Source organism: Drosophila grimshawi, unplaced genomic scaffold (genome assembly GCF_018153295.1).
Source record: "Drosophila grimshawi isolate 15287-2541.00 unplaced genomic scaffold, ASM1815329v1 contig_44, whole genome shotgun sequence".
In the NCBI taxonomy this organism is placed as follows: domain Eukaryota; kingdom Metazoa; phylum Arthropoda; class Insecta; order Diptera; family Drosophilidae; genus Drosophila; species Drosophila grimshawi.
In genome coordinates, this window is record NW_025063240.1 from 10654781 (window position 1) to 10720327 (window position 65547).

Sequence of the window (65547 nt, forward strand, 5' to 3'; positions counted from 1 at the left end):
ACCTTGGACACAGTATGAGGGGAAATGGGAGGGAAGAAATACGCAACAGCAACAGTAACAGCAACAGCAACAGTAACAGCAACAGCAACAGCAATCAAATGCGTAGTTGACCCCTGACTTGGCCCCGGTAAAAACAAATAAACAACACAGCAAAAGACACTTGGCAAATGCAAAAAGGGGCACCAACAGAATTTGCATAGGAAAAACAACATTTCCGCCAACACAAAGCGGCTAAGGGGCGCTTTCGTCAGTTGTTGAGGAGGGGAGTGAGTGGGAGAGGGTAGCAATAGTATATATTACAAGTATTCCATAGTCGCACTCGCGCTCACACTTGTTCTCATAGTCATACTGAATCCCATACCCACTCAGCGGGAGGCCATCGATGGGCCGCACACAATGCGGACTCAGATTTAACTAGAAACTGTACTTTCTGCCAATCGCATTGAATGATGCGGTGTGGGGCGGTTTGGTGCAGTGGTAGTTTGTTCAATTTATGGCTAATGCCATCGTCGCTAGGCATGTGAAAAATGCGTGCAAAAATACAGCGTTGGCCACACTAATTAGTTTGTCTTTTGGCTCTCCTACTTGGCCTACTTGCCCAACGGAATAAGGCGTGGCTGAGGCTCAAGTTTGGATCATTGCCGACTCGCCGACTCTTGCTGCCTCGATTGCCAGCGGGCTGCTGCATAACTTAGGTAGCAGAAGCAGCCATCGCACAACCAAAGAATTCTTTGGCCCAAGTCTCTGACCATATCTTTCTACAGTGTTCATGGACAGATCATTTTGCGGTGCTTTAAACGCCCACACAACAGACAAGCGTCTCTCTGTTGCTTAATTTCCTGGAATGAATCACTGCTCTGGGCCATGCTAATATTTAAATCTCTAAAGGGAAAATTGGGTGCTTGTATCATTGAAGTTGGGATACCCTAAGCACCGAAGCCAAAAAGCATAAGATATATACAACTGATAATCTATATACCGTTGTGTTACTTACTTACCCAGATGTGTTATTACAAACAAACCATTTAAACAGACATAATTGCAAATTTATACCAAATATTATATTATTTTAAGCGAAAGGGTATTTAAGAGTCCGTTAATTCTAATTCATTGTGTGCTTTTTTTTAGACATTTACATAATTGCCAACTGAAAATTTATCAAACCCATATTAGAAAGAATATAAAGATATGTTTCCTAAAAATTAATTTTTGAAGTTTAAATCTTGCCACAGCAGATAGCCGACGGCGTTAGGCCATGATCAACCAGAAGGAGACCCAGGCATTTCTGTCAAACCTTGCACTTATTAAGCGTCATTTAGGGTAAGTTTTGTGAATCATTCCATAAGCATGACTCATTGTCTATTCCTAGTTACCCCATAGAAATTTTGATACTTTTATGTCTCTGTTAAAAAGCGTCGTTGGCACTGGCATTTTAGCAATGCCATACTGCTATAAATATGGTGGATTAATTGCTGGTACTGCGGTCCACTTTTGGCATTGGTTGGTGCCTTCTCCATATCCATACTAAATTTAATATGCCCGTGCTGTATTGAACTCTGTCTGTCATATCACTATTCGTATGGCAAGTTGAAATGGAAGCCTTGGCACCATAGTTTTATTTTATGGTCCTTATAATGCAATTTACAATATAATTGATGAGTATGGTGGCAAAACAGATGAAATAACAACCGCCAACTGAAATGATGTCTGGAATATAAATTTTGCCATTAAAATATTAACTAAAATTCTCAGCCATTAAAATTTTCTGTGTCGATCGTCACTTTTAAATTGTGCTTTATTTTTGTCCGTTTAATATTAGAAATTTATATAAAATAAAGTAGAATCATATATAAATGGTACTTAGCGTCATAAATTAATATTCATTTGAAAGGTCAACACCAAGATAATGCCAATGGCAGTAGCAACAGTTCCGCCTACTGCTCCACAGTTCTCAATGGCCATTATCGATACGTGATGTCGACATTGGCATTGGCGGTAATTCTCTCATTAGGTGGCGGTCTGGGTAACTTGGCTGACTCTGGCATGTGGCAGGCAACCTGCTTGATGCTGCAGCTACTCAACAACAGCAGCACAGCCTGTTTGTCTGGCAGTCGTCTTCAGGCCCACTTAACGATGCTCCGGAATTTATGCCGATATGGTAATGCATCTGCGCTGGGGCCGCTGGTGCTGCTGGGGCGGCCCGCCGCTTGCCTCATTATGCCATTGATGGACTGCAGTTGAGCGTTTGGATTGCGTAATTTATTGTTTGGGCCGTCGCTTGATAAACTGGTGTTGGATTCCAACATAACCTAAATGGGCAAACGGGCGACAGGTGACATCTGTTAGTAGCTGTTGTTGCGGCTGTTGTTGTTGTTGTTGTTATTGTAACTTCTTTTGCTGGCCAAACCGAACATTTTTTGCCAACGCCTGCATATCACTTTCCGTCAAATCCGCGGGGCTTTGAACAAGTTCAGCGGGGCTCACATTGGGGGATTGAGTTGTGTGTCGCATTTATGGCTCTAATTAGCTACGCAAGTCGCATGCAAAGCAACAGCAATGCAACGCATTCAGCCAGTTCAATCGTCAGTCTGTCAGCAACTCTTGCTGATCTCTGGCTAATGATTTCCACAGAAATCTGCCACACGTGCAGAACTCCACCCATGTGGCAAGTTCAAAAGGTTAAACAGCACAACTGGCAAAAAAAAAGAAAAGAAAAAAGTTCTGCGTATGCGACGATCGCTGTAAAGTGCAACAAATCATTTCGTGGACCCCAGCATAGCGATCCGCAGTGCAATGCCAACCAATTTGTGTTCCGTTGCTTTGCCGTTTGTATAAATCAATTGGCCAGCGGAGACCGCAACGGGCAGCATCCCAGATACTCCGGCACTCTGGAGTCTTAGTTACCGTCACAGTCGCTCTTCGATATGACAACCCGCTGTGCGGTGTCTATTGGCATGGCCATCCTATAAATTGCCTGCCTCTTTCTGATCTCCACTGATGCATTATGTGTTTGGACTATGATTTTTCACTTGTTTTAGTGCGTGCGATTCGCGTCTGATTGGTCTATAAATTATAAAGTTTATTGCGCCCAAACTACGAGTATTGGCCACAGGCCACAATCCGCAGTCCACAGTCCTCTGGCCGCCCCCGACACTGATGGATTACAAATATCGTGCCTGCCGTTATCTACCACCTCGACCTAACACAAATATTGGCTTATCGAAATATTTTGTTGTATTTTACCAAATAAAATTTTGTGAGTTATTGATTACATATTTACAGCGACTTCACTTTCGATTTCTGTATAAATATTTGCACAATTTAACGGTCAGCGGCAGCCGTTTATTGACTATAGGATATTGACAAGTCGAAGTCAGTTGATTTTGCTGCCCCCAAGGTCTTGACCTGTGATGTACTTTGCTGCGCTATCCTATGCTGAGGCAGCAACATGCCGCAGAATGTCAAAAATATATACCGGCGACAAGTTCTGCAAGGAATCGGTAGGTAAGTTGTAGGAGACGAGAGACAAAAGATGCCGACAACATACGCAGCCCAATGCACAGCACTGCACCAAATTTGCAGCCCAGCAACATGGCTGGAAGGTATGTCAGCAACATGTTGTCTAGCAACAACTGACAATTGCTGACTGACTGCATGACTGACTGACTGAATGACTGCCTGGACAGGTAATGTCTGTTAGCGGTACCTTTAATTGCCTTGCTGCCCAAAATCCATACACAAAATGTCAGCCCAAGTAGTAGCAGCAACAACAACAGCAACATCAGTAAGTAGTAACTGACAGCTTTGTTACAGCAACAGTAACAGCCATCGTAGAAACAACAGCAGTAGCCAGCCAGCAATTGCTGCGCCAGCATTAATATTAATTAAATAAACGTTAATTCAGCGCATTAATGCGTAATAAATAATGTCACTCTGAGGCAAAAATTAATGCATAAACGCTACTTATCGCTGCCGACGCCGCCGCCACGCACTTATCTGTGTCAACACAGCGCCAGAGGCTGCAACTGTGGCAGTAACCACCAGCCAGCAACCAACAGCTGACAAACGCATTGTCAATAGGCCATGCCAATAGCTATATAGTAGATCCGTTTGGCAGCAGCTTGGAGTAAGGAGTTGGGAATCTGGAATTGGGAGTCGGGAGTCGGGAATAAGCAGTTGATGGCGCGTTGCAATTACATGTCTGTGACAAGAATTTTAAATGAAAATCACCAGTTGGCGAACTGAGCACAGTGGACAAATGATTCAAACTTTCGCATTACGTGTGGAAAATGTATAAAACTGTATATATAGTACTGACAACAGAGGCGCCATGCTTGCAGGCTGCACTCAATGCACTCTTCGCTTTTCCGTTTGTTTTTTGTGCGCTTTGCATGCCCCGCCAGAAGGTGCCTTCCATGGCGGCAAACAACGGCGACGCATGAAATTAGAAAGGCATTATTGCAAATTTCTCGCTTTTGAGGTTTATTTATCAGCAATTTGTCAGTAAGTGTTTGGCCAGATGCAGCGGCTCAGATTAAAGTACCCGTGTGTCCGTCTACTTTCTAATACAATTCACTGACACAGTGCATTAAAACAATTACATGAATAGATTGCAAATATTAAACAGACAGCTCTGCAAACTGATTGCCAGTAGGTCAAACGATAATCTAAGGGCCTTAAGCCATGTGACATATTCGATGGGCAGTTTTCAGATCAGCAGAACAATACAATAATAAAGTTAAACATGTTAGGAGCAATTTCTTGGTATTCTCGTTATTTCTTTTTTTATACTTAAAATAAATTAAATAATTCAGGGAAAAATACATAATATTAGACAATATCTAAAAGCTTTCTAACTTTTGGAATTTTCAAACAAAATGTGATAAAAACCTCAAGCTTATTTACAACCCATTTACACTGCTCTAAACCATTTCAGAAACAGCTTAAACGACAATTTAATGCACTATATCGCTGTTCTCGTTGGCTGTACTCACACCTTAGTAGAAATTGCCCAAGTAATTTATGGTCAAACATTTGGCCATGTTGCTGCCAAGCAATAAGTGCATTAGAATAGCTTGCAGGCCCGACCAGGAGCAACATAGTTCAGCAGCAAGCTGCCTTTAGCGCAGTTAACAAATAACATCAACTTATTAAATAAAGTTTCAATTCATGGCAGCAACAAAACTGCAAGAAGGCAACGCATCCAAGCGAACAACGGCTACCGTACTGTGAATCTGGACATTGGGACGGTGAACGGATGGTGGATGGGGGTCGCTGCAGGCGCAGCCACAATAAATCATCACATCGAAGGCAATGGCGCAGATTGGGAGACTGGGGGGTACGGGGCACATGGCTGTCTGACTGCCAAGTAAGTAACTGCGGCCAAGTTATGTGGCTTCATTGTGGACAGAATGAACGCTTTTAAGCAGACAATTGCAGCCTGCGGCGCAGTAAGAGCAGCAGCACCAGCAGCATCGGGAATAGGAACAGCAGCAACGCCAACACGGCAGCAGGTAGGCAAAAAAAAAAAAAAAAAAAAAAACAGGAGGCTGTGCCAAGAGATTGGTTAGCCACTCTAGCAGCTCCCACTGCCCCATTGCCATTGTTCAGCAGATCATTGTAGCGCTCACAGTTGCTCCTTGCTGTTGCTCGTGCTTTTGCTGTTGCCGTTGCTACACATTTTCGTAGGCCGCGTTGTGCACATAAATCATTGACTAGACTCCAACTGCAAGTTGAGATTGCTTGCTTGGCTGCAATATGAGTTAATTTTTGCTAGCACCGAAAGCGTATTTGCGATTTGCGTATTTGTCAACTGCAAATTACAACTTTTTCCCACACGATTGCCGCCTGCCTTCGCTTGCTTGCCTGGCTGCCTATCGCAACGTTGACATACAACACATGTGGGTGTTTGTTGCAATTTATGGCACGCCTGGCATTATAAATTTTCTATTAACTCGCCAGACGTCAGCCTGCAAACTGGGCGAGAGTGAGATTTGCATTGAATGCCGGGGCAGCGTGAGGTCCCCACTGCCTTTCTGTCTCTCTGTCTCTCTGTCTGTCTGTCTGTGATAGCGCATTATCTGTTTAAGGCTTTAATTTTGTTTACCAAAAATGTACGCAAAATAAGTGCGAGAGACACAGAACGCCTTCTACGGTCTGACGTTGCAACGTCTCTGGACTCGCACTGACTGCATTTGCATGCAATTGACTTGAAAGGCGAGTATTCTCGTGAATGTCCCTGATGGCAATATTGCTGCTGTTGCTGCTACTGCTATTGCTGCTGCATCTCATTGAACCCGACAAATTGGTCATAATTTTTAGCAACTAAGTAATCCTAATAAACATGGCCTAAACATTGTGCACCTGACATTAAGCTGCCAAGCATACAACTATTTAGTGAGAGACAGAAATAGAGAAAGGGGAGAGAGAGAATGAGAGGAAGGGGGAAGACAGAGACATTGGTCTTGGACTTGGGCAGTGGGCAGTGAACAGCCAATAAGATGCATTTATCTGCGCATCGATCAGCTATAAAACCAGTGTTCACAGACAGCGCAAACTGCACAACTGTAGCGCAGCAAATCGATTTGGCCAAGCAGTCAAACATCAATTGTAAATTAACAGTAGTTAAAATCCAAATGAATTTGCGACTGCTGCCAATTTATGCAGCTGGCTGCTTATGCCGTTTAATCTGCCGGTTCAAAGGTTGTGCATACACCAATCATCTGATTTATGTGCTAGCGCTGAAATATCATCAAAGATACAACCCAATCGAACGGATGATGATGGCTAAACGGGCGCCAAAAGGGGTGCTCATATCCATAAGATACAAACGCAGACCGAGTCGTGTTTCATTTTTTCTGTTTTTTTTTATATTTTTTTTTTAGCTCTTGATGCCTTTGTTCAATCAGCAATTCACCGGAGTCTGATTGGTTTTCAAAATTCACACGCTGCGTGGTGCTGCTTATCAAGCCAAAACAAAAACAACGAGCAGCAATTGCAACTTCTCGTATGTGTATTCGTCAGACACAATTTCTTGACTATGCACGAGCTTCAAACTCTCACTCGGACCGCTGGTTGCCTTGACCGTTGGTAAACATTAATATTTCATTTATACACACTCACACACACACACACACACAAACAACACCTCATTGCGTCACATGCAAAACCCTTATCGCTAAAGTATCTGATGGATACAACTCTCATGTACTTGTGTTATATGAGTTCTTGAGCCTGTATGTATTTGTTTGTGTTTGTGTGTGTGTGTATGTCTCTGTGTTGTTATCTGTGGGTGTAATTTTCTCACGGTTCCGTTTTCAGTTACTTGGACTTAAATTGCGTTTGCACATTTCCCTTTTTATGATTTTTGTTTTTTATTGCCTGCTTTGGCCTTTTCGCCAACACTTTTGTGGGTGATTACGGGAGAAATAAAAACACTGCACAGCACCTGAATAAATATCTTATCAGCGTTTCATTTTTCAGCGCTTTATATCACATATATTAGCTTGCGGTTCTTGGTTCTGAGCGCCATGAAGAAGCGTGGGAATGCGCTAAAATTTGTTGCAATTTCAAGCAGTTATCGCTGCCGTGGTTTTGGCAGTTTGCTTATTATCACTCCACTATCAAGTGTTAGGGGATTGTTTGTGCTTAGTGCAAATAAACATGCAAATCGTTTGCGGTGAGAAATGTCAACACAGTGGAGGCGATAAATACTTATTAGGTAGCAATCTCAAGGTCAAATGAATTAACGGGTGTTTAACAATCATTTAGGGACTTATATCCTAGGGAAATTTAAGAAATTACATTAGTAATTTGTTACTACTTTAACCAGTTTACGATGAGTACACATTGAATTTCTTTTGTAGATTTCTTGAGACCATGAAAAACTATATTTACATATCTATCCAAATTAGAATAATGTCATGTCAATTAAGCTAATTTGTATCGACATAAGTATGCAATACATTTAAAATTAAAGTGCCTTGTGTAGCAATTATAACTATTTCATGGCATACTCTTAGGCTCAAGTTGAAAAATTTCAAGTCTGTTGACATTTAGAGGCCTAAATTTTGTATCTCAATGTTTTACAATTAAAAGACGTTGTATAAAATTGCATTTATCTTATGTATTTTTTTGTACTGTATATCTTTCAATTTTTATAAATATACAGCAGAAATGTTTTTGTTTTAATAATTTTCTTTTAATCAAAAATTTATTTGCGAATTGTGCAATGGTATCTTTTTGGATAGGTAGTATTTATATGTATTAAATAAATCATGAATAATAATAATAATAATAGGGCATAAAAATAGGGAAAATCAATGATATTTTAATAAACGAAAAATATAACAAAATGTGTGTCTGTCTGTGTTTTACTTGGCTACCTGTTTGTCTATTTTGGTGTGTAACTAATTTAGTTCAGCTAGGATCTAATTACAACTACTATAACTACGATATATTTTGTTGTCAAAAGATCACTACGTTTACGCAAATCACTTTTAGAGGATTTCTCTAAATAGCTTTTTATGCCACAATTACGGTTCATAATGCGGCATCAACTAAATCAAATACTTTGCTTGGATAACGGTTAAGTTAAAGGGTACAGGGTATGGGTGAAGGTAACTACAACAACAAAACTGCCGTTTCTTGGCCAGAAAAAAGGAAATGATACTACCACATAATTCCTGGTTTTAGTTTGAAATTATTGTGTGGACATGGTATGTGGAAGATTATTGCGGAGGGAGAATCTTACAAAACTTTGGTTAGCCCTAAAATTAGTTAAAAACTTAACTTAGATATCCCTGTGCTTAGAAGAGTTGTATTAAAACTAATTTAAATTAAATTAGCATAAATCTTGGGCAGCAGCTGGTCAATGCTCATCGCCCACATGGCCCCCATTGAATTCAGCCTGAAATTCGCGTATGCTCACATATGTGCCAGTTACGAAGCCCACAATGCCAAACAAAATCAGTCCCGAGTTCTTCCACAGTCGCCACTTGAAACGCCCATAGCCCGGATCCTCATTATATACAGCCAATTCGATAGTCGCCGGCACAATCATGCCGAGCGTGCTGAGGCAAACTGCGCCTATGAGCGAGATGAATGGTCCCAGATTGGGCAACGCAACAGCAATGCCACAGCAAAGAATCTGTAAAAGTGCAATGACATTGTAATATTAACCAAAGTAAAAATTTAGGTACGAATTTATCAGCACTTACCACCAAGCTGACACGTAAGGCGTACTCGCAAATATTCTGACGCCCCGCAGAAATTTTGCTCTCAATGCCCTTCCACAGAATGCTGACGGGTACGTAGAACTGTAGAGTGAAAGTGAAAAATATGGCAATGGCAATCATAAGCTTTACGGATTGCGCCAATCTGCAAGCAGAGAATTTAATTAGTTCCAGAGATTAACATGTGGCTCCAGCAACTCACTTATCTTCCAGGGGCAGATTCAGCGTAATGCTAGCCTCAGTGTCAGGTCCATACTTCAGGAAGCCAAAGAAGCCGACCAGAGTGTAAAGGCTTATGACCAGACCCATGCCCAGATTCAGCACCGAGGGACAGCCAATGAAATGCTTGGGATTCTTCATGTCATTTTCCAGGGACATAACTACACCGATGCCCTCCAGTGCAAAGATGACCGTGCCAAAGAACAATGGCCATTGCACTGGTGAAACGATACCTGCTCGCTCATTTGGTGCTGGCAGATCCGAAAACATGTAGACAAACGTTATGACAATGCCCACAAACATCAAAACATTGGCAATCATCGAGAAGGGCGTCAGAAACTTAAGGTTGCGCACCAGGCACATGAAGACCAAAGGTGCCGAAACAATCACAATCCACAAGCGCACACTAATTGCCGTTTCCATATAGACGCCAACCACCTGCTCCAAATTGGTCGCCACAAATACCAGATAGATGCAACAGCAGCCAAGCAGATCGATCACCAGAAAAGTATTCACCATGAAGCGAATGAAGCGGGACCATTTATTTAACGAGGGTGGACCATCCAGAAATGCCTGCTCAGCCACATCTGCAAATCCCATCATAGGTATCTTTCGGCGCCTGCACAATATGTGCGCACATTTTACAAGTATGTGGACGCAGTAGGTACACAGGGCGCCCACGGCTAGCGTGCCTACCAGACCGAACCACAGGCCGGCATTGGCGAAGGCCATGGGCATGGCCAGAATGCCCGAGCCGAGTGATCCCTTTAGCAGATGCATGAAGGTCTCCAAATCACTAGAAATCGAAATGAACCCAATTCAATAATTGACATTTTCTGAACTGACGCAGACATTTCAAATATTATACGCAAATACTTATCATATAATATCTATAATATGCAATTCTTGTCCGGCTGCCAAAACAAAAGTTAAGTTGCATCAAAATATTTACGAAAAATAAGAGAAATCTGTCGAATGCCTTTTCTTTTTTTTTTTGCTGCGTTGTGATGTCTAGTCAGCCATATAGATAATATATATCGCGTGTACATATTTAGGCATACACGCATACACACATACATACATGCGATATTTAATTGTTTTGTTACGTTAATCGTTGATGAATCAATTCTAAAACGTGATTCGATTGAATGCAAATTATACTAAAATAGAAGCGCACCAACTTAATTTGTGTGTCAAACATATTTTACCCAACCCAATTTTGTTTGTCAGTGCACAATACGCAGCCCCTGCCTCCCTCCTCTCTCCCTCTATCTATATCTCTCTCTCGCTCTCTTCTCTTCTTGAGCTGATCAGCAGACAACGTTACAGATTTTACAGCGTGAATGAATCGGGCAGCAATATTTTGACATTTGTTTTTGTTTTTTCTATTTTTCTCATTTTTCGCTTGCGAATTTACTTTATTTTTAGTGCGAAAGCTTTTCACACAAAGTCCAAGGACAATGTCAATAAAATTGCACATGCATTTCCGTTGTTTTTTTCTTTTCGTTGAAATAGGAAAATGTGAGTAGATAAATCAAAGTCTAGGCAAAGTTCAATGACGTTAATTAATTTGTTAGTCATTGAACGCACTTATCAGCTCTTTATATAAGATAATTCAAATCGAGTTACCGAAAAACCTTTTATCAAACATTTAAAATTGAAATATATATCTGCTTTGTAGCTCAAGGATTGATTTGGCTAAAACTTGTATCGTCACCAGTACTTTTTAACATAATACTTACGATGTTGGATGCTCGACCTTACGATGCTCGAAAGGATTGTAGTTGCCATCCTCGCCATCATCGCCACCTTTTTTGCGCGCCAGGACCAAAGGGAGGGTGGAGCCTGCCGCCTGCTGGACCGGCACATCGGCCATGTCGGACCGTATGAATCTGTCCGATGAATACATTTCAAACATTGTAGTTGACGAATTGTTTTCGATATTCTTGTACATTTTGGACAGCAAACGCAAAATTGTATCAAACGCAAACACTTATTGATTGGTGTGCGCGCTACAGTTACGTTAGCTATGGCATCGAATACTAAAATGAAAGGCACTCACTTGGGCTGGCTTATGCTCGCATTGTTCCTGTTGCCATTTTTCTTCTCGCTATCGTAGACCGTCACAACCGTCGGAATTTTCTGCAACAAAAAAAAAAAGAGATCGTAGATCGTTGAGCAATCGCAAATAAGAAATTTAAAGAAGTGCAACGAATGCAGAGTGCAGAAGAGCGCAATCTTATGTAAATCAGCCAGCTGGCCAGCTGCTGAGAGCTATACCCTGATCGATGCCAAGAATGATTTACGTAGCAAGATCTATGCAGTTTTTATGGCCAATTTGGGTGGCTCAGGAACGAGCATCAATGGTTACTTATTGCTGGATTTACAGTTATGTGACCTTGACAAACACAGTGCACAATGTCAAATTTCTACGTGTGTCTCACTTAACATTCAAGTGTATTGAACAACTTGAGAATCACTCTTGTGATGTGTGTTGTCTGTTGGTAAACAAAACGCCCGACAATGCAACGTTTAGTATAATGTTTTTTTTGGCAACACGCGTCGTGTGCGCAATATTCAAGTTCAATAGTAAAACTGTTATGCGGAAGAAGAAAAACTATGCTTTCATGCACACACACACACACCAAGAGAAGGTTTATTCTTTCAATCACACCTGCTGATCCAAACTGGTGGCACTTAACGATGTGGTCATTACAGCAGCACCACTCGACAGTGCCGGCGGTGGACCGCCCTGTTTCAACGACATTTTCAACCGCTGGCGACTGAGCGCCGCACTGGACAGACGCGATTCCCGTGTCTTAGGGCCAAAGTTGCTCAGCTCTTGGTCTTGCTGCACAGGACGCTGCGGCAATGGCGGTTTTCCGGCGTTGGCGTTCAGCTTGAAGGCGTTGCGCTACACGTGTCTGAGTCGAGTTCAAGAAAAAATTAAAAATCGAAAGCTTAACCGACATGCGCGACGCTTGCATGTGCAATTCCAGTGAGATACAATAGAAATCTGTTCGCGTTCACGGTCAATGTCATCCGTTTTTATGCACTTTTGTGGCCAAAATGAAAAGCGACAGCCACACTGAGAGAGATGTTTGCGTTCTTTAAACACAAATAAATAGTGGACACTCGGGAGACGGTCGCATACAACCACAAAACCCGCTGCAGCAGCACTGAGCAGCTAGTTTGTGACGGGTTTTGTTCGGAACGATATATTTCGGCTGCTGTGTAACTATGTATTTAGATATATTTTGTTGGGGTGCAGCAGCATTCACAATTCTCGATGTCGTCATCAGCTGCTTTGGCTTGGCCTTTATTGTTTCCTATATGATCACACGTGTGCCGGGAGAGAGAGGCGCGCGCGCGGCTATTAAAAAAAAGCACATCTCAGCGAGTGCTCCCACATATAAATTGATCAAAATCAGTGCGACGCCGAATGCGACATGATACGACAACTATAGCCAGTGCGACGTAAATAAAATTAATGAGGAAGCTGTAAATTTGCACAAAAAATGTGCGAAAATGATATATGAGTGCAACAACAAGAACGGCTAATTCGCATAAACCATAAACCATTCCATATTTTGGTAATTTCTTTTTATTTATTTGTTCCCCCAAATTAAATCAGCTGCCTGCCATCAGGTTGACATTTTTGACAGCTATTTGGTTGATTAGAAAATTGCTACACAATTTACAAATTAACTCATTTATTTATCGCTGCGTTAAAAGCATGCCAACAAAAATTGTATAATTTAAAACAAACAGTGAGAAACGACAGTGCGTATACTTGTTATGGGTTTGATCTGGCGCCATCTAGGGTAATGCACTGCAAGCTTTGTTACACATGCGCCACACTGAACAGCGGCGAATGCGAAACAGCTGTGCGGCGAAATAGGCAACAAATGTTTGCGACGAAAACGCGCCGAATTCGATAGATGGATGTAAAATTCATGTGATATATTTGTGAAAGGCATACGATGTAATTATATTAAATGTTATTTTATAAGTATATTCACCAGTTTATTAAACATATTGTAATATTATTGAAATTCTTTTTTAATATTTGCCATTTTGTAAAATTAAGTATGGCAAACATAAGAAGCTAACAAAATGTGTTTTTATAATTTTGCTTACGCTCGATTAGTTCTGAGCGTATGCCAAAAAAAAAAGAAACAACTTAACAGCTTTACGCGTCGGTTCACTATACACAATGCGCAAATGCATAAACAAACAAAAACAAACGCATTCAATGCTTGGAACTCTTTCAATGTAGACTACAAGATACCCTTGCCTTATAGACGCAATATGCCCTGCTTACTGTTTGGGTAGAGGGTATAATTTCTGCATATGTAAATTGCTTTCGAGCTAAAAATAGTTAATGCAATAGTTAGGCAGCTGTGCGGACAGAAATTCTACTGCACTGTGACGCAAGCTTATCTAATAATATATAATAATATTTATATAATAGCCATTTAAACACCACTTCGACAGTCATTCAGTCAATCAGTCGCGTGCAACAATACGCTTGCTTGTCGAAAGCGTTCACATTACGACTCGGAAACTTCATGTACTATAGAATAGCTGCAAAAAATGCAATTTGTGCTAACATTTAATTGGCGGCAACAGCTACGCAAATACCGAGAGCATTGCAAAAAGTGCAACAAGTAAAACTCGAAAGATGCACTGAGAAAAAAATTATATTATTATAGTTATAAAATAATTATAATTATTATACCATTTTTATCAATTTTTAATAGGTTCAGGGTATAAATAGCTGATGTAAGACATTTAAGAAAATACACTGGAAAATATACATTCCAAATTTTAGAAAAATATACCATGCAATTAAGAGAATAAAAACTCTGGTTTAAAGATACAAACAACTTTCCGTTTTATCCTTTCTTCGATTCAGGTCGATTTTTTTCTGAATTCAAATAGAACCTAAAAGCAAACTGACAGCCATGCGAAAGAGTGGAGAGCACTCAACACGTGTCACTGGCTCGGTTCAAGTTCAATATGGCGAAAAGTGCCGTTAGCATTTATGGCGTAGTATGGCGAACTGAGACCTTGCTAAAGAGATAAAGCGCTGCTTCTAATGAGATTCTGGGTATGGAAATAAATTAACTGTATTGTGCAGAAATGTATAGAAACTTCTAATGAATATTTGCAGAATGATTTAATTGCTTTAGAAAATTGAATTGCATGAGTGCTCGATATGGTTTATATAAAACAAACAAATTGTATGGGCGTAGTCGACAATTATATACCCAGCCCCAGTTGTACCTAGGCTTATATTACAAAATGTGCAGGCTACGAGCATTACACCAATATTAACAAATGTCTGTTATTGTTTCTGCCTGATATGATTAAGCTTACTTATCCCATGAAACTATCGAAACTTAAGTAAAAGTACGTTTAGCATAAGCATAAGTCAAATTGAGTAATTTTTAATAGCAACATCAATCATTTTGATAACGATAGAAAATGAAATAAAAAATCTCTAAGCAATCTGAAAACGTCTTGCGACAATTGTTAGTAATGAAAATTCGCCAATACCTTTTCTGCTTACACTTCTGCAGTCCTCCTGCTTAAAATGCAATGACTAAGTTATAAATTTACACATTCACAGGCGTACGGGAGCCGCAGTGAACATGCAATTATGTACTTTTGTAATTAAAACTGTCAAGCCTGCGGTCTGTCGATAGTTTTGAATGCATATCATTGAACTTACATAAGCGAGTGGAAGACAAAACAGAACAGAAATAGAAGCAGCGGTGAAAAAAATCGAAAACGGCAATAGCAGCACAAAACAATTTAGCAAACAAACGCCAACAAATTGCAGTGGAAAATTTTTTACAAAACTGGCTAAAATACTTCGCAAATGCAAGCAAATACAAAATAAATAAAATAAGTGCAAAATGTGTGCGTCACGTTGCCAGAAAATAATGACGGGGAATGGAAGTGGCACAGCTCAGCGCAAGTCAACTTAGCACATTTCTAGCGAAAACTGTCAGCAAATCGTCAATGCAAACTCGTCGATTTATGGCCAGCCCCAAGTATTAGGAAACCGTCTTCTGAAAAAGTGCATTGGAGTGCCTGCAAATGCATAGATAAGATAGTAAAGCCTGAATAATGCATGTGTCAGATACAGAAATGCTATAATTTCAAGACATAGCCCAAATCGGGAGTCAATTAGAGAACGCTTTGTTTTTGCAAATTGAAACCGCTTCTGATCCAATATAAATATAAATTAATATACATTATATACATCCATATGAGAAATTAAAGAATGTGAGACGTTGCAGACAGGTTTCAAGTGCAACGATGCTGACGCAATTATGCCTCATACAAAAGACAGAGACAAGGATAAAGCACATGGAGTGTTAGCCAGAGTGAGAGAGGTTCAGCTGTATCAATAATTGCATTACAAGTGTTGAGAGAGCGTTCGTCACACTTGCAGAGTCCGACTTTAATGCTTACGGCATGGAAAATTATCAAACGCAATCGAATTTTGCGTTGTGCCATTTAAAGAAAACCAATGCAGCAAAAAAATGATCAACGGCGCTTGCGTAGCAGCAGCATAAATAATCACCAGAATCTTCAAGTCAAAGTACAACATACTTTACTTTTTTTGTTCATTTTGCCACGAAATTTAAAGCGTACAGCACAAAAATTGAAACCCTGAAAAACGCTGACGCAGGTAGAAGAAGAAGAAAGGCGACGTATGCATTCGCGGTGGCATATACGGTTTTCTGTATGCCCTACTTCGTCCCCTACCACGTACGTACCCGTAACGAATTCGAATCCCAGCCAGGCAGACATAAAAGTGCAAGGAACTCGCACAGTCAGCGAGCGGAAAATTCCACTGTTCATAAAGAAAAAAAAAAAACAAGAGGAAGACAACAAACATTAGCAACAACAACAACAACATCAGCTATAACTCGAATAGGCGATGCTTGACTCCAGAAGCAGCGTTGAGGGTGGAAATGTTTCTGTGCTTGTATGTTACTCATAACGACAACAATAACAGGGACAAACGAAACTAAAACAAAAACTCCCCGAAATTAGACTTTAGTTTTGGAACACTTGGTCTTGTTATCAATTTAAATACAGCAAATGATTTGCATGGCCCAATTTATTCAAACGTCGATCAATCAATGAAAATAAGTGATTTGTTTAGGGTTAGGAACTAACTCTGTTTAGTTGGAGTGATTAGTAATTAATATCACTTGATGGAGTACGTGTGTCACATGTGGTTATGAATGAATCAGTACCCCTAAAGAGTAATCAGTAACTCACGATAAATAAGCGATAATATTGTAGGTTTTGCTAACATCTGTTGGCAAATCAAAATATGTTTGTCGTGAAATTATGAGCAGTATATATTTCATAGCCCGATAACTATTTTTAAAATGGAGAAAATGCATTTGTACACTTGCACAACTAATTGCTGATTAGATTAGAATAATGTTGCGGCTTAATCTTCACACGCCATTTTCATCACTTCAACATTGAGCTCCCTGAAAGGGGTCGATTAACCGATTCGAGCTATTTCGATATCGAATCTAGAGCTAGGTGGGCAGCTACTTACGGTATATTCCGTTGGTGCCAGGGGCGTGCGTGAATCGCTTTTGTGAAAACTCATGTTCACCGCAGCACAAATCCTGGAGGGGGTGCTATCCTGTCGGCAATGGCAACCGTCGCGCGCTTAACGTATTTCGTAAACTCTCGGTAAACGCGCTGCGTTGCGGTTTCCAGAAATTTCCAAGCACTTTTTACAATACAAAATAGAATGCAATGTGGAAATTTAGTGCAAAAAAATTGGGAATTTATTAATTTTGTATAAAAGATAAAATGCAATATTACTAATGCAATTCTCAACAACTTGCGACCGCTGAGGCTATGTAAAAAATAGGCAACGTTTTTCTATTTTCCTCTTTTATTTTTTCTTAACGTCGGGGGAAATTTTAAACGTTGCCAACACGTTGCAATGAATTTTTTAAAGTTCTGTCAACCGCACAGTTTGACAAGCAGAACATGAATGCGAACCTTCGCGAGTACAATACTCGCTTTGACGATGTAACGGGCAACAATAAGAGAAATATAGACACAATGATTGAAAGAGATAGAGAGATAGAGATAGAGAGAGAGAGAGAGAGAGAGGGAGAGAGGGAGTGAGGGAGAGCGAGAACGAAAAAGAAAGAGAGTGTGTGTATCAGAGAGAGCGCTGTATTAGCTGCTGTATAGCGGAACTAGCTTTTGAAAAATGAAAACTGCAAACTTGTTCGCTCCTCCTATGGACTTTACGAGATTATTTAATATAGATAATTTCAATTTGAAATTAGTTCCGCTGCACTTGCATCAGTTAATGATGAACTTGTGTATTATACCCCAAAAAGTATTCTACACTAACAATACCCTGCATAAACACATAGCTTTTCAAAAGGTAATTGATTTCTGCGTCATAAAAGGGATGTTTAATATATATAATAATATTAATATATAATATGTAGTATGCTAACCAATAAATTTTAAGATTTATCTAAAAGTAAGATATGGGTAGATATACTCGTAGATACAAAAACCTGACAGATAATTGCCAGTAAAGACCGACAGCTTAATAATCTTCTCATTAAATAAAATATATTATAAATTATTATTTTAGCTTCTTGTAAACAAAATATATTGAAATTGAATTCAAGTAATTTGAATATACCATTTTTTGCTACAGTGTATGACTCATATGCATGCCCTGCTGATAAGGCCAACTCGATAGGTGGAAAAGTTTATGCAAATAATGCGCTAATTAATTAGCGATGGAGATAGATAAGACAGAGCCGAAATAAAAATACCTAATGACTTTACATACTCACGTCACACGCATGAAAGTTTGCTTAGCTGCGCCACCCAGTTGGGTGACAAATTCCAACTGCGCAAAAGATCGTGCAGCGTCATGAATTTGCAGTTGCCACTTTAAAATCTCCCCTTCATCTGGAACAGAATCATTTCGCATCGGTCGCTCAATGAACCGTCCATTGAATTGTGTGACATTTACTCCAACAAATTGCGAACCACTGATTGCCAAAAATGTGAAATGCAGACAATATGTATCGAGTAATTCACTTGTATAAATGAATATACATATATTTCAATATACATAAATTTATATCAATTTATACACAATATTTGCAGCGCTTTTATTCAAGTGTAATTCAAAACGTGCCAGCTGCGTTGAGTACCGCCTAACTCAACCAGTGCAAAGCGGTGCGATTTGAGCATATGGAAATTTATTATGATTCTTTATTTATTTATTGCCAAACGAAAATCAATTGAAAACGTAGAAAATGCTCAACTTGACCGAGTTTGCACTAAGCTGATGACAACTAACCACAGAGAGAGAGTGGATTAGATTAAAGTGACATTGAACGATGCACAATTAATGTCCCTGTAATGATTAACTTATAAAAACGATTTGAATAATTAAAAGGTTTTCATATTTGATAGATAAATAAATAAACAGATTTCGAGGGAGTAAAATGCGCCACAGATTAACGCTCCTTAATAAATAATAAGTTAAACTTTTTAAAGTACGCATTATCTAATAGCTGATACTCATGGTTTCGAGATATTATTTAGCCAAGTTCTGGACGCATTTCAAAATATCCGTTAAGCAGTTTGAGTGCCGAGCAAAAAACGTTGCATACTTGTGTGCGCCTCGGCAACTGGCGCCATCTATCGGTTTCTATTGGCGAACGGAACTCACTTAAATAAATGTTTGCACTCAACGAAGCAGAACCACTTAACAACATCTAACGTCGCCTCACGTTGGCTAGCTGACATTACGCATACGCCCCCAAGACATTGTATTTTTGATTTGACTATGATTTTTTATATATGTGTTTAAAATCCGCTTAATTTATGTGACCTTTGCGCTGATTTCAAATAACTGTAGCTACTTAGTTTATAAAAAAAAGGCTGAACGAAAAAACAATTCGCACACTTGTAGAACAAATAAAAATCAGGTCGTACTTGAATGGTAATTTACTGCAGTTGCATCCGACAAAAATTGTATCTCGCCTGTGAGCTGAATTTTAAGAAATTTGCATGCGGAGCTGTCATATACATATAAAAGCATTCTAAATTTAGTCTTACAACCGGTTGTGCACATTTGACACACTCAATTACAAAATAAAATTTCATTTTATTGTATTTTTTTGCGTGAAAGCCGCAGAGTAATTGGAGAGAGTTGTCACATACATTACTAAAGCCACAATAATCAATTATTTTTATGCGTTATACGGATGCGCATTACTTAACCACTTCAATATGCAAAGCACGCGTGCCAAGTGCTAAACCAATTCGCATTGAGTAAACAGCACAATTAATAAAATACATTTCCATAAGTTGATGACGTATTTTGCGACAAAAAAATCCCAAATAGAGCGTTTTTAATGTTTTTAAACCGCAAACTGTTGACTTTGAATCGATCATTTAGAATGCACAGCAGGATAGCATTAGATTGCTTACTGACAGTTTGTTTTTGTATATTTAATTACACCCTTCACATCACATTTAATGCTTACCTCACCATCGGTAGACATTTTGGTATTATAACAGTTGACTTATATTTTATAAGAATTTATTAAACACCTCAACAATGCGTTGAGTTCAAAACCCGTAGGAGAACTGATTTCTACACGACACTTTCACTCGCAAAGTAATGTTGGTTGATCAAAGACCATTGACCATCATCGCACTTCAATGACGAGTTTAGTTCATTCGTTTTGTCATTAATTAAGGAATTTCGCAATCTTTGCGCTTATACACTGAACTCTATGCATGTTTGTACTGCTGATAACGAAGCCAACACTATAGATCACAAGAGCCGGTACCTAGCTGGCAGGAAGACTCGTCGGGCCAGTCGAAAGAAAAAGTACTAATTGTGCACCACATATTCGTTTAATTAAAAATCAATGTATATCCCAAACTGATTAGCCCATAGTGTCTATTATCAGCTATCCAATTTTAAATAGAATTCTACAAATATCTGTGTGATTCATGGCATTGAAATGTCAATGAGGTGATTTTAAATCAAGTTTTAAGTCGGATCGAACATCTATATAATCTTTGTTGGGACAATAGAAAACGAATCAGAATTTTAGTATGTAAGTTGCTGACATTTTATTGGATACTACTGATTGAAAGATATTGAAACATTCTTGGAAGAGCGTAATGCAAAGCCAAAACAAGTTATTAGCGGAAGTAAATGCAATGCTCGCTAACTATTGCCTGCCAGCGGGTCAAGTTTATGAGAAACAAACAATAGATTGTGTTTCGACAACTTTCATGCAGTCGACAATAGTTTACTGTGTTGTTATTTAATTAACCCACAAAAGTTAACAATCACAAACTCCAGTGCGTTTTCACCATTGTTGTTAAAATCAAATTACCAATTCCTTTCTGTTCTAATTTTATGTGAGTCATTTGGACAATCCCTTTCAATCCGTTGAATAAGGCAATTAGAACCAGACAAAAGTAAACTATTGGGCTGCTGCCACTTCTGGGCATCATATAAGCATTCATTAGGCAAACCAAATATTGCGAATAGATAAGAGTCGTAAAGCACAATATCGTTCAAGTCGTCTACTATTATTTAACTAACGGCTTAGACGCGAACAAGTGACAAGTGACAAACACGCTCTGCGATAGATGTCATCAGTTGAAATACATTTTGAAGAACTCACAATCTGGCCAATATCATATTATGCGATTAAATTCGTGTGGCTAATGTTAATTTAATCATGTGTATGTAGGGGGCACAAAAGAGTTCAATTCGAGTAGCTCACAATCAGCGTTGATATATGATTACCAATTCATAAATATGTCATGCACAATCAGACACTTCTTAATGGCAGCTGATAAAGTTATTTTGTATCACTTATTGGAGGGATATGAAAGCATTTTAAGAACTTACAGCTCCATTATTTGAATCAGTGGCTGCTCCACTAATCACGGCCATCGTCATTATTAATTACGGTTTGTTTCCACTTTAAATTCGTAAAGCAATTAAATTAAGTATACGGCACATGGAGCGCGAGCCGACGACTGTTTGTCGTTCAAAAAGCGATTGGTGTGCATAGAAATAAAGCACAAATCTTACAATACACTTCGTTTTAAATACTCAGGTAATGTATCAACATACTCAACAATGCACTCCATTCAAAACCCACTCAAAACTGGCTCGCTTTTCGAGTGACTTATATGTACTCATGCAGGCTGCCGTGCCAGATATTCGAATTTTGTTTTGAGACTGAGATCAAATGAAATACACGTAAAATGCGTGGCAATGATTGCGACTTAACATTAACATTGAATACACATTTGCCAGCTATATGGCAATACTTGTCTAGTTTAGCACAATTTTGTTGTTTTTGTTTTTTATTTTTATTTTTATGTATTTCTTTCATTGTAATTGTTTCAGCGCATATTCGAGACGCAAACAGCGAAACGTGCGAAAAGACTCAGAAAATACGACAATTTTTCAGCTATTGAGCTGATTAAATGGAGACAAGTGTGTGCTGGCCAACACGCAGTGATTAACCAATGCCTCTACTGCCACTGTTTCAACTGCTTATCTTTTTAGTGTTAAGCGAAACTAGAAGACACACACAAATAAGCAAATAGAACAATTCACTCAGATTAGTTGTTTTTGCGGCTGCAAAGATTAAGCTAACTGATTTACAAATTGCAATCGTTGAGTCGACAACGAATAGTCAAAGCACGTAAAGCGACGGATGTAAATCAAATGATCTGATCCTATTCAAGTTCATAAAGAATAAGAAGAAGCTGTTTCCTTTTTGAATATAAATTCTAAGCACTTACCCCACAAATTGTAGAATGTCCTTAATATGACACGACAACCTTTAGCTGATGCACAGGCAATAATAAACTGCCATGGAATTCATATATTGGATTAAAGCAACACTTTAAAACTACGCTGCTCTCAATTCTCATTTCCTTTAATTGTGATTTTAGAGCGGGAGCAGCAAATAAATCAGAATCACCCAGATTTACATATTTACAGTAGAACGTATAGCGTTATGCGCAATTTTTTTATTTTTTATTTTTTAGTTGCACGCTAAATTTCTGTTAAATATATAATATGTAAAATAGTTGAGATGTGTGTACTCAAACACAAATTGACAATAACAAGGTAATCATTCAATTATTCAATTCCACACAAATCCACTTGCATATGGCGGTTTATCAATGGGTTACTAACAGCAAGATTTCAATATCAAAATAATAGAAAGGTATATTTCATCTACAACAAAACAACACGTGTGAGTTACACTCTTTAATATCATAAAACACACTAATCATATATACACAAACAAATATACATATTTAGCTTTAGTTTGACCGCTCAGTCGGACTGAATCGGTTCTAGTTAGTGACCCAAGTTAATAACACGTGCTTATTGTAATGGAACTGTAGCTGTTCGCCCAAGTTCATGGCGAAAGCAATTTTAAATGATGTATCGCTTAATCTATTGTAATAGAAGTGTTTTTTTTTTACATTATTTTTTTTGTACAATATTTATTTCTATATTTATGCCTAGCATCATCAGCTACAATAGTAATATTTTTAGAGTTTTGCATGTTTTATATAAGCTTTTCGCATGTAATTATCAAATGCAATTTACATTCATATAATTAAATTAGCTGGCATTTAATTAGCGCATGTTTTAGTGAAGTCAATAATTGATCTATTTGGCTTTGAGCTAAAAGGTTTTTTTCCGCCATAAGTGGCCACAGCTGGTTGAGAGATGTTTAAATAGATGTTGTGCATAGGGCATTAATTGTGGCAAAAACTCTTGAACACATTTAAAAGTATTTTACACACAAAGTTAATACACAAATCCTGTTTTAATTATGCAACTTAGTTCAGTAAACAACACAAATCAAATTGATAATATTATGACTTGTCCGAGAGCAGGTTTCGCGAGCTTTGATTGGTGTATAAAGCCATAAAGGAAATCCCAACAGCTCCAAAATTAGCACCAATTTTGGCAGCTCTTAGCACCTGATGTTTAGCGACAAAGCCATTGCAATGGATAAGCACGATAATCGTCATGGAAAGCATAAAAAAAAGATATCAAATAAATAACAATAATAATGTGTGAATTGCGTAGGCAGCAATGGTAAGCAGTTACATTTAATTGATCTGCATACTCGAATCATGTTTACATGATTCACTACTATCACTCAACGCTGACGTCACAGGCCAAACATGACCAAGACGAATATATTGGGCTAGACAAGACTGCGTCAGACTAGCAGCAGCGGCTGACCGGTTTTTTGGCTGGCGGGCAGGCGAACAGCAGCCAGACATGGGCATGGGCAAATGTTTTTAGCCGGCTTTTGGCCATACTCATATTGTAGTATGTTGTATGTTCGACATATACGAAACTGTAACACACGTCGTATGCGCATTGCATGCAAAATGATTGGAAGGCCGCAGCTGTAAATGAAATTTCACACAAGCCCGCGAATTCTCTTTACCCCAAACCGGTTGCTTGCCTGAGAAAGTGCATTAAGGCACTGCAGTCCCAGCAGCAAAAAAATTAAAAAAATGTAAATTGCACATTTTGGCAACCAGTGAGCGAACTGAAAATTTAGTTACACACAGTAGCAGTTAAATGCACCTTACACCTCAACTTGTACTGGTTCTTTATGTAGTCTTGCCATAGTTACGAGCACTTGCAGCAGCTGTCGAATATTTGGCAACGACTTTTTGTGCTTGGCATGCCAAGACTGGAAAGCGTTCAGAAAGTGAGTGAGTTTCATTGTCGGTTCAGCTTAAGACAACGCGCATCTTGTTTACGCTGATCGTGGCTGTTTATTTGACATGCTATCGATAATGTGGCAGCTAAGAATGCGTATCGAATGTGTATTTAATTAAAAAGCTAAAGTGCTTATATAAAAACAAAATGCGTATAAGGGAAACTGAAGTTCGTACCACAAACCATCTGATACACACATTCAATTATATAAACAACAAGAATATGGGGAAAAAAAAATCTAAGTCTACAAGCTACTAACATGTTACTTAAGGTCATTAAACGTTCATACATAAAAGAAGCCAATGCAAATGACTATCTGAAAGAGCTTTCAGCGTATGCTTTGAGCTTTAGACTCCATACGTAACTTGTAGCTCACGCGATCAGCAGAGTAGTTAAAAGTTATACATATCACATCATTTCATATCTCATCTCGTTTACGCAGATTCAGATTCTTTTGCTGTTTGATATCTCTCCCTCATATCTACGATCTTTTCTCTAGCTTATAATTTGGGAACGCATTTACGGCGGAATCGGATTCGGGGATTGACGTTACTTAAAAATTAAGTTACATGTTGTCTGGCTATGATTTTTTTTGCGACGGCTGATGCTGGTGTCGCTGCTGCTGCTGCTGCTGCTGCCACCCCGTCGTACCCTGAGAGAACGAGTCTTCATGAGTGGTTGTTTGCCTGCTGCTGTCATTACAATCGCCGGACAACATTTCGCACACTGCATAAAACCGGTGACCCACGTTGGGTCTGATTTAGTCGTTAGCGCGCGGGCAACACGATCACATCGCTCATTTTGAATCATTGATCGCAGTCGTTAGATTCAATCTGACACCTGACGCGTCAAGGCGACTTTTCGTCTGTTTATCAATACTTTTATCCTAAATATCAGGGGAAAAAATAAAAAAAAATATTTAAAAAACATAAAACCCTATGCTGTTTGTGGAAAATTCCAATTATTTTTATTACTCAACCGTAACGACCAGCTTCAATTGTGATAAAATAAAGTGGGCTTCCCAATTCTGTTTTAACTTGGTTAAATAACAATCTGTTCTTAGGCCAATCGGTAAGTTAAATATGTAGATAGTAACTCAGCGCTGATCTCGACAAGAATTTTGCCTAATGAACAACGGAAGTGAGAAAGCATTTGCGAATTACTAAAAACTCAGAGTCTAGCTTGAGTGCCTATTCGCAGTCCGGACTGTGATTAAGAGAGATGTGTGAGTGAATGAAACTAGCTGAAAATCTAAATTTAAATTAATTGCATTTAAAATTAGCGCTCTAATGTTGACGCAAATTATTGATCAACCGAACAAAAATAGAACAGTTAGTAATTACAGTCGAGTTCAATTGTTTTAAATCGGAAAATGAGCATCAGATGAGCGTAAAGGAGAATAAATGACAAATAAAAGTAATTGATATAGTTCTCACACACAAACATGCACAGATATAAAGACTCAATCGCCAAAGCCTTCCAAAATACATTTAAAATGATTACCTTTACATTTATTTTAAATTATTTTTTACATAATCAAGTTGAAATGTTACTGACTACAAGTGCTTACTGTATTAGTTAGTTAAGAGAATCACGAAGTTTGTCCGTTGCAGTCAGATATTTATTTTAGCCATTGGTGTTACAAATTAGCATTAAATTCAAATTTTTAATACATCTATTCGTTAAACTGGCAGCTGTGAATTAAAGCGTGCAGTTGCTGTGGACAGTTACGTGGCATGCGCTGCAGTTATTTACTAACAACTTGGTAATAACATTGTAAAACAAAATATTAAATGTACAGAACTGAACCCAGTCATTTATTAAATTAAGCCATTAAGTGTAACTGAAAAATGATCAGAACAAAAATATTTTTTTTGTTATGCAAAGTTAAGCAAATTTAAATAAATGTCCTCGACAAAATTCAGAGCAAGGCTAACAACTTTTTCAAGCTCAGTAACTGCTATTGATGACGCAAAGCAGTCATCAACATTACCAATTGATATTGCAAACACGACGCTGGCAAATGACTTTGGAATTTCAATCACAAATAATAACACCTGAAGCACCGCTAAGGCCGGACAGTAAACCCGGCGCATTGAACTCGTCCCCGTCTTCACTGATCCACAGAAGAGATTCTAACAAAAATCAAAGCCAATGATCGCGTGCTGATCACATTTTACACTTTTCATATCGTTTTTATTTCGTTTTCAATTATTTTGATTCACGTGCGCAGCAGCCATTCATGGAAATGTTTTTTTTTATATTTGTTTTTTTAAATTTATGACGCAAAATACAATTTGCATTAAATAACATTGCGCATTTGAACAATATCATTTTTGATTTGTATTTTGTCAAATGGAATATATTAAACGTTATAATGTCTTTGACAGCCAGACAAGTTTAACTTGCCTCTCTTTTTGGCCTAATAGTAACAACAGCTCATCTGGTTTGAACCGGTTACAGTTCATTAATTAAACAATCGACGTTTTTTTATTTCAATTTTGCTATATTTTATTTAAGTTTCGCATAAAACATCTGAAATATTTATGGTAATTTGAATTAAAAAATGCAAATTAAAAATTAGATTAATACGTCAACTAAACAAAACATTTCAAGGGATTTTTTTTCAAAATTGACGTATTTCATTTAATTAGGAGAAATATTTCAGATAATTTATTCCACTATAATTGATGTGAAATTTGAAGAGGAAAAAGTCAAAACTAATAAACAACTTTTATGCTATACTATTTTGCATAGTCATCCACTGAAGAATATGCAAATTAGAAAGCTCTTAAAAGATTGCGTATATTTGACAATTTTTCCATAGAATTTAGTAGACTGCAAGTACAGCTGTAAGTTCAAAATTACTAATTAGTTACAGACGCAATATTATCAACATATACTAGACATTAAGCTTGTTTTGTTATTATTGTGGCTGCAATCGTAATTTTGTTTTGTTTTTCATTCAGCAAAGTCATTTGGCTATATTTTTTAAGTGACTTCCGTACATCGAAGCTGGTATTCGCTAGATATATAGATACTTATCTTTAAAAAACCAGCTGTTCTTGAAATTATGCATGCATCACTTTCAGTTAGTTCGCCAATGTGGGTGTGAGAAAACTGGACTTACAAGAAATGGTTATTGAATTAAATCAAAATTCTACGCATCGTTGAATTAGGTTCGACTGGCCTTCAACCTGAGTTTAGGCCACATCTACATATATAAATATATACATATATATATATATATATATGAGTGTGCCATTGTTTATTATGTTGCTATTTAAGTGAGGGGAAGTAAAAATGCTTTGAATACTTTACATTCAACATGCATTTACCCGGTTCTATATATTATGTATGTGGAAGTCAAAAAGTCAACTTGTACAATTAAATATACTAATTGAGCACGGCGCTCAAAAACCGGAAAATATTTCACAAAAACAGCAACGGTGACGTATGCTTTGATTTGACAAAATATCCATTTCTCGCTTTTGGGAATCAGAGATTTGGTGGCTTAGGTTAGCTATTATTTAGTACCTATTAGCTGGACAATAAAATGTCAAATATTTTCTAATTAAGACACAGGCATCTGTTGCTTGTCTCTGAATAAGCAATTGTTTATGTCTAATAAAGGGGGTAACGGTAACAGCTAAATAACTATATGAAACTCACACAAATAACGTCCAATCCAAAGCCAGTCACAATTGACGGTAAAATTGGCTGCAATTACAAAATGTTAGCACGTTTCATGCACGACAAGTTGTTGGCGATGTTAAACACACACACACACACACATAAATAGGCACACACTGTCACACACACATAGGATCACACTGTCACACACACACACACATTACAAACATATAGCAGTCGAAATACCGTGTGTGCAATCATGTGGCTCATCTGCCGGCGCAACGATTTCCTCCCACTGAACTTGACATTGTGCTGGGCCTGCTTTTAATTTAAAAATATGTCAAGCTATTTTCAGCTGCATTTGTTGCGGTTAGATAGTTCGCGATCTTTATAGGTAGTGTCAATTTTGTGTGGAGAGACTCGCCTTTGATTTATATCACAAATTATAAGTGAAATTTCGCTGGAATCCTCCGTTTTCTCAAAGCATCTCTTTGGTCTCTCTCTCTCTCTCTCTGTGTTTGGCAGCCATGAGTAAAAATGGACACAGCAATACGGCGTTTGTCAGCGATCATGTGGACAACATTAAGCAGCCGAGTAGCAACCAATACTCGCTGGAGCTCGCTGAGAAGGGTGGCAACAACAACATCAAGTCGTCCAAAAATCCCGACTACAATCCCTACGAGCATCGCGAGGTGCCGCATCCAACAACGTAAGTGCAACCACGCAACCATAAGCGAATAAATATTCAAATCTTTATACCATCAATAGCAATTGGGAAACATTATTTCATCTGCTGAAGGGCTCTCTGGGCACAGGTATTTTGGCCATGCCAAATGCCTTCCGGAATTCCGGTTACGTAACGGGTTCCATAGGCACCATTATGATCGGTTTTATATGCACTTACTGCATACATCAGCTCGTTAAGGCCGAGCTTGAGCTGTGCCGGCGCAAGAAGGTTAGTTCGCTGGCAGCTTTAATCTTATCTGTAATTAACTGTAATCTTTTTTTAGATGCCCAGTATGAACTACCCAGCTGTGGCGGAGAATGCGCTCAGCGAAGGTCCCTCATTCTTTAAGGCATGTGCCCCATACATTGGTACCGTAGTGAATGTATTTCTGCTGATCTACCAGCTGGGCACCTGCTGTGTCTATGTTGTCTTTGTTGCGTCTAACATCAAGTCCATTGTGGATGCCGTCTATGAGACGAATGTAGATGTGCGTCTGTGCATGATCATCATTTTGATACCGTTGATACTTATTAACTGGGTGCGACAGCTCAAGTACCTGGCACCATTCTCCACGCTGGCCAATTTCATTACTATGATATCCTTTGCGATTATCTGCTACTATATATTCCGTGACCCCGTTTCAACTGAGGGCAGGGATGCCATTGGCAAGTTGGAGAATTTTCCGCTGTTCTTTGGAACTGTTCTATTCGCACTGGAGGCCATTGGTGTCATTTTACCGCTAGAGAATGAGATGAAAAATCCACACAAATTTGGCGGTTCCTGTGGTGTTCTGAACGTGTCTATGATAATGATTGTATTCCTGTATGTGGGCATGGGCTTATTTGGATATCTCAACTATGGTGCCGGCGTGCTGGGCTCCATCACCTTAAATCTGCCGGAACATGAAATGTAAGTTAATTGCTGCTATCAGTGTTGAATGAAACTAAAAACTGTTTTCATACCTATTAAAGTCCGGCTCAGTGCGTCAAGGGCATGCTAGCGTTTGCCATCTACATCACACACGGCTTGGCCTGCTATGTGGCTATTGACATCACCTGGAATGATTATGTGGGCAAGAAACTGGGCCCGCAGCGCAATAAACTATTCTGGGAGTATGCGGTACGCACGGGTCTTGTGCTGATCACTTGTAAGTACCTATAACTTGGGTCGATTCAAACATATCTTAATTTCTGACGTGTCTTCGCAGTTCTTCTGGCCGTGGCTATACCCAATCTGGAGCTATTCATTTCGCTCTTTGGCGCTCTGTGCTTATCGGCTCTGGGACTGGCTTTTCCAGCTCTGATTCAGATCTGCACACATTGGTACCAGACCACTGGTATCAGCAAGGGCTGGCTGCTTTTGAGTGAGTATTCAAATTGACATATATTTATGTGATAGTATTTAAAAACCTTTAATTTACAGGCAACTTTGTGCTGATTATTGTTGGCATTCTCGGCCTGGTAATTGGCACGTATACCTCCCTCAAGGAAATTGTCCTCACATTTACAGAGTAATTTGTTATTTTTTTACAATTGTTTTTTTTTTTCTTTCCTTTTTGCCACGCATTTTAATTGTTGTACAAACAAAGTATTATGCACAAAATATGCAATACAAAATCGGTAAACATTCTCAGAACACATGACAAATAAGCTAAACAACAATGGGGGGTCAATACAAGGGGTTGCATGTGTAAACTACTGTTTTATAAAGTTAATCTTGAATATTTGTATAATTTTTATCAAAATTGTGATATTTTTATGCATTGTGCCCAAAAAAAAAAAAAAAATATTAAGATACATATATTTAATACTATGTTCGTAATTTAAACAATAGATTAAGTACTAAGTCGTATATTTATAAGCATTATTTAAAATACGATAACAAAGAACAACAAACAATAAAAACCATTTGGCCATATCATAAAATCAAAATATAATAACACTCATTTCTTCATAAAAGTCCTTAGGGCCAGACACAGGCGCCTGGTGCCATCCGCTAATTTTGCCTTGTCGTGGAAGGCTATAGATAAACGGAAGAATTGCTTACCTTTGCCTTCTTCTACTGCAAAACGTGTCCCGGCAATGAACGAAATCTTCTCATGCTGTAAGCTGTATGCCAGAAAATCTCGCGCATCCAGCTGATCTGGCAAACGTATCCAAATAAAGTAACCGCCAGTAGGCGTCAAGAAGTGACAGCTTTCAGGCAAATCAGTCTCAAGTACTGCTGTGGTGGCCAACATTCGCTCCTGGTATGCGGTGTGGAGCCGTTCAATATGCGGTTGCGCCAACTGCAACTCAAATAGACTGCCCAAAATTCCGGATGTATAGTTGTTGAAGCAACCACCGCTGTTAATAATGCCACTGCGATCAAGCTGCGGTTTGATGCGTGGGGGAACCTCCAGCCAGCCTAAGCGCACCCCAGGTCCAATAATCTTGGAAAAGCTGCCATTGGATATGACATTGCCAACGTAATCCGCATCCGTTTGTTCATCATAGGCGAAAAGACGCGAAAGTAAAGGCTTTTCACCATAGTGCAGAATGTTATAGACATCGTCGCACAGCACTAAAAAGTCGAATTTGCGTGCCAACTGCACAATTCCACGACAAACAGCTGCAAGAGGAACGGATTAAAGATTTGTATAGGGTCAGCGCTTGTATTATGCTCACTTGGAGAGAACAATATGCCAGTTGGATTATGGTATGTGGGTATCGTATAGTAAATGGCCCAAAATTCCTTGCTCTCCGATTTGAATTGCCGTTCGCTTACCTTCACCTCAAGATCGTTGAGATCAACACCATCTTCGTTTAGTTTAAGGGGAACAATTTGAAGGCTTGTAAAATGTTTCATGCTGTCCAAAGCAATCATATATGTGAACTCATCAACAAATATGTAGCCATTAAAGTCGATCAGAGTAGAGAGCACGAAATGCAATCCTTGCGTGGCGCCAGTTGTGATTATCAAGTCCTCACTGAAAGTAAACAGATGCATTATTTACGCAAATCGATATAAATCATTTAAATCCTCACCTGCTGACGGGATTGTTGTACATTTTGCTGAAATACTTGGCGATTTCATTGCGTACTTCATAACAACCACTTGTTGGCCCGTATTGAAAAAGTAGCGACTTGTTTTGCTTTTCATCTTTCTAGTTACAAAAGAAAGGTCATCATCATTCTAAGATAGTAGCTGATAAGAACACACCATTTTATGCGCAGTTGCCTGCTGGAAAATATCACAGCATGGCTCCAATAAATCTGTGCCTGGAGCACCGACGCCTAGATTTAAAATATCCGGCTCGTATACATTCCAAGCGCCGCCATCAAAAAGGTGCTTGAGCTTCAGCTCTTCATTCTTCTGCGACATTTAAACGTGTTATCTTTGAAACAAACCAAACCATATAATCTAATTCTAAATCAGGAAATCAACTAGCTTTGCGCCAAATACTTTATCCATTCACAATAGTAAACTTGCATTAGCCATTCACAACACAAACCATTCACAGAAAGCCGGCGACAACAGCTGTTCTAATTTTGTTGTCGCAAAATTGTTTTGGGAAAAGTCGTCACATAAAATGGAAGAGCAGCCAACAACAAGCGCTAGCGCTGCTCAAGCCCGGGATCAGGAGCACAATCCGATGCTGGACTCACCGATGCGTGGCCCAACACTGTCGACATCAACATCTAGTTTCGAGGCTCTGGCACACGCCCACGATCCCAATCTAAGCAAGCTGGCCACAAAGATGTTCCAGAAAACAGAGGAATACATAACACAAGAGCTCAATGCGCCACTGGAGGATTACAAGCTGCTCGAGGAGATGAACAAGGCAACTATTGCCAAGTACAAGGATATGCGGCAAATTGCTGAAAACCTAAACGTATCCACCAATGAGCTGTGCGGCAAATTCCAACAGTTGGCGCCGCTCATGCAGCAAATCGACGATATTTCGGATACGGTGGACAAACTGGAAGCGGCTGCCTACAAGCTGGATGCGTACAGCATTGCGTTGGAGAACCGGGTCAAGTGTGTGCTGCAGCGCAAATCGACTCAGCAGACAGTGGGCTAATAATAATTGCAACTCATTGGAACGAGCATTACTAGTACATTTATTAAAATTAGATTTTAAGCACTATCCAAGTAACAGTTTAAATATAATCGCTATAATATTAAGAAATATCAGCGGAACTGCAAAATGGGAAAACATGGGACACGTGTTAGTTATTTCTGTATTGTATTGCATTCTTGCACTACTACTCTACTCACTCTTGGCCACGGTGCGAATAGAGCGAATGAGATTTAAGACCTGATCCTTGGCGCTTGGCGCCCCAAAATCCTGCTGACCGGCTTGTCTTCCCCAGCCAACTAAAAATGAATCGTGTCAGTTTAGGTTGGTATGGAGCTTTTGCATTGTCAAACTTACACTTTGCCAAGAAGCGTTCCTCGTGCAATATGCACACTGCATTGAGGCAGAGCAGTGAGGCCTCAATTAGTGTCCAGAGTGTAAACATATTTCACAATTACCTAAATAATAAAAATATTAATAAGTAATTGTTGACGTCAGTTTCAAAGCCAAACTTGCTAATCACTACGAGACGCGCACACGTACACTCAGCTGTTTGCAGTTCTAGGGAGACCATAAATTACAAATGCAGTGTCGATTTACCAACACTACAAAATTGTTGCTAGTCGCATTTAGTTTGTTTACTTCAGTTGTACATTTTTTAAAAAGTGAATTGAGAAGCAAATATTATGCCGTCTCTCGGGAAAATTATTGTGCTGCTGACCTCAATAGCCACATTCAGCTATACCTTTTATGTGGTCAGCAAGCTGACGCTGTTTCTCTCCCAGCCGCGATCCATTTCAAGAGCGCACACCTGGATCTTTAATCTGCTGGACAACAAATCGCGCCTGGAAACCGCCTATGGGCCAATTGTGTTGGACACTTTGTATGTGATTGGCTTCATTCTGCAGCACAGCTTCTTCAAGTCAGCATTGGTGAAAAATCTCATCTGCAAATTGCACTTGGTTGCTGCAGAGCGAACTATTTATACTCTGACGTCATCGCTTTGTTTACATGTAAGCAACAAATAGCCTTGATTTGTGTTTTATGCTGTATAAATTTACATTATTTGCTTAGTATTTACTGCAAAACTGGCTGCCCGCTCAGTCGATTGTGCTCTGGCAGATAAACGTGGATGAGAGCGCACCGCTCTGGTGGACTTTTGTCATGACCCACATATTATGCTGGACTATCATCTACGGCGGCTGTTTTATAATGGATTTGGGTGAATTGGTGGGCATCAAGCAGGCCTACTACGATATGCTCAACTACTCGGAACCGATTGCCAAGAAATCGCTGGAGTTGCGCAATCTTTACGCACATGTTCGTCATCCATCGTTCGTTGGCTTCACTTTGATTCTGTTTGTGACCAATGTGATGAGCTTCGATCGGCTGCTGCTCGCCGTACTGCTCACAACATATATGTATGTGGCTTGGTCCACCGATCGGACGGATTGCGCTTACCAGCAGAGGCAGCTGCAGCGCAAGAAACAAGAGCTGAAGACTCAGTGAGGACAACTGTAGATGTCCATGCCATAGCACTAGCACTAGCACTAACACTCTCAAAGCTATGAATTTAATTTTAATAACACACATTTTGTATTTTCTCATCAGTTTTATATATGTATTGAATAAATGACTAACTCATTCGCACCACGGACGGATCGAATGGTTGGCCTTTGAATGGCGATCCTTCGGCATCCCACGCTATGCGTAAGCGTTCCAAGGTCTTTGCCTGCTCGGGATCTGTGGCCTGTAAACTGCTCTGTTGCTGATCCGCTGTCATTTGTTGCACCCGAAGCTTCTCAATGGCCAGTTGCGAATCCTGTGGTAGTTCGTCTATATAGCGTTCACAGTCGAGTTTCTTTATGTCGATGTCATCGTCTCCATCGAAGAGTCGCTCCCACCAACGCTCCTTGGCTTTGTCTATACAGAAAAAAATGTAGCTTAAATAGTTATTATTGTTTTCAAATGCTTACCGCAGCTGATTAGCAGCCTCCCATCCTCAATTGACCACAGGGCATCGGTGTGTTTTATACGCTGACTCAGCAATCCCTCTAAGATTACATGCTCTGGTGATGCTCTGCTGCTCACCTTGATTTGCTGTGCTTTAATATCAATGCACAGTTGTTTATAGGTTTTTATTTCCCTTGGCAGTTGGACATGGATCTCCAAATCGCTTAATGTTTGAGACCAGCAATGATGTTCAAATGCTGCGCCGTTCTTAAAGTCAACAGGCTCGAAACCGGGAATTTTGATAGCCTTACTTGACTTTGTCGAAGATCTGTTTTCTTCAGTTTGTACGGAGATTTCTTGAATCGCCGGCGGCGCATCTTCGCCACTGCCACTGATTCCGCTCTCTGCGGTCATGGTTTGCAACCAACACTCCGGGTCATAGCGCAGCATTGCGCCGTACAGTATCTGATCTCGCATTCCTTTGGGAAACCCAATTATGTCTGCTGCATCCCTTTTGGTATGGTAAAAATCTGTGCTGCAAAGAAATCTTAATTTTATGCTATCAAGCCGTATTTAAAAACGTTTCTTACTTGCGTCTCAAGAACCCGAACACTCTATCTAAGAATCCAGTGATTGTTTTCTGCTCCTGCAATATTTCCATTAGCATTGCATCGCTACGTTGTAAGTCCATGTTTATTAAATAATCTTGCACATTAAACAAAAATTTGAAGACATAAATAGTGGCAGTGTTGTCAAACGACAGCATAAATTATGCTTGGAATGATGAACATTAATGAAGAAGAGAGGCGCGCAATTGTTTGTTTTAAATGCATTTTTAACTCAGCCTTAGCGAATTGAAAATTAAATACTTAATTCCATCTTATTTATTACAAATATATAATTACATTGTTTGCATGAGTGTACATTTAACAGTGTGCTTATTAATTATAGATACCTAATTTATAGGATTCATTTATTTCCCAATTTTTAAACTTTGCTTAACTTCATTTTGTAGGCAGCACTCCAAGCGCACATTTTGACCAATTATTGTCTACAATAGATGCAGTTTAGAAAAGTTATTAAATAACTGCACGAAATGCCTAATCTTACCTTTATCCAGTTTCCAGAGGCCAAACTCTGAATTCTCGAATTCGCTTTCAGTTATATCCATTGACTTATTATCAGAAATTATATTCGTAGCCCCATTCATAGTTTTCATTTTAATATTACTTAACTTGGTCACGTCCTCAAGTTGTTCGTCTGTTAATGGTGGATCCACAAGTGGCAGCAAACTAAAGAAAATAGACAAAAACGAGATTATAACGAAAGACATTTTAGCATAATCGATTGGGAACTTTACCCTTTCAGGATGGGAACTGAGTGGATGTTAAGGGGACCCAGTCTGCTCATGAGAAACTCACGCTCAAATACCAAAGATCGTCGCTTTTTTGTACTCTCTCCAAAGACTAATGTGAGAGTCGTATCCACGCCCGAGTGGATGAGCAGACTGCGCATGATCTTCGATATCTTTGGTTTATTGAGGGTCGAGAAATCCACAGCCTTGACTTTTGAGTTCTAAAATTAAATACAATAAGTCAAATGTTATAAATACCCAAAGCAAAATAAGACTATTTTTGCTGCATACCATATCCAATTCCTCTTTGTACATGCGCTTCATGCGGCTCAGCATGCCAAAAGTGTGCAACATTTTTGTGGCCCAATAGCTTGCACCGCGACGCCTCTGCTCATCGACATTTGGATTCTCAGTCAATTGGACGAAGGCCACAAACACATTCTCGATGTAACCTTGCGTGGCCAACAGCCGAAATAGGTCCTGGGTAGCCTCAATGACAAGCTCCTCCTGTTCGCTGTGCGTGAGGCCAGCACCAAGGAAATAGTTCATTTGGAGAACACCAGCCATATAAATGTCCAGCAGATCCTTCATTGATGATGTTTGCCGCTTCACAGCCGCACCCAGTTCGGTAATCACTTTATCAAGGATTTCGCTTGTGGTTTTCAGTTTCTTTGTAGAGCAATAAACTCGCATCTTGTTGAACTCGGCACTGGTCCTCAGTTTTTTGATTTCCTTCAGCTTTTGCGCCCCCTTCAGCTGGCACTCCAAGGCCAAATCGTACATTTCAAACAGGATGCCCAATTCCTTTTCAAATTTTGCCATATCTTTTCGCTGCAACTTTGGTGCATCCAAATTGTTCATTGTCTCAGTTTGTGGCAGCCAGTAAAAGTTACGCAGCCATTCCACACAGTGTTCGGCCGTGTTGCGCAGAACAGCCGTCGGCGGTAACTCCTGTCCGTGAGCACACAGATGCCTCAAATCTACAATAAAGGATTGCAGGCCCAGTTGGCGGGCCGTGTTGTACATGCTGGTCATGTTATGGCTTTGCATGATCGACGACATGAAGTTGAAGAAGCGCGTAAATGAGCTAGCATACGTTGTCCTTATGTTGGGATTGCCCTGTTTATCCTCCAGTTGCGCCTTCATCAGCACTCCAGTGGCCAGCACAGCAGCTGGACAAAGGCTACCGCGGCGCAGACTCCAGATACGCATTTGGCTGAGCGCCTTGCGACGATTTGCAGTTGTCGTCTGCTTCGAGAACAACCAATCGTAAACTGTGCTGAACTCTGTGCTGTAAAAGGAGTTAATTAATTGGGCAACATTCGCTTGGGGAAGATTGGGGATAGATTCGCACGTGTCTCGCCAAGGGGTCACCACCATTCTCTGTTTGGCTGGCGAAGGTAATGTTGCTGCCATCGGGGTATCATTGTCATGTTTTCTTTTTGTGGTTGGCTTGCCACTCCTTGCCATGGACATCCTCAAGAAATAATTGTTTATTAAGCGCTTCAACTCCTTCAAGTGTAGATCACAAATATATTGTGTGAATGGCGATATACAGCAGTCACCAGTCGCAGCTATCGATATGTATTTGCATGTCTAGTTGCGATAGTTGCGCATCACTGGCTTGCATATACAGTTCTGTATAACGTAATAAATAGACACAAAGCAAGAACGAGAACTATATTTCTGCAGATTTTAAGTACGATTTAAATGTATATTGAGTGATTAAAATCAGCGCTTAACCTCATTGGAAATGGCGTAAATTTGTATTGCGAACGTTGCAATCAGCATCATAAGTAATCGTCCTTGGCACACACACTTTGCACGCACCGCATAATACGCGCCTTTTTCCGAACGTTTACCTGCTGCATTTTATCTACCCATGCATACCGTTTACAACAAAAATCATAACAACAACAACTTTCCGGATATTTTTTATCCTGATTACATCGATGGACCCCTGACGTCCAAGAGGATGATAATTGGATCGTTTTCGATGTTTGTGATATTCTCCTACCTGGAATTGCTCTACATACTCGTGGCAATCTATTTGGCGCTGCACCACGTCCGCTAATAGCAAGAGAGAAAGAACAAATAATTATTTAAGGCAGGCAAATGTATCATTTTATCTCCGAGCGGACAGCGGAACTGCGCCTCTCCGAGAACGTGCTCATTCCCAGTCATGCGACGCAGTATTTGAAGTGCTTTCAACTGGACGCTGTGCGTTTTCTCTACGAGCGGCTGTCCAAACAAGAGTTTTGCATATTTAACGATGAGAGTGGCTTGGGCAAAACTGCGACAATTGTCACACTCTTAAATGGCCTGGGTGCGTCGAAGAAAACGCTCATTGTGTTGCAGAACGATGATCAGTTGCTGGCTGGCTGGCAGTTTCACCTGGGCATTCTATCCGATCTGCCCGTATGCATTCTAAAGGATGTCAATGGTCAGTTTCATTCTAATTTCATCATATTTTGTGTAGTTTTTAATTGAGTTTATTTCGCAGACAGCACAGAGTCGGCGCATAGCGTTTATCTGAGCAAATGGAGCGTGTTGCGCAGCATTGGGGATCTCAGCAAGCTGAAGTTTGACTATGTCATTGTTGATCATCGGGGCTACATGCTAAATAACAACTTCTGCACTTCCATGCTACTGCAGCAATACGAGCGCAAAGTTAACATTGTGATCTCTACTGTGGACTTAACGGTGAGTTGAAGAGGAAATTGCAACAAGCAATTATATATTAATATTCTTTGGCTTGTTCCCCAGTCCGATGTTAAGTTACTATATAATGTGCTACGCTTGGGTGGATGCCTGGAACATCAACACAAGAGCTTCCGTATATTTAATCTGAAATTCAATCTGCCGGATGTTAAGGAGGTGCTTAACAAGCGTGTTGATCTCGAGGATTACTACAAGCAGCGAGGTGTTCTTGGCGAATACATCAAGTTGGTGAACCTAAGCAGTAAATCAAACGATTACACAATATTGTTTGGAGAGTTGAAATAGTTTCCAAAATAGTTATCAGTAATGTTGCATTTCAATTTGAATTTCATCACATTTGGAAATTATTTTATGAAATTGTATTGTTGGTATATGAACTATTTGACAACATATTTTATATTTGTTTGCAGGGATTTCCGGCTGCGTCGATATCGCCACCAGTTCGAGTCATATTTACCTCTAGTCACGCCGGAACAATACAAGATTAATGTATCGCTTTGGATGGGTGAAAATATAAGCAATTCTACCATAAGTGGCTCAAGTGTAGACCCACCATCGGAAGCACGCTCCACGGGCAGCACTGGTGAAATATTCGAGTGTCTGATGAGCATAAGACGAGAACGAGAATTGGGCCAACAACAGGATGCAGAGAAAATATCGCTATCCGAGCACAGTGACGAAGTGGTAGCCATGGAGCCGTTGATTTTCGAAATGTCCGATTCAGAGGCGGAGGCAGACGTAAACGTGCCGACGCAAGCCAAAGTGTCAACCACGGATGTGGTGGTGCTATCCAGCGATGATTGTGAAATAATTGCGACGCCAAGCACTCCGCCACAGTCCTCACCAAAGGCAAGCACGTCACCAATAGCCAAAACCAAGCGAAAGTACACCAAACGTGTCAACGCTGCGAAGCCAACAGAGCTAACCGAATCGGAGAACGATGAACAGCCAAGCAGTCCCTCGAAGATATTCGCCAGAAAATTAAATGTTAAAATAAATCGTCTTCATTTACCCAAAATGCAAAAAAATGTACTAGCAGCAATTAGTTCGAAAATACCCACAAACCAGTTGACAAAACCTGCGCCTGCGCCACGTGAGCAACCGACTCCATTGCCAGTTAAATCGCCTGTCAAAGCTAAGCCGATGCCAGAGCCTAACGCACAAAATGTGAAACAGTTATCGCCAGAGCCACGAACGCCCAACCATCAGAAGACGTTGCCAATCACGCCAAAGACTGAGCCCAGATCAAAACGCGCACAGGAAAAAAGTGCTTCAGTTGTGTTGACGCCAAGAGTGACACGTGGAATGCAAAGAATGACGCGTTCAGCGGAATCGCGACACAACAGCAAATATATGACACCACATTTGGTATTAGGCTCAACGAAACGGAAACGCAACATAGACTCAAATCAAACGCCCAAAACGAGCAAGCGCAGAAGGGAGCCAATAGTTATGCAAGAGGAGGCAGCTCCGACAGCAAAGCTGGAGTCGACAGCAGAACCCAAAATCAAAAAGCCAAGGGGACGGCCGCCAAAGAAAACAAAATTAAGCAACGGATCAACGTCTTTGGCCAGCAACGAAAGTAAGGCAGTGGCACCCCGCATATTAAGAGGAAGACCGTCGAAGAAAACGATATCTAAGGATCCGAAGTCCTTACCAATTAATTCAAAGTCTCCCATAATTCAGCCAGCTGCCACGCCAGAAATAATTAGTCCCGGCTCTTTCTTGTCGGACTATTCGTATATGCAATGCGCCCAGAAACTACCCGAGAATCTTGCAGAGCTTGGTTCAATGGAATTGCCAGAATTTCGTGTACCACTTGCGCCGCCGGCAACGCCACTAATGACGCCACTCACACTGAATTTCTTTAGTGACTCGGAGGTGGTCGTCGTGCCCAATGGCAATCAGCAGCAATCAGATGTTGTGGTGATCCACAGTTCGCTTGACGAGAGCTCGGATCAATCCGCTAAGCAGTCACAAAGTCGGCGCACTAGAGCACTAAAGCGGAAACGTTCCACCCCACTCAAAGAGCAGCCACAACCGAGCATCTCCAGTTTTGGGCAATTACTGGCACAGCAGCGCGCGATGGCCAACAAATCGCCCGACATATTCAGCAACTGCTCCGATTTGTCGCAGCTGACGCTGGCACAGCCAGTGCCCTTCGAAGGCTTCAAGATCTTTGGATCGGAAGTAAAGCAACAGCAGCAACAACAGAAGCAGCAGCATTCGAAGGCACAACCAGGCACGATGACTAAAAAGAAACGTGAACGCTCCTGCCTGGACATCTTGGAGCAAATTTTTGAGACGAATCGGACTCAAGCCAACGAATCGGGAGTCCAATTGCTGCCAAATGTGTCCAGCCCCAAACAGGTGTTAACGCAACGACGTTTCTCTTTGCTGGACGATGACATCTTTGAGATAACCAATAATGGTGAATTTGGCAGTCGACTGCGTCTCACCGCCACGGGGCATGTGTCGCCGGTGCTGCAGCCGCAGCGCAATAAAATCACAAACTATTTGATTGGCTCCAGCAGTACACAGGAAGATGCTGGCCAGCGCACTCAATGCAGTCAAGGGTTGCGAAAGTCACCCAAAAGCATCAAATCGACACAGTCAACGAAGCTGACGCGATGGTTTGGTGCAGCAACATCATCAGCAGGAGGAGCCGGGGAATCCCAAAGTGTGCCCAACACACCTGTGGTGCCTGGCAAGAAATCGGGCTGCGCTCGCATCGCTCGCAGCGGAGGAGCTGGAAAACGAAAGCGACTAGATCTCTACAAGTGATCGGGAATAATGTTGAAATCTATTCAAAAAAAGACTCGAGAAACTCAAAGACTATGCAGTGAGTCAAGTTTAGATAATTTGTCAAAATTTTAAACTTTGTTTACGGCCGCCAGTAAATGGAATCGACTATTAAAATTCACTCAAGTTTTCAAGACATTTTTAGCTATAGTAGGTAAATTACCCCGGGTTAAATCGCCGTAAGGGTTTCTTACTGCCAAAACTAACCATACATTAAGTAACTCAATGAGAAGTTAACCAAACAAAATCAAATATATATATAATTATATAGATATAACAAAATGTATACATGTATTACAGAGGCAAGCCCCAAAAAAATATTGCGCCAATATTTCTATTGTGAGTAGCTCAAATCTGTAATTCATGACTTGTCCATTTAGTTTCCATACATATGCAGTTTGTGTATTTTAATCATTTTGTTGGCAAAAGTTTATCTTATTTTGTTGAATATCAATTACAATTTTTTTTTAAAAATATTTAAATGTCTAAATGTAAAAATTCATACATACACGATATACGATGACACATATTAAAGTGGACAAATTATAGATTCATGTTTAGGTTCTCTTAAAAATGTGCGTCAGATTGTGCATGACGGCGCGACGCTGGAACTCCAGCTCTCGACGACAGGCGCTGACGAGGAGAGGCGGACATTGATATTGGATCTTCTCATTGGCAAATGTATCGGTGCCGAGGGCGCTGAAGCTGAATTCGCTGAGCGAGCGCACTACAACCGGGAAATGTGTCACAAATATAGATCACACATGTGGCATGTATTAGAGAAGTACTTACAGCAATAGAGTCCGCCCAAGAAGCACGTCTCATGGGTCGATTGGACGGCCCAAACTAATGGGTGGACACCCGGCAGTGTCTTGGTCACCACATACTTGGCAGTCGCCTCGTTCAACCAGTGTGGCCAGTGCGACAGTCGCTCAGTATACCGCACCGTGTAGCGCCAGTCGTGGCTGTGCCCCTCATCATTAAGAATCTTAAAATTTAGGCTAAAATAAAATAAAAATTAAATAAATGTAGTCAATTGTTGCTATTTGAGACCCATTCGAGTGCTTACATCGTGGGATTCAGCAGGCGCATTTTGTTAAAGTCAGCCACATATTCCCAAACGGCTTCCGGTTCGGCGTTGCCGATAACGGCGTCAATTTGATATTTGTGATAGCCGGCGGAGAAAACAAAGACGTACAACAAGAGGATAACGCTGATCACCAGCGAGACCCGTTTAACTTTCCACAGACGCATGTTTTGCATGATTCAAATGTGTGTGTAGATTTGTATGTGCCACAAGCCAATTGGAATTTCAAATAAACAAAACGGCGCAATGGTGCCAGAAAGGGGAAGAGATTGCCCTCTGTAAACAATTTTCCAGCAGCCGAGCGACGAACCAAACAGCAACAAGGCTGGCCAAAGACTGAATATGAAAAGCATCGAGAAGAAAAGAGAAGAGAGTGTGTAAATATCTGAGTGGATCAAAGGCTGCCACAGTGGCGTAGTGCACAAGGGAGGATGGGATGTCGAAACAGTTACGTACATACAAACTTAGAAAAAAATAATGCAATGGTTATCATTTTTAGTAAAATTCTAGCAGTGGACAATTTTTACAAAGAATCAGCAAAAAATATATTGGTCGTTATAGCGCTGAAGCGCAAGAACTCTGCAATTATAATAGAAATGTAAATATAACAAAATCTAATTAATCTTTAGTTTTATTTAATTTAATAAGAATATAACTATTTATACTATATAGCGCAAAAGCTTTTGAATCAGCTTGTATTTAGTTGTACCACAAAATTAGTTATGACTTCATCATTAGTTTCAAGTCAATATGCAATTTACTACGAATTAAAATATGTGTTTGATATTTTATTCCCACTTACAGAGTATCTCATAGTGCGTTTGCTTTTGTCCATTTCCTGGTTTGTCCCACATTCAAGCTTATCAGTGCAAGTGTGTGTGTGCAGAGCTTTTGGGTAAAGCTCTAGATTATAAGCAACATATGATCTTGTCGTTCAGTTTGTAAACAACTCTTGCCGGTTGCAGGTCGGAGTTGGCGGAGCGCTCGATATCAGCGTTAAGAGGTAACGTGAGGTAAGCACTTGTCTCGAGTTAAAATTACTGATTATTAAAACTCAAGCTGTGGAAATTGTTTGTTTTGATGGCACAGCAGGAATTCAACTTACAGACCCCCCACTCAGCGAATTGTTGGTTAGGTAATCAGCCCGCAATTTGATTAGTTGAAAACATTTGTTAAAATGCGATTGTTGGTGAAACGCACAAATCTGTTGCTGACCCAATACACAGGGCAGTTTCGCCCGACGATGTCGATGACGACGCCAATTGCTGGAATGGCAACCGGTTCGCAATTTCACAAATTGGCTACAGCAACAAAAGCGGCGGCAGCAACAAGTGCCCAGCCCGACATTGAGAATGACAATAGAATAATGGCAGCGACTCGCCCAGCACAGGTAAATGTAATGAATGATAATTAATTTAAATTATATTGATGATTATTCTCGTTATCATGTTGATTTAGCGACAATTGCCAAGAGCTTCACCTCTAACTGATACCTTTGGCAGACATCATACATATCTGAGAATTTCACTCACCGAACGCTGCAATTTGCGTTGTAAGTTTTTGCCTTTTCCATTTACACAAAAATCGATTGAATGTTATCTGTAAATACTAAAAAACCACGTTGTTGATAAGCAGCTTAATTTGTGATGATGAAATTGCTTTGCAGGTGAATATTGCATGCCGGCGGAAGGTGTGCCCCTGCAGCCCAAATCACAGCTGCTTACCACCGAGGAAGTGTTGCGCCTCGCACGCATCTTCGTGGAGCAGGGTGTGCGCAAGATTCGCCTGACTGGCGGTGAGCCGACGGTGCGCCGCGACATTGTCGATATTGTGGCACACCTTAAGGCGTTGCCGCAGCTGGAGAATGTCGGCATTACAACCAATGGCCTGGTGCTGACACGACTGCTGTTGCCGCTGCAGCGCGCTGGCTTGGATTCGCTGAATATCAGCTTGGATACGTTGCGAAAGGAACGCTTCGAGCAGATAACGCGACGTAAAGGCTGGGAGCGGGTCATAGCGGGCATCGACCTCGCCATCCAATTGGGTTATCGGCCAAAAGTACGCATTATATATGCCTTTAACTTTTCGTTCATAATAATGTAATCTCTCCGCATAGGTCAACTGTGTGCTGATGCGCAACTTTAATGAGGATGAGATCTGCGATTTTGTGGAGTTCACTCGCGAGCGACCAGTGGATGTGCGATTCATCGAATACATGCCCTTCTCGGGCAACAAGTGGCAGACGGAGCGTTTGATCTCCTTTAAGGAAACTGTTCAGATCATTCGCCAGCGTTGGCCTGAGTTTCAGGCATTGGCAAATGGCCCCAATGACACCTCTAAGGCGTATGCAGTGCCAGGATTTGCCGGCCAACTGGGCTTCATTACCTCGATGACGGAACACTTTTGTGGCACCTGCAATCGTTTGCGCCTCACTGCTGATGGTAATATTAAAGTGTGCCTATTTGGCAACAAGGAGTTCTCGTTGCGCGATGCCATGCGCAGCGAGGGCAGCACAGAGCAGCAGCTGGTCGAGCTGATTGGTGCCGCCGTGCAGCGCAAGAAGCGTCAACATGCAGGTGATTAACAATGCTAGTTTGAATATTATTCCTTCCTCCTTGCGAGTTGTCGGTATTAATGGGCGCATTTGTCCTACGCAGGCATGCTGAATCTGTCGCAAATGGAAAATCGCCCAATGATACTCATAGGCGGCTAATCCACACCAAGAGCACAACATTCCCACCCCCCCAACTGTTTGCCTGTTTGCTTGCAGGCAACATCATCATCATCAGTAGGAGCAGGAGCAGCAGAAAGAGCAACAGCAGTAGCAGCAGGAGCAGCAACAGCAGGAGCAGCAGGCAGATCATGAATCATCCTCATCAACAACAGCTGCGCAACTGCAGCACTTTGACGCACATCAATGCCCAGGGCAAGGCACAAATGGTCGATGTCGCCAACAAGGCCAATACCACGAGGTTAGCCAGCGCAGAGGCCACCGTTCGGGTGGGTGAACAGCTCACCAAGCTTATAGCCGCCAATGAGCTGGCCAAAGGCGATGTGCTAAGCATTGCCCAATTGGCGGGCATTATGGGCGCTAAACAAACATCGCAATTGATACCATTGTGCCACAACATTGCATTGTCCTCGGTGCGTGTGCAGGCCACTCTGCTGGAGTCGGAGCATTGTGTGCTTCTGGTGGCCACGGTGCGTTGCAATGGTCAGACAGGCGTCGAAATGGAGGCGCTAACTGCCGTCTCTGTGGCTGCACTCACCGTTTACGACATGTGCAAAGCTGTGTCCCATGACATCTGCATCACAAACGTGCGCCTGCTGAGCAAGTCGGGTGGCAAGCGAGACTTTCAACGGCGTCAATAAAATCGGCATATATCAAATTTAGCTCTCATTCTGTTTTTAATTGTGGGGCGTGTTATGTGTGTGTGTGTGTTTGGGTGAATTTTAAAGGGGAGTTATGCGCCTTATTGCTAAAATTACATATAACATTAGAATCATAATCAATGCATAATCATTATTGTAGTGCCGCAAAACACAATGAATCCATCATCAATGATGCTGCTGCTGCTGTTTGGCATTCTTTACTATTTTGGGGGACATTAGTTGGACACCAGCACATTGCGATTTTCCGATTTGCTGCCACTCTCCGCCTCCGTGGGCTTTGTGGCCTCGGTGCCAATTTGTTCGCCTCGTATTTTGATGTTGTGCTCCTCCTTGAAGCTGTTGATTTCGACACCCTTTTTGCTCAGATCCTCGGTGACCATTGTGATGGTTTTCGCAATGAAATCCTTATTTTCCACCAGCTGTGGCAACACCTCTTTTACGGTTCGTTCGCACAGAACGCCACCAATCAGGCGAAAGCATTTGCGTTCCGGATCCGCCGAATTGAGGGTTTCTATCACAGTTCTAAATGACAAATAATAAATTGCGACAATTTCAGTTTAGTTGTTTATATTTTGGAGGTTATGGTTAGCGGCCCATTCTGACTCACTTGTGTTCGCGCAGATCCATTTGAAGAGTGTTGAGACTGTTGGCCAAGTTTCTTTGTTCGTTGCGTAGCTGTTGAAACTGGGCAACAATCTTTTCTTGCGAGATTTGGGCTTTGGGCGATTCGTTGCTCATTTTTCTAGTTAATTTTTAAACAGATGTCTGGTCAAGTTTAATGCTAGTTCGATAAGGTGTGACCGAATCTCCAATAATTGTCGTTTTTATTTATTTTTAGCCGCACTTGCAAATTGAGGTCACACTGAACTTGCTGGTTGGTATTTTATTGACCAGTGCTGCCACTTCCTGCAGTGCTGTTAGGCGGAAGTTTTATTTAAATGAGTTGGCAGCTCTATTATTGAGCGCGTTTCTTGAATTTGGTATTTCGGACAATAGCACTGAGCAGACAATACAATTTTGTGATAATAGCAAGGAAAACAAGAAATAAGTTGTGTAAACAATTAATTTGTAATTTGTTAACTGGTCCAATAATAATTGCTCATCTCCATTTGATGACTTTATAACCCAATTTTACTGCTAATTAGCTGCGCAAATATTTAGTTCGCTTCTGCACGAACCGAATTTCAAAATATGATCATTCTTTGAGAGTTCTTTGCACCTTTTGGACGCGTTCCTTAAGAAATTGTAATGTATACTAAAACCCACTTGCTGCTGCTTGCTGGCCTGGTTCACATGTTGCACGCCTCCTATGAGGTGTTGGAGCCAACAAAGAATCTTACGGCTTATTTACACACCCGTCAGAAGCGCTATCAGTTGGTCTACCAGAATGGAGCAACTATTCGCTTGGTAATTGGCTGTGTGATGACTGTTCAGCTGATGGATCCGGTTGTGTGGCGCAGCCTGGTAAACTTCTATGTGCTACACTTTGGGGCATATTCAATGCCAGCCACACCACTCTATCCCTGGGATAAATGGGAGTCCATATTCGCCAGATCACTGAACGAAAAGATACGACAGCTGGACGCATCGCATGAGGATGACACACGCCTGTTTGCCTACACCGGACTGGAGCTGTACATGGACAATGAGAGCGGCGTTCCGGGACGAGGTCGCCACTGTTTGCTGCGTGCCATGTGCGAGAATGCGCAAGTGCATCGTCATGTGGGCATCATGTCCGAGCTGCTCAACGTGCTCCTCACGTAAGTGGCAAAGTTTACTTTGCATCCAGCATGTATCTATTCGCATCTTGATCTATTTCAGACCGGGAAAAGCGAGACTCGATCAGATTTATAGGGAAGCTCACGCTGCGGGCTTGGCTGGCGTGGATTGCTTGCAGCAGTTTTATGGCTGTCCTCGGGGCGAGAGTGTCCTCGATGCTCTGGCTGTGGATGTAAACTACTAAAATGCAACGCCACAATTAAATTGGTTTAATGAAAATAAATATTTTATTACCGTAAATAGAATTTAGCAAATAGTGTAGCAAAAGCGCTTTAAAACTCTACACGGAGTTTTCAAAGTTTTAACGTTATTACGAACTGAGCAGCGTTTGGTTGTCTTTAAGTGTTGCCGCCTTCCCCAAAAAATCACCGTTACATTAATGGCTTGTGGCTTTGGCTTCCAGAGCGAGCAAGCGACCGCCATTTTGTCAACAATGGCGTCAATTAAATGGAAATGCAGCTGCACCATCAGCAGCAACAACAAGGACAACAACAACGACGACGATGGCGAAAACAGCAACGACAACAGAAAGACAATAAATGCGTCTTAAGTGGCACATTAGGCTTGCCAGGTGGCTACACACGGCTGCCACTCGCTGCACCGGGTGCTCTTTCTAAAACAGCAGCGGCAGCAGCAGTAGCAGCAGCAGCAGCAGCGGCATCGTGCATATTTTAACACTGCACACAGCACTGGCACTGGATTGTGCATCAGACACCCTATTTTGCTATCGCTCGTCGTTTTGTATGCACAGCTAATTCAAATGCGATTATGACAACGCTGCGCTGAATGGGTAGGGTATGGGGAGGTATGCATGCAAAGTGAGAGACTGTTGGGGGAGTGGGTGGGGGCGGTGCCGTTGAGCAACTTTGCGGTATTTGAGTTTCTCTTGTTGGCGCAGTGGAGCAAGTAGCAATCCAGTGGCTGCCACGCTCATGCGGGCAATGTTCATAGAAAATACAAGTCTTAAGCAGATAAAGGCATTAATACAAAAATATTCCAATGTTATTGTTAGATTCACCGCTATTTTTAAGAACAATGCAATCGAAAGGCAAGCAAAATAAATAAATCAAGCACAATTCGTGTATTGCCTTTCCTGATAACTAGTTGCGTGTAAGCCGTAAATGGTTGTTTAGTTGTTGGATTGTGTGCAGCCGTCCTTAAAGACGCTTCCTGCCACGTTCATTGTAGATGTAAATGTGTATATATATCTTTGCTCACTGCGTACTCCTTTGACAGACTCGTAAGTTATGCAACAGCCGCAGCAACCACAACAGAAACCACAACAACAACAACAGGCATTAGACATGCACTTTGATTTGGCGAAAACTTTATTGTTGTGGCCAATGCATCGATCCATAACGTAAATACAATCAATCAAATTTCAGTTGCGCTCCAAAATCAACAGCCCGTCCAGGAAGTTGAGGCCACGTGGACAGACCCTGTAGATGGCCAGGCAATTAGCACCAGCTTGGCCAGCAGCAAAGGCATCGTGATACGAGTTATCTAAATCCGCTTTTCCCGGACTACAAAGAGTTCAAGAATGCTGAGATGCAGAATGCTCCACATGGTTGGTTGGATAGTTAAAATGTTGTTTGCTTACCTCAACACAATGTTGAATATTTCGGAGAAGACGCCAACATGCTGATGCACCTGGGCATTTTCGCATATGGAGCGCAGCAGGCATTGTCTGCCCACAATCATATTATTGTTCCGTCTGCCCATATACTCCTCGAGCGCCGTGTATACCAGGAGTCGTGCATCGTCCGCATATCGAACATCTCCGCTTGCCGTCTGCCTCTCAATGTGGCGCCTCATTTGCTGCAGAGATCTGGCAAATGTGGTCTCCCACTTGTCCCAGGGCCAAATGGGCGTTGTTGGCAAGCTGTAGGTGCCACCCTGCAAGTTGAAGGAGAGCACCGCAGAGCGAAAGGTTACATGATCGCCCAAAGGGATGGGCAACGATGGTCCAATGCTGAACTTCATAGATCCGCTGTTCTGATAAATGAGTCCACGCCGCTGGCGATGCGACAGAAAAGCGGTTAAATTGTGCGCGTCGCAGACGCAGTAACTGGAGCCCAAGGCCAGCAATGTAAAGCCAATGATTATTCCTCTTGTCCCACACATATCTCCAGCACGTTTGAAAACTAACTGTGCGCCTATATGCATAAGTATATATATAAATGGTAGGCTTTACCAGCAGCGCTCTAAGTGAGACATCAATGATGACAAGTGGAAATTTCAGACTCCCCAATATTTGGCCTGGCAATTAGCATTGGGCAATTGTGTAGCTGGTGTCGAGTCGCTTTACCATAGAAAACTCCAAATTCAATTTTTGGATTTGCTTTTCTATTTGCACACGTGAGACCAGCTCGACAACAATTGAGACTGTCCAAGTGGTCTCTAATTCTAATTCTAATTCTTTTGCGTGACACGGACAGTTAGGCGTTGATGGCCTGGTCAAGATTAGGAGCCTGGCTGGCAGGCCTTGTAACTCAAGTAAAATGGTGACCACTTAAAAGCCCATTAAGAAAACACACAATGAAAAACGAAAAATGTTTCGCAAATTATTTATCCAAATAAACATGAGAGAGCTGGCCAGATGGAAAGATGGGAACATCACAGCGACGATAGTGTGGGTAAGGAAACAGTTTTGCTGCAGATAATATCCTTTTAGGTTGTTTGTGATTTGTCGACGTGGCCGGAAATGAAAAGCAAACAGCATCAGCATCAGCATCAACAGCAGCAGCAGCAAAAGCAGCGTCAGGCAGCATACAAATAAATTTGCTTAAATAACAACAGGCGAGAAAAATTATGTAGTCCATATCGACGCACAGATACTCTACAAAATCAGAAACTTTGAAATCTAAACAATTTTTTTACATACGCAGATATATGTGGGTTTATCTGAAGTGAGGTTATTTCAGGAGTAAATTGACCCAGCTACACACACACAAATAGAGTGTTAGACACTCTGCACTGTAAGCAACTTGACATGCCTGAGAAAAACTCAACGCTGTTGACGACGCAGTCTGTCTTGCCTCTTCACTCCCCTCAGTACAATAGCCTCTGCCAAGGCCCTTTCCACAATACATATATATACCTTGATCACACATTCACTCACCATGTTGTTCATTTCCGCTTGGGGAACCGCAAGAAACTTACATGAAACGCAAACGCAACGCAAATAAATTTGTGTTGACAATTTGAATGATTTATTTATGGGTGCGTACCCAAAATCGTCATCTACTCGGCCAACATCACCCACAAAATAAACAAAACACCATCCACAAAAAAGTTACATATACAAAATGAAAAGACCCGAAATCTAAAATTATTTAGAGTAGTGTGAACGGATAGATAGATGTGTAAAACTTGAAGTGAACTAGAGAAGAAGCATGTGAATAATTTGGAAAATGATAAAATTGAATTCGTGGTTATTTTTGTGTGAAGTTCCTTCTGGGAGATTAGTTTAATTTGGATTTTGCTCAGGCATTGAGGTTTTTCGAGTGACAACTCTGATTTATTTAGAAGTTAACGTGTGTGCCACAAAGTTGCTCTATTACCTTTCATTTCGCATCATCAAACTAATATAAAATGAACCCCGAAAAGAAGAGATGTGGCTGATATTGGTCATATCTGGATCACAACAGTTTTTTTTTTTTTGGTTGCGTATTTTATTCTGTGGCAAAACACTCAATTATGTGTTGCAGCAATTAGGCAATGGGGGCGATGGACGATGGCAGGCAAAGCTTTAAACATTTCTCAAACTGTCACAAAGCGACGCTTCTCGAAAATTGAACCACCCAAAAGTGACCCAAAAGTGGAGAGATCTCCCCAGCGAATCGCCGAGTCTGGGCAACTGTGACACACCAACTCTATATAATATTTATTATGTTAGCATAATAAATTGCAACATGGGGCAGATTCATTTTCGCACTTGCGGACATTTTTCATTTTGTTACCCGGGCAGCAGCTGCTTGGACGTCTGTCTATGTGTCGCAGTAAGGGACGGGATGGGACGGAACAGGAAGGGTGCCATGGGCAAGGGACTAAAAGTTAGGCAGCTGATAGGTGGCAAAAGAGTGTGAAAGTCGCAGTGGCGCCACGTTCATGTCGCCAAACGTTCACCCCTTTGTCGAGGATGAAGAATGATGAAGAACAACAAAAATAAAACTTGTTGCCTGCTCGCAACTGCATTGCAACTTCGTGGGCAACTTGCCATGTGCGCATTTTAAAAAGGAAATTTAATAAACCTTGTCCTATTTCATGCTCATTAGTGTCATGATAAATTTTAGCGCAACTTCGCACAGGTAGTTGTCGACCAACCAACCAGCGACTACGGCTCGGGCTTCTATGTGTTTGGTGGGTGGGTAATGCTGGGTGTGCATGTAAATGTGGCCGGGGTCGAGAGTTCAAAAAGGCCGCTGGCGCTTAACTGTTGCATTCCATGGCCATAAATTAGAAAAGTTACCCGACGTGGGACAAGTTGCTTTGATTTGCAAGTTTTCCAACATTTTATAGCCGTTTAATGTGCTGACATGTCGACAATTACAAGGCAAATTGTGTGCTCTGGGTTGATGAGGGGTGTGCGGAGGGGTGCGAGCGGGGGGTGGGGGGAGAGAGATGTGTAACAGGAGATAGCTGAGTTCATATAGCGCACATAAATTCAACCAATAATCTCATTGTTTTCACATGCAGTTCATTGGGCGGCTTTTAGTCGCGAGATACTCGCCTGCAACACTTTTTCCTTGTTGTTGTTCCTTGAATGATGTTTTTGTTGCTTCTGTTGCTGTTGCAAATAAAGTTTTGCAGACAGTATGTCGTCTATATGTCTGTCTGTCAGTATTTTGGTTTGCTTCCAGCTGCCAACTTATGTTGCTACTTTTATGGTTGATGTTATTACTTTTTCCCACGCGCTATCTCTTTTCATTTGCCACTCATTCCATCATACTCACTCTTTCCCTCTCTCGTTAACAGCTGGTGCATATGCTGCAAAAAAGGCATAAGTTTTGCAACTTTCCAATAGTTGCAGCTGAAATACACTTCTTTCTCGACACATCTTGTTAAAATGAAAGTTAGAAAAAATAGAGAAATTGACATGTACTGAAGCTTTAAATGCAATACTCTATATTAATAAATATATATTCTAAGGCTAGTAGCCCATAATTAATGGAGCAAAGCTCCAGTTCTCTTCGACTTTAAATGGACCATTTATGCGGCAACCGTCGGCATTGCAATCGCCCACCGTGTACAATGGAATGCTGTGCGTATCGCGGTAGTAAAGTGCCTGCATGCAACTGCGAATCAAGTCAATTGCTTCTGCGAATGTGAAATCGCGATCTCTTGGCTTACTTTCGCAGACGAGCGGCACACAATATTGATTTGCGAAACAGGTGGCTAGCACATAATCTTCGTAAATGCCTCCACGCATATCCACATTAGCCAAATAGGGCAGGCCGCATTCATCGATGCCAGCGATAATGACATCAATGTTGAGCGGATTCTCGCACAGGCGACGATTGTAGAGAACGCGTGTCATCCAGGTGGCCAATGAGTTCGGTTTTGTAGAGCAGTTTTGGTATTGATCCTCGATGATCTTCTGATCGATGCTACGCATTATGCACTGCACATCAGCGAAATCTCCGCTGCCACCAAGCAGAATTCGATTGTTGATCTTGAAAATGCGATCAACGTTTTGATAACGCGCCATGGAGCCATAGGTGATGAGTGTATCTGCAGCGATTAAGACTCCGGCATTGTATCTAATGCCCAGCACAGACGAGCCAGTTGTCATTTTAGTAAAATAAATTTGATACTTACACAAAGCAACAATAGCTGTAGAATGACAGGCATAAATAAAATGAAGTATTTCGCAAATTACAAATATTTTTGATACGACTATTCAGCTTGTATACAATTAAGCATGTATACGTCTAGTTGGCCATAATACAGAGTATATCGCATGTCTGTTTTGCTGTTGCTTTTGCTATTATTGCTAGTTGCCTTTGTGGCAGCTGCTGTGGCTCTTGCACTTCAGACATCGTCGCTGGTGACGACATTTAAAGCGCCATGAATATGCAAAACTTGTACACTCAGTTTTTATGCACAAATATATAAATCTAAAAAAAATATATATATAAACACAAACGCAAACGCAACGACAAGGATGTTTTGCGGTGGGGCGGGGGATAGGAAGGGGGCTTATGCGCTATTAGTCGTTTGGGAGTACGACGACGTTGGCTGCATTGGCAACTTCTGTTGTCTCTCCGCATAATAATTCTTCAATAATAACAGAGCAACCGGGGTAAGGGAGGATGGCAGGATGACAGGATAGCAAGATTGGAAGGTGAAGCAGTGTGCAATGCAACAGCAGCAAATCGTTTGGTGGCTTGGCTTGGGGGGAAAAGGATAATGCTAACTCTATGGCGGCTATAAAATAAACACTCGCTCGCTTTAGCCACAGCTGCTTGCATCATGGCATCCTGCTTCTGTTGCTCTTCAGTGCCTCCGGCTACGCGTTTTGGTTTCGACTTCCTCGGCGTTTATGTCGCGCGCTGCGGTTTAAGTTTTTCTCTGCGGCTCAACAAAATTTGTTTGCATTTGCATTGCAGAATTAAATTATTGCTTCCTCTATCACTCGCTGCACTTCCCTTGCCACTCCGTCGCTCTTGTTTGCAACGCATCCTGGCCATCCCAGCCATGTCCCAACAGTCCCGACTGTTCTCGACTGTCCCGGCTGTCCCATCTGTCTGTCCCCCCCATCTGGCCCCTGCCATTGTTGCGGTTTTTGTAGCAGTTGTCAGTTCCTATTGCCGTTGTTGTTGTTATGCGCACCGCAGCAACATTATCGCTGGCTTTGGCTACGAGCAGTTTGGAGTTGTGCACTGCGGTCTGTGGGGCATATTGATTTAAACCCGTTGGCGTTTAGCTTTAACAAGCATAGGCTAGAGTAGAGAAATTGGTGATGAAAAACATACCAAACACCGAAGTTTTGATTTGAGGCAGCTTGTCTGAAATTGCTAAATATATCATTTAATTTCAGTGATTTATACTATGAGTGTATTTTAATACCCATCATAGTTTAGCTGTTTAACTTTCTCTTACCTGCTTAATTTAAATTCGCAACTTTACCACACTTAGTTAAACAGTTTTTCTTATAGCTAAATATTGCAATGTTCACAATCCAACAAGCCGTCAGTCTAATCCATTTTAAATGCATAGTATACATATTCTAACTATGAAAACTTTGGGGGCAACAAATTCCTTAACGCTTTTTGTATATCCGGCAGCTGCCTGTCGTTTATTTGCCGTTTTGCATTTATTTCAAATATTTGGCGCCACACTTTACAAATAATTTTTGCATGTATACTTTCCAGAGACAGCAGCCAAATAGAAAATAAAACAAGAAAAAATGAAAGAAAAAAAAAAAAACAAAGAGCAAAGAAGAAAAACGAGCGAGGGTTTTCTGATTTTATGGGCGAAGAGAAATCAACTAACCAAGGCAGACAAGATGTCCGCAAGGAGACAACGCAACTTCCTCGACTCAATGCGTGCCTCTAAATTATGCACAAGGCATCCAACGACCACCAAGAAAAAGAATTGGTCAGGATAACAAGAAGGAGAAGTAAAAGGGGGGATGGTTGGAATACTGTAGGTAACAGCCCCGAGTGCTGCCAATGAAGTTAGCAAGCTTGTGGCTGCATGACCTGACCTAGCCCGAACTGTGAACCTGCCCCTTTGGCATTATTACGCTCAAAAGTCAGCCCGAGGTGCGAGCGGGGATGGTGGGCTTAAATATGTTTTTGTTATTTATGCAAATTCGTTTCTGTTGCCACTGTAGCCGAGGCGAACGTCGGTAGCGAGTTTGGCTTTGTTGTATTGTCATAATGCCAGAGCAAGCCAAACACCCATCAGCCAACACATAGACGTAAATGTGGGGTGGGCGTATAGAGAAGGAGGGGGAGCGCGTAGTATGTTAACCTGTTGGCATTTGTGACGCTTCGCTCATCGTCAGCTTGTTTATGTGCCAACACTCTCGCGCTATTCTTTCAGTCTTCGGGCTTCCACTGCATTCTTTTTATGCAAATTTCTTAACGGGCGCATTTTCTTGCTCATTTTCCACAACAACAACAACGAAAAGAGCCATAACAACAACTACAGCAGGTATAACAAAGTTGCAAACTTTGACTTGACATTCTCCTATTCACCCAAAATGCTCTTACATATTTAATGCGCAACAATAGTTTTGAATAATGTAAGCATTTGCCAAGCTTCAACATTTGACTAACCGCTTTTGGCCATGGTACACAAGGACACACACACTCACACACATCATGCACAACTCAATATTTGACACTGTCTATCTGGGGGTCGTTCCTGGGGTTTATTACATTTTTACGTCATAATTTATAATGTGCTTGAGTCTTGTTATCTAATAACCGGGCAAGGCCAACATGTTTGACATATTAAAAGGCACAGCTCGGTGTTGCCTCCTTGGGACCGCAACAGTAACGACCACATTCACAAAAACAACAACAGCCACAAGAACATCAACAACAACACCATGAGAAAATGCTGGCAATTTATGGACCACAGGGTCACAGAACCGTAGCAAGCGCCTGGGCAGCTTCATAAGCACAAAAACACTTGAAAAAATTTAATTAAAATTTGAGCTTAGTGTTTGGGATAAAGCAGTCGAAATAAAGGGTGTGGCTGGTTTGTGTATAGGGTGATGCGGTTTATGCGCACACACATACAAATTTAAACTAATTAACATAAACAGAGAAAGCAAACTGGTTAAAATAATGTGCCTGCGAACGATTTTTAGTTTTTTTCTTATACTTCCTCGGCATAATTGATTGTGAAAACTAAACGGGCTTTTAAGCAAAATGTTTTCTTTTAACTAAACCTTTGAATTTTGTCGGCTGCTAAAAGCAAAATCTTTAAAGAACGGTATCCAATTAGTTACCAACTGAAGGCATGCAAAATGGAATATAAAAGCCTGTCAATAGGCCATTGATACTGTCAACTGTAAAGAATAACAATAAGACTGAAAGTCAGGTGGAACACCAAACATCGCACCCTTTGGTTAAATATAGTTGTTGTTTGTATCCTCATTGCTTATTTGTCTTTATGTGATCTAAGTGACAATAATCTGAGGCCTGCGACAAACTACTGAGGGGTTCGACGGTGTGCAATTTGTTTGACAAGTTTTCGGCTCTCTCCGAGTGTGTATTGAGTGTTGTATTGCGTTCTCTTTGGGTATGGAAATGTGTGTGGGTCTGTGGATGCCAGAGTTAATTTATTTAAATCTCACTTGTAATTCATATTTTAGAGGCAACGTCGGACGCATAATAAGCAAAGCGAACCCCAGGTATATACATAGTACGAGTAGTGTTCGAGTAGTGTGGCAAAAACAACCTTTATGCCAGTGGAAACTGCGTGACAGTCTGTATATGTGTGTGTGTGTATGTATGTGCAAATATTTGAGACATAAATTTGGTGAATTTGGCCGAGACCAAATTGTGGTACGTGTCGAGGACTCGTGCCTGGTGTAAATTTGCAGATAAGTCGCATTAGTTGGGCCCTCTATTTCTGGAGTATTGTGTTGTTGCTTCTGTTGTTGTTACTCTTGCTGGGTTATTATGTACTTAACGAGTGTTTATTAGCATTTTAATTACCTTTCGGCGCGTGAAAGCTGCGTGCATTAGTCAACCTTCAGTCCTGGTACCAGGCGTTGGTCCCCCGGGATGCAAAACTCCATGCAAAACTTTAATTATGTTTTTCAACTTTATTGAGGCGGCAGCAACAACGCATAATTCTCTTTGCATAATAAAAGACATGTACATAATAATAATAATATATGTATATGTATATTTATAATAGGCAATCATACAAATAGATGAGAAATATAAACATCGTAGAATATATGCCCGACATTAATTAGAATGATACAAATTAAAATGTAAATACTCTTCGATCATTTTTTAATATTTATTATTAAGTTTTGACTATATTGTTACTGCAATGTCTAAAAGAGTATTAAATTTTCGCCTAAATACACAGATAGTATTCATTTCTTATTGTGCATAATACGTGTAATACGATGTGTATTTGTACGCTTGATGGATGTGTAGTGGACCAGCGGAACAATATTTGCTTTGCGCTAATAAAAGCATTGCAAAAAATTGCAAAAACTAATTGGATGCGCAAAAACTAACGCGTCGACGGGTTGTATATGCTGGTCGTGGGCGTGAGGGGTGCTGTGGGTGTGGCAGTTGCTTGTTAAAAGTTCATTACACTCATAGAATGCTTGTAAAGCGAGATGATAAATTAATCTACAGTGTGCAACGAAGCGCGCTATTGAGTGGGTCTGCTAAGGGAGTAAAAAAGGGAGATACGAATAAATAGGGATGCATAGAGAGAGAAAGAGAGAAAGAGCGAGACAGAGAGAGAGAGAGAGGGACAGGAAGAGATAGAGACAGATAGAGTGGAGAAAGCAGTAAAGAGAGAATGCTAAAGAGAGCGCACATAAATGACGAGTTTAATTTGTATGCAAACAAGTTGGCGGCGTTGTCGACATAAACACTACGATAACGACAACGATGACGTTGGACCTACAATAATTACATACACACACACACACACACGCATGCATACTTAAAGAAATGCAAGCACACACACACTCATATGTAGCGGAGGACCCCGAGCGGGGCAGCCGTAATGGCTGCTAACTGTATCCGCTTGCCGCTGAGTGACGGCGACGTGTGAATGCCAGGAATGAAGCATTACTCCGTTTGGACACCCATTTCAGAGTCAGAACGGGGGCAAGAGAATGCAGTGAGGCATTAGTGTCGGAACAGTATGTGCATTAGTTAAAAATGCTGCCACGGTTGGGGGAGTGAATGGTAAAGATATGATAAAAGTTTGTCGTTTAAAACATGTGCGAGTGTCTCAGAAACTACAATGAAGTTGAGAAAATGAAATATAAGAAATATTTCAAAGATACTCCTGCAACTGTATATGGAAAAAGTACTCTGGAATTACCATATGGAAGCTTCTTAAAATGAGTCAGATGCTTTGCAACTGTTTTCTGTGTTATTGAGGAACTTTTCACTTAATCTACACAAACAACACAGTGTCCAGGCTAACACGATATTTCCAAAACTTAACATCAGCAAAAGATCATGACTTTTGATCATAGTTCGATCTCTATATTAATACTTCATTTAAAGTTAGATACGTGATTCTATCACAAAATTATATATGAAAAATTTGTCCATTCAAAGGTTTTTGTGTGTGGAATTGTCAAAACTTTCAACAGCCATAACTTTGTCAAAACTCAAGCTATTTTTAAAAGTCCTAAATTATTGCCGAATTCAAGTTTGGAAACTTGTGTAAATTCGCAAAATTAGTTGTCCTCTTGTTAACACTGCATATATTTTATGACTTTTGTAAGCAGTTAGTGTCCTTATAGCAATTTGTATGAGGCGTCCCTTTAGCCGTAGTAGCCCAGGGAAATACTGCGGAAGACTTGAGCACGCATAATTAGCATAAACTTAAACAGTTAATTGGCGTAATAATTGCGTTACATGCGAATACACCAGAAACAAAACGAAAATTGGATTGGAAACCTCGAGAGCCAAATAACCAAAGAGCAACACACAATCGAAAACTAAAAGTAAAACTAAAACTATTGGTGTCTTAATTAGCGTGCGTGTTCAATTAGAATCGTGGGTGGAGTGCTGGATAATTTGCCATTATCAGCTGCTGTTAGTTGAATTTATTTACCAGATAAAACTCAGCTGGAGAAACCCGCGCTTGCACTGAATACCTCTCATGAATTTCAAATAATGTCGAACACTTTGACTTTGACTTGCTCCATGCAATGCAATGCGATTGTGGGTGGCTTACAGCTCCTTGTCTTGTCTGTTGCTGTTGTTGTTGTTGTTGTAGTTGTTTTTACTGGTGCTGGTAGCTGCCTGAAGTCGTGATTCAAGTCTTGATGCCTGGCATGCCAAAATCCCATGAAAGACGTTTAGTTTGCTGGGGTCTCCTCCTTGGCGTCGCAAGAAATTCACAAAGAAAACAAGCAATGAAATCGCATAACTAACAATGAATTCCTAACTTGAAGCTACTTGAGCAGCCAAGTACAGGATGAACGTGGTCTGCCCCAGCACACGTATTTCTGCACTGCACGAAATGTGCGCCGCCAAGTCAAAGCATCGACAATTGAAGTTCCCAGGGATTTCATGGCTAAACTAACTTGAAGCGTATTCTCTGACGGTGTCTACTTGGGTTGCCTTCATTCTTATGCTGTTTGTGTACCCGATAGTCGCGAATTCCTCTCGCATGCCCTATACAAAATATATAGTGTCGGGTTGTCTGCTTTTTTTCGTCTGTTCACTTATCACATAGAGACGTCTATACGTCTATAAAATCTTAAAACTTTTATTTGTGTCGTCATAAATTCCGACTTCAGGTCATGCATCCCATGACTGCAGAGTATTGGGGGATCGATAGACATCGCTTTAATTCAATCTCTCAACTTTTGCTGCACGGAGTGTGAACTGTTTGTTGCTTAGTTTAGTGGGCGGTCGCGGATTTGATTTCTGTTCTTCTTATTTTTTTTTTTTTGCATTTTAAACTGATTTTTACTGAAGTTGGGAGGGAATCAGCATCAGGTTAAGTTTTTGGATTGTCATGCCATTTGGCATGATTTCAAAAGCCACTCAGCAAAACGCCAACAACACATTGCATTTATATTTGAAACGCTTTGCAATGACTCAGCGTCATGGTAAACGTTAAACTCAGTGAACGTTTGCAAACGTACAGAAGCTTTGCAAACGTCTATAAACGTTTATCAAACGTTCGACGAGTTTCTATAAAAGCTGTGGCAGCGCGCTGCTTTCGTATCAGTTGAAAGTGTGAGCAGCAAGTGAACAGCAACACAGTAACAGTAGATTGTATTTATAAAGTGAGTGTGTTATCTATAAGTCAGGATACCAAAGTATCATGGGTCGTACTTCGTGTAATAGTGAAGCTGTTGAGCTGATGAATCAATTAATTAAACATACGAATAAAGCTCAAACCTTGCTTGTAAATGTCTTGGAGCAGCTAGAACAGAGTCAATGCTCAATCCGGAGCGGAGTAGCGAACAGAGATCGTTGTGTCGACACCGGCAGTTCCGACGACGAGCTCGTTATCATTAGAAATACTATTGCCCGTGAGCGAGGTTGGGAGAGTCGCCGGCAAAGAGTATCGGATAGAAAGCGCGACCGTTCTCATTCGCGTGGACGCTCTCGTGGTCATTCTCGGGGGCGTTCTCACAACCGATCTCGTTCTCGCTCTCACACAAATGCCAATCACAAGCAAATGTCATTGGCTGTGACAATTTAGTGGGGATGGGTGGCTGAATAAACATTTTATTTAAAACTTTTCAAAGATACAAATAAATAAAAACTTTAATATTAAGCACAATATAAGCGTTTGTCTTTGGAATGGGCTCGATGTAATTTATTTATTAAATATTATTATTTATTTTAACTACTACAAATATTTCAATTTGTGGTTGTGGCTGCTTTCTATTTAAAATTAGTTGCACACAGTTGAACACCTATTGATTTCGAGGCACACATCATAAATAAATAAAGATTATTTTAAATCAAATGAATGTAATGGTTTCAAGGAAAAACCTGACTTCTGCCTTGTTTGACTGTGACTCAAACACAAAGACAATCTCCTTAGGTTCTGTACTCTTCTGCCATAAAGTTGACAAACATGTGTGTAATTACATATACAAGCAAAATAAACATTGTTGTTCTGCTTACATCAACAACAAGTAAACATTGAGAAAAAACAAGAGGCAAGCATTGGCCCAAAAAAAAACATTTACCGTTGGCATTTGCTGTTAAAGCCGCTGCTCTTGACTGGTATTTCAAGAGCAGGACGCAGCAGTTACTGTTGCAGTCGCTCCATTGTTAGAGGCACTTCGTTTCTTTTTTTGTGAAACAATGCCACAGACTGCACATGATGGCATTTCATGTTTTTGTATATACATATATATACAATCAAAATATGTACTATTGTATGTATTGTTGTTGCTCCCAGCTGCAGCTCTAACATGTTGAAAACCATGTCGATCGTAAAATGTTGCCATGTGATAATCATCTCTAATAGAAAACGCCCCGCAAAACATAGATGGATGCATAAATTAAGCAGACAGCTTGAAATGGTAAGACTTGGGTTTATCAACGCCTCTAATCAGGGCAATAGCGCATAGTTGCCTAGCCAACCAGCGAACTTAAGGCAAATGGCAACAATAACAACAACCACAACAACTCACAGCAGATAGATGATAAAAAAATAAGAAAAATAAATGTGTACAAAATAATTCCACAACAGGGGGAGAGCAAAAATAAACAAACAGCTAACAGGCAAAGGTACAGTCTTAAACAATGGCAACCAAAGATACTTCTAGAAGCAGAATAATTAAATAGATCATAACACTTTTCTATATTTGTATACAATGTAGAAAAAAAGTATTTAAAGTTCCAATAGTTCTGCGGACTTGAATCGAATAGCTCACTGTTCATTAAGCAAATATTTTATTGTAATTGTATTTTTTTGAAGACATTTATGCAATGGACTCAAGTATTTATGCAAAAATGTTTTCACTTAGTCCCATTGTACAGCTGTCTTTTCGCGCCTTGCCATCGCCGACTTTTTTATGACACTCCGACACCGAGGCATACAACACGCCCAACACACCAAGCCCAGACAGCAGAGCACGTTGTGCCATGTCAGTCGCACGGCAGCTGGCCCGGCTGGAGCAGGCACTGTGTGGATTGATGCAGGTAGCGACTGGGACATGGAAGGAAGGTCCATGTTTATATGTACGTGTATATATGGGAGGCTGCAAGCAATTTAGGGTCGGGAAGCCAAGACGAGCGGCCTCCAAACTCCGAACTAAAAGACTTTGCACAAATTCTAATAAATGTAAAAGAAATTGTATGAGGTTATGCCACGGCAGCTGTGAAAATAGCAAAAATTGCCAAGCAAACGCATTTACTGCGTTGCTTGGAAAATGAAAACTAAACGAGTTTTTTGCTCGCCCAGGCAAGTCAGGCAAGGCGATGCTGACTGGCTGGTAGGCAGGCTAGCAGGCAGGAAGTCGCGCTTGTCTCGTCGTCCTGTCGTTCTGTCTGCTGTCAGCAAATTGCCAACGCACTGCGTATTCAGGGCGCAAAATACGAGATATGAAAGTCTCGCACTGCAAGACGACACCGAGTAGAAAATTGCTGAGCCAAAATGGATATCGTTTTAATTTTATGCTTTCTTTTTTTCCATTTTTTTGAATTACTGCCTAAGAAGCGTGGGTGTCGCGAACGCTGGCTCGTCAGGTGATTTGCGGCAAGAGCAATTTGAAGCGCCTTAAATTGGTTGCGCTGAGGCACGTTGCGCATACGCTGCAATGTACTCTGATTACTGCTGCTTGCTTCGCTGACTTTACATAACGGCTGCTGATTAGTAAGGTATATGTGTGTGTGCGTATGATTGTGTGTGTGTGTGTGTGTATTTGTGTATGTATTTGTGTTAAGGAGGCGGAGAGTATGCGATAGTAATGAGCCTGACCAGAGTTAATAGTGCCTGCAACTAAGTAGGGCTCAAAATACATAACGAGGCCGTTGCCATATGCATCGACCAAATATACATAATGCCCCAAAAATGTCCATGCCTACGTGCATACCATCTACATACATATATATATATATATGTGTGTGTGTGTGTGAGTGCGTGTATATATGTGTGTATACTTTGGGTGAGTATGTGTGAGTGCGTACGCAAAATTCATGTCTCTATACGCACAACGGCGGCGAGTGCGAATCAATAATGATGACCTGAATACGTATGTTGCAGCCGATTAACTGGACATGCCCCGATTGCAACACGCCCCAAAATATGCAACGTGCAGCATTGCCAGCCTGCTATCCATTGTTGTTGTGTTTCAATTTGCTGCTGCAGCTGCTGCTGTTGCTGCTGCTGTTGCTGTTGCCGCTGCTGTTGCTGCTGCTGCTTCGGCTATGGCCTGCCGCCTACACAATTTTTCATTTTCATTTACGCTTTCGACAGCTGTGTTGCGTTTACTCTTTTGCTTTCATTGTCTTGGCGAATTCATGTATGTATGTGTGTGTGTGTGTATGTGTGTATGGGTCTGTGTGGCACGCTTGATTGTTCAAAGTGCAGCTTTCAGCTGAAAATTTGTAAAGTGCCGTGAAGCTGTCGCAGCCTCTTACCTGTGGTTCGCGTTTTACTACGATTCCATATACTAGTACACACACACACACATCTGCAGCACACACATATATGCCTATGTGTATTTGCGTCTGTATGCATATATGTGGGTGTGTGCGTGTGTGAGTGTGTTTGTCTACGTCATATTTATGGGCCATGTGCATGTGGAATCCATGTGCTGGATCTGTTGTTGCTGCTGCGGCTGCTGCTGCTGCTGCTGCTGCTGTTCCTCTTCCCACATTTGCTGTCCGTTTTCATTGTGGGTCATTCCCGTTCTCGTTGTCGTTTCGACGTTTTTATGCTTTCGAAATCCGCTTTACACACACATACACCTACATACCAATCGTACATGCAGTTATATACATGCTCTGTCCGTTCTGTGTGTGTGTGTGTGCGTAGGTTGCGTGTACGACGTGTGGCCCATTGTGAGCCGCACCTCGATACGCCGCTGCCTCATGCCTCGTTGTATGTCCGTTTGCATTACTCATATACGAAACAACTGCAAATAAAAAATACGCTCCAAAATATTTATTCATTTATGCGTCCGACCAGGGCTGAAACGTGCTAGAAAAACAAGCTTTTGATAATGTAATCAACTTATTTTTTTTACCATCTTCTAATTTGATAAACAAACTTTGATTTCAGGATGGAAATTAGAATTCTGAAAAGCTTCTAAGATAGGAGTAGACTAAGAGAATATTAAAATAATTGGGATACAAAAATGTGAATTTGGAATCTGTTAAAATGTATACAAAAGATTGTTTTCGAAGACTTCTCATTAGTTTGTTCGGTGAATTCATGTGTGGCTTATTTATAAAAGAGATTAGGATGAGTAATAGTTTGTATTCTGGCAAAAAATGGACTCACTTATCGAGCGCAAAGCTCGAGCATTTTGAAAGAAACACATTATCCCATTACTCCCAGTTGTCTCCCCAAAAATCTTGTACTATGGCAGTGTATACAGGACTTATCCTTCAGCGTTGAGGGCGGTTGCCTGACCGCATCACAAATCTTTTGTCCAGCCCTTGGCTCCATTCTCCTCAAACATAGTGGCCTGCATTTTCTCTTTTCTCTTCTGCTTTTTTGCAATGTGCTTGCTGCATTTTATTTATTGTTCAGTGCATCTGCATGTTGTTGCATTCATATATATGTATGTGTATATGTCTGCATGTATTTTGCCAATGCACCTCAGCATGTGCATGCATATTGGTGTGTCTGTGTGTGTGTGTTTTGTATTTACGCCTGCTCCAATTTATTTATTGTATGTATATTTGTTTATGTCGTATATAAAACTTTCAACAAATTGATGCTGCACCCATTGTTGTTGTTGCAGCATACAGTTTTTATTTCGACATTTTTTATTGGGCGTGGTCGCTTTATCGATTGGTTTTCAAGTGTGTGTGCAGTTGCTCTTTGCTGACTGCAATGCAATTTAAATTATG

The 65547-nt window shown here is 40.9% G+C and overlaps 16 protein-coding genes across 26 annotated transcripts; 7 read left to right on the plus strand and 9 right to left on the minus strand.

Moving 5' to 3' along the window:
* Nucleotides 1-8106: 8106 nt before the first annotated feature.
* Nucleotides 8107-21574, minus strand: LOC6558515 (proton-coupled amino acid transporter-like protein CG1139). 4 transcript variants are annotated; one of them, XM_032736043.2, is made up of 7 exons: nucleotides 17325-17477; nucleotides 17050-17229; nucleotides 11515-11594; nucleotides 11195-11344; nucleotides 9436-10248; nucleotides 9219-9378; nucleotides 8117-9148 (listed from the first exon to the last, which is right to left on the minus strand). In XM_032736043.2, the coding sequence occupies exons 2-7, from the start codon at nucleotides 17101-17103 to the stop codon at nucleotides 8870-8872; spliced, it is 1536 nt and encodes a 511-aa protein (XP_032591934.1). In that variant the 5' UTR covers nucleotides 17104-17229; nucleotides 17325-17477; the 3' UTR covers nucleotides 8117-8869. The 4 variants fall into 4 exon arrangements, with proteins under 4 accessions (XP_032591929.1, XP_032591934.1, XP_032591937.1 ...); XM_032736038.1 differs by lacking the exons at nucleotides 17050-17229; nucleotides 17325-17477 and adding an exon at nucleotides 12127-12628 and having other exon boundaries at nucleotides 8107-9148; XM_032736046.2 differs by lacking the exons at nucleotides 17050-17229; nucleotides 17325-17477 and adding an exon at nucleotides 21433-21574.
* Nucleotides 21575-25070: 3496 nt separating this feature from the next.
* LOC6558059 (proton-coupled amino acid transporter-like protein CG1139) lies at nucleotides 25071-30227 on the plus strand. The gene is made up of 7 exons (XM_001984590.3): nucleotides 25071-25374; nucleotides 28462-28645; nucleotides 28705-28891; nucleotides 28947-29572; nucleotides 29635-29810; nucleotides 29871-30026; nucleotides 30086-30227. Exons 2-7 carry the CDS (start codon nucleotides 28464-28466, stop codon nucleotides 30175-30177), a joined length of 1419 nt encoding a protein of 472 aa, XP_001984626.1. The 5' UTR covers nucleotides 25071-25374; nucleotides 28462-28463; the 3' UTR covers nucleotides 30178-30227.
* A 325-nt stretch (nucleotides 30228-30552) lies between these two features.
* LOC6558406 (2-aminoadipate transaminase) lies at nucleotides 30553-32147 on the minus strand. Its single transcript, XM_001984589.3, has 4 exons — nucleotides 31865-32147; nucleotides 31690-31808; nucleotides 31330-31631; nucleotides 30553-31273 (listed from the first exon to the last, which is right to left on the minus strand). Exons 1-4 carry the CDS (start codon nucleotides 32024-32026, stop codon nucleotides 30606-30608), a joined length of 1251 nt encoding a protein of 416 aa, XP_001984625.1. The 5' UTR covers nucleotides 32027-32147; the 3' UTR covers nucleotides 30553-30605.
* An 87-nt stretch (nucleotides 32148-32234) lies between these two features.
* On the plus strand, nucleotides 32235-32792 carry LOC6557248 (biogenesis of lysosome-related organelles complex 1 subunit 2). The gene has a single exon (XM_001984588.3). The coding sequence runs from the start codon at nucleotides 32235-32237 to the stop codon at nucleotides 32724-32726; it is 492 nt and encodes a 163-aa protein (XP_001984624.1). The 3' UTR covers nucleotides 32727-32792.
* Nucleotides 32743-33181, minus strand: LOC6558237 (immediate early response 3-interacting protein 1). The gene is made up of 3 exons (XM_001984587.2): nucleotides 33081-33181; nucleotides 32924-33022; nucleotides 32743-32845 (listed from the first exon to the last, which is right to left on the minus strand). Exons 1-3 carry the CDS (start codon nucleotides 33166-33168, stop codon nucleotides 32790-32792), a joined length of 243 nt encoding a protein of 80 aa, XP_001984623.1. The 5' UTR covers nucleotides 33169-33181; the 3' UTR covers nucleotides 32743-32789.
* Nucleotides 33182-33315: 134 nt separating this feature from the next.
* LOC6557307 (nurim homolog) lies at nucleotides 33316-34408 on the plus strand. Its single transcript, XM_001984586.2, has 2 exons — nucleotides 33316-33736; nucleotides 33798-34408. The coding sequence occupies exons 1-2, from the start codon at nucleotides 33410-33412 to the stop codon at nucleotides 34230-34232; spliced, it is 762 nt and encodes a 253-aa protein (XP_001984622.1). The 5' UTR covers nucleotides 33316-33409; the 3' UTR covers nucleotides 34233-34408.
* LOC6558712 (nudC domain-containing protein 3) lies at nucleotides 34360-35380 on the minus strand. 3 transcript variants are annotated; one of them, XM_001984585.3, is made up of 3 exons: nucleotides 35267-35380; nucleotides 34700-35211; nucleotides 34360-34646 (listed from the first exon to the last, which is right to left on the minus strand). In XM_001984585.3, the coding sequence occupies exons 1-3, from the start codon at nucleotides 35365-35367 to the stop codon at nucleotides 34360-34362; spliced, it is 900 nt and encodes a 299-aa protein (XP_001984621.1). In that variant the 5' UTR covers nucleotides 35368-35380. The 3 variants fall into 3 exon arrangements, with proteins under 3 accessions (XP_001984621.1, XP_032599450.1, XP_032599451.1); XM_032743559.2 differs by having other exon boundaries at nucleotides 34700-35223; XM_032743560.2 differs by having other exon boundaries at nucleotides 34700-35206; nucleotides 35267-35306.
* A 286-nt stretch (nucleotides 35381-35666) lies between these two features.
* On the minus strand, nucleotides 35667-37553 carry LOC6557755. Its single transcript, XM_001984584.3, has 5 exons — nucleotides 37385-37553; nucleotides 36322-37321; nucleotides 36037-36251; nucleotides 35787-35968; nucleotides 35667-35727 (listed from the first exon to the last, which is right to left on the minus strand). The coding sequence occupies exons 1-5, from the start codon at nucleotides 37504-37506 to the stop codon at nucleotides 35681-35683; spliced, it is 1566 nt and encodes a 521-aa protein (XP_001984620.2). The 5' UTR covers nucleotides 37507-37553; the 3' UTR covers nucleotides 35667-35680.
* Nucleotides 37554-37712: 159 nt separating this feature from the next.
* On the plus strand, nucleotides 37713-38104 carry LOC116805390. Its single transcript, XM_032736752.2, has one exon. It carries the CDS (start codon nucleotides 37913-37915, stop codon nucleotides 38102-38104), a length of 192 nt encoding a protein of 63 aa, XP_032592643.1. The 5' UTR covers nucleotides 37713-37912.
* A 41-nt stretch (nucleotides 38105-38145) lies between these two features.
* LOC6558290 (protein suppressor of underreplication) lies at nucleotides 38146-41687 on the plus strand. Of its 2 annotated transcripts, none has more exons than XM_032736737.2 (4): nucleotides 38146-38473; nucleotides 38534-38733; nucleotides 38797-38975; nucleotides 39162-41687. In XM_032736737.2, the coding sequence occupies exons 1-4, from the start codon at nucleotides 38146-38148 to the stop codon at nucleotides 41533-41535; spliced, it is 3081 nt and encodes a 1026-aa protein (XP_032592628.1). In that variant the 3' UTR covers nucleotides 41536-41687. The 2 variants fall into 2 exon arrangements, with proteins under 2 accessions (XP_032592628.1, XP_032592633.1); XM_032736742.2 differs by having other exon boundaries at nucleotides 38383-38473; nucleotides 38538-38733.
* Nucleotides 41688-41928: 241 nt separating this feature from the next.
* On the minus strand, nucleotides 41929-42973 carry LOC6558694. Its single transcript, XM_001984582.2, has 3 exons — nucleotides 42623-42973; nucleotides 42346-42554; nucleotides 41929-42280 (listed from the first exon to the last, which is right to left on the minus strand). Exons 1-3 carry the CDS (start codon nucleotides 42814-42816, stop codon nucleotides 42111-42113), a joined length of 573 nt encoding a protein of 190 aa, XP_001984618.2. The 5' UTR covers nucleotides 42817-42973; the 3' UTR covers nucleotides 41929-42110.
* Nucleotides 42974-43580: 607 nt separating this feature from the next.
* LOC6558213 (molybdenum cofactor biosynthesis protein 1) lies at nucleotides 43581-46033 on the plus strand. Of its 5 annotated transcripts, none has more exons than XM_032736317.2 (6): nucleotides 43581-43653; nucleotides 43730-44030; nucleotides 44099-44192; nucleotides 44307-44698; nucleotides 44757-45216; nucleotides 45298-46033. In XM_032736317.2, the coding sequence occupies exons 2-6, from the start codon at nucleotides 43818-43820 to the stop codon at nucleotides 45351-45353; spliced, it is 1215 nt and encodes a 404-aa protein (XP_032592208.1). In that variant the 5' UTR covers nucleotides 43581-43653; nucleotides 43730-43817; the 3' UTR covers nucleotides 45354-46033. The 5 variants fall into 5 exon arrangements, with proteins under 5 accessions (XP_032592208.1, XP_032592205.1, XP_001984617.2 ...); XM_032736314.1 differs by having other exon boundaries at nucleotides 43733-44030; nucleotides 45411-46033; XM_001984581.3 differs by having other exon boundaries at nucleotides 43582-43653; nucleotides 43733-44030.
* Nucleotides 46030-46849, minus strand: LOC6558643 (probable prefoldin subunit 2). Its single transcript, XM_001984579.2, has 2 exons — nucleotides 46641-46849; nucleotides 46030-46555 (listed from the first exon to the last, which is right to left on the minus strand). Exons 1-2 carry the CDS (start codon nucleotides 46769-46771, stop codon nucleotides 46249-46251), a joined length of 438 nt encoding a protein of 145 aa, XP_001984615.1. The 5' UTR covers nucleotides 46772-46849; the 3' UTR covers nucleotides 46030-46248.
* A 477-nt stretch (nucleotides 46850-47326) lies between these two features.
* Nucleotides 47327-47996, plus strand: LOC6558307. Its single transcript, XM_001984578.1, has 2 exons — nucleotides 47327-47793; nucleotides 47855-47996. Exons 1-2 carry the CDS (start codon nucleotides 47327-47329, stop codon nucleotides 47994-47996), a joined length of 609 nt encoding a protein of 202 aa, XP_001984614.1.
* Nucleotides 47997-49156: 1160 nt separating this feature from the next.
* LOC6558704 lies at nucleotides 49157-51049 on the minus strand. The gene is made up of 4 exons (XM_001984577.3): nucleotides 51043-51049; nucleotides 50934-50969; nucleotides 49413-49968; nucleotides 49157-49335 (listed from the first exon to the last, which is right to left on the minus strand). Exons 3-4 carry the CDS (start codon nucleotides 49934-49936, stop codon nucleotides 49194-49196), a joined length of 666 nt encoding a protein of 221 aa, XP_001984613.1. The 5' UTR covers nucleotides 49937-49968; nucleotides 50934-50969; nucleotides 51043-51049; the 3' UTR covers nucleotides 49157-49193.
* Nucleotides 51050-52916: 1867 nt separating this feature from the next.
* Nucleotides 52917-53615, minus strand: LOC6557783 (proteasome subunit beta type-4). Its single transcript, XM_001984576.2, has one exon. The coding sequence runs from the start codon at nucleotides 53604-53606 to the stop codon at nucleotides 52965-52967; it is 642 nt and encodes a 213-aa protein (XP_001984612.1). The 5' UTR covers nucleotides 53607-53615; the 3' UTR covers nucleotides 52917-52964.
* Between the last annotated feature and the right edge of the window lie 11932 nt (nucleotides 53616-65547).

Coding starts and splice junctions, on each gene's coding strand:
- LOC6558515 (XM_032736038.1), bottom strand. CDS start 12,219: ATGTCGTTGAAACAGGGCGGTCCACCGCCGGCACTGTCGAGTGGTGCT. Junction 11,595..12,126: donor CCACCAGTTTGGATCAGCAG/GTGTGATTGAAA, acceptor TTTTTGTTGCAG/AAAATTCCGACGGTTGTGAC. Junction 9,379..9,435: donor AATCTGCCCCTGGAAGATAA/GTGAGTTGCTGG, acceptor CTCTGCTTGCAG/ATTGGCGCAATCCGTAAAGC.
- LOC6558059 (XM_001984590.3), top strand. CDS start 28,464: ATGAGTAAAAATGGACACAGCAATACGGCGTTTGTCAGCGATCATGTG. Junction 28,646..28,704: donor GAGGTGCCGCATCCAACAAC/GTAAGTGCAACC, acceptor TACCATCAATAG/CAATTGGGAAACATTATTTC. Junction 29,573..29,634: donor AATCTGCCGGAACATGAAAT/GTAAGTTAATTG, acceptor TACCTATTAAAG/TCCGGCTCAGTGCGTCAAGG.
- LOC6558406 (XM_001984589.3), bottom strand. CDS start 32,026: ATGTCGCAGAAGAATGAAGAGCTGAAGCTCAAGCACCTTTTTGATGGC. Junction 31,809..31,864: donor AGGCAACTGCGCATAAAATG/GTGTGTTCTTAT, acceptor TTTTGTAACTAG/AAAGATGAAAAGCAAAACAA. Junction 31,632..31,689: donor TACAACAATCCCGTCAGCAG/GTGAGGATTTAA, acceptor GTTTACTTTCAG/TGAGGACTTGATAATCACAA.
- LOC6557248 (XM_001984588.3), top strand. CDS start 32,235: ATGGAAGAGCAGCCAACAACAAGCGCTAGCGCTGCTCAAGCCCGGGAT.
- LOC6558237 (XM_001984587.2), bottom strand. CDS start 33,168: ATGTTTACACTCTGGACACTAATTGAGGCCTCACTGCTCTGCCTCAAT. Junction 33,023..33,080: donor GGAACGCTTCTTGGCAAAGT/GTAAGTTTGACA, acceptor ATTCATTTTTAG/TTGGCTGGGGAAGACAAGCC. Junction 32,846..32,923: donor TATTCGCACCGTGGCCAAGA/GTGAGTAGAGTA, acceptor CCCATTTTGCAG/TTCCGCTGATATTTCTTAAT.
- LOC6557307 (XM_001984586.2), top strand. CDS start 33,410: ATGCCGTCTCTCGGGAAAATTATTGTGCTGCTGACCTCAATAGCCACA. Junction 33,737..33,797: donor CGTCATCGCTTTGTTTACAT/GTAAGCAACAAA, acceptor TTATTTGCTTAG/TATTTACTGCAAAACTGGCT.
- LOC6558712 (XM_032743559.2), bottom strand. CDS start 35,367: ATGGACTTACAACGTAGCGATGCAATGCTAATGGAAATATTGCAGGAG. Junction 35,224..35,266: donor TTCGGGTTCTTGAGACGCAA/GTAAGAAACGTT, acceptor CATAAAATTAAG/ATTTCTTTGCAGCACAGATT. Junction 34,647..34,699: donor GAGGCTGCTAATCAGCTGCG/GTAAGCATTTGA, acceptor TTTTCTGTATAG/ACAAAGCCAAGGAGCGTTGG.
- LOC6557755 (XM_001984584.3), bottom strand. CDS start 37,506: ATGTCCATGGCAAGGAGTGGCAAGCCAACCACAAAAAGAAAACATGAC. Junction 37,322..37,384: donor GTGACCCCTTGGCGAGACAC/GTGCGAATCTAT, acceptor CTCCTTTTACAG/CACAGAGTTCAGCACAGTTT. Junction 36,252..36,321: donor ACAAAGAGGAATTGGATATG/GTATGCAGCAAA, acceptor ATTTAATTTTAG/AACTCAAAAGTCAAGGCTGT.
- LOC116805390 (XM_032736752.2), top strand. CDS start 37,913: ATGCATACCGTTTACAACAAAAATCATAACAACAACAACTTTCCGGAT.
- LOC6558290 (XM_032736737.2), top strand. CDS start 38,146: ATGTATCATTTTATCTCCGAGCGGACAGCGGAACTGCGCCTCTCCGAG. Junction 38,734..38,796: donor TCTCTACTGTGGACTTAACG/GTGAGTTGAAGA, acceptor CTTGTTCCCCAG/TCCGATGTTAAGTTACTATA. Junction 38,976..39,161: donor GTTCTTGGCGAATACATCAA/GTTGGTGAACCT, acceptor ATTTGTTTGCAG/GGATTTCCGGCTGCGTCGAT.
- LOC6558694 (XM_001984582.2), bottom strand. CDS start 42,816: ATGCAAAACATGCGTCTGTGGAAAGTTAAACGGGTCTCGCTGGTGATC. Junction 42,555..42,622: donor CGCCTGCTGAATCCCACGAT/GTAAGCACTCGA, acceptor ATTTTATTTTAG/CCTAAATTTTAAGATTCTTA. Junction 42,281..42,345: donor CTTGGGCGGACTCTATTGCT/GTAAGTACTTCT, acceptor TCCCGGTTGTAG/TGCGCTCGCTCAGCGAATTC.
- LOC6558213 (XM_032736314.1), top strand. CDS start 43,818: ATGCGATTGTTGGTGAAACGCACAAATCTGTTGCTGACCCAATACACA. Junction 44,699..44,756: donor AATTGGGTTATCGGCCAAAA/GTACGCATTATA, acceptor CTCTCCGCATAG/GTCAACTGTGTGCTGATGCG. Junction 45,217..45,410: donor CAAGAAGCGTCAACATGCAG/GTGATTAACAAT, acceptor GTTTGCTTGCAG/GCAACATCATCATCATCAGT.
- LOC6558643 (XM_001984579.2), bottom strand. CDS start 46,771: ATGAGCAACGAATCGCCCAAAGCCCAAATCTCGCAAGAAAAGATTGTT. Junction 46,556..46,640: donor ATGGATCTGCGCGAACACAA/GTGAGTCAGAAT, acceptor TTTGTCATTTAG/AACTGTGATAGAAACCCTCA.
- LOC6558307 (XM_001984578.1), top strand. CDS start 47,327: ATGTTGCACGCCTCCTATGAGGTGTTGGAGCCAACAAAGAATCTTACG. Junction 47,794..47,854: donor CTGCTCAACGTGCTCCTCAC/GTAAGTGGCAAA, acceptor GATCTATTTCAG/ACCGGGAAAAGCGAGACTCG.
- LOC6558704 (XM_001984577.3), bottom strand. CDS start 49,936: ATGTGTGGGACAAGAGGAATAATCATTGGCTTTACATTGCTGGCCTTG. Junction 49,336..49,412: donor ATATTCAACATTGTGTTGAG/GTAAGCAAACAA, acceptor AACTCTTTGTAG/TCCGGGAAAAGCGGATTTAG.
- LOC6557783 (XM_001984576.2), bottom strand. CDS start 53,606: ATGACAACTGGCTCGTCTGTGCTGGGCATTAGATACAATGCCGGAGTC.